The 62,514-nt window shown below is 35.1% G+C and overlaps 3 protein-coding genes across 3 annotated transcripts; all 3 read right to left on the minus strand.

The window, feature by feature from the left end:
- Window positions 1-12,312: 12,312 nt before the first annotated feature.
- LOC128558034 (uncharacterized) lies at window positions 12,313-14,055 on the minus strand. The gene has a single exon (XM_053546802.1). The coding sequence runs from the start codon at window positions 14,053-14,055 to the stop codon at window positions 12,313-12,315; it is 1,743 nt and encodes a 580-aa protein (XP_053402777.1).
- A 5,747-nt stretch (window positions 14,056-19,802) lies between these two features.
- Window positions 19,803-21,545, minus strand: LOC123550499 (uncharacterized). Its single transcript, XM_045338930.2, has one exon. The coding sequence runs from the start codon at window positions 21,543-21,545 to the stop codon at window positions 19,803-19,805; it is 1,743 nt and encodes a 580-aa protein (XP_045194865.2).
- A 9,120-nt stretch (window positions 21,546-30,665) lies between these two features.
- On the minus strand, window positions 30,666-60,602 carry LOC123548926 (ubiquitin carboxyl-terminal hydrolase 10-like). Its single transcript, XM_045336579.2, has 15 exons — window positions 60,519-60,602; window positions 54,360-54,461; window positions 53,522-53,567; window positions 51,784-53,232; window positions 51,096-51,187; window positions 50,265-50,374; window positions 48,546-48,595; window positions 46,480-46,577; window positions 44,909-45,017; window positions 44,387-44,514; window positions 42,557-42,682; window positions 42,113-42,205; window positions 41,326-41,470; window positions 36,976-37,041; window positions 30,666-36,462 (listed from the first exon to the last, which is right to left on the minus strand). Exons 1-15 carry the CDS (start codon window positions 60,534-60,536, stop codon window positions 36,275-36,277), a joined length of 2,820 nt encoding a protein of 939 aa, XP_045192514.2. The 5' UTR covers window positions 60,537-60,602; the 3' UTR covers window positions 30,666-36,274.
- Window positions 60,603-62,514: the final 1,912 nt, after the last annotated feature.

The following is a 62,514-nucleotide window of genomic DNA, read 5'->3' on the forward strand; positions in this document are numbered from 1 at the left end:
CTGTTTCTGTGGATAAAAATTAAATATATTTGTAAAAATCTTTGCTAAAAACATCACAAATCTTTTTTAAAATGCAATAAACGATTTCCATTTGCTGCGTTTTTACAACAGTACTCAAACTGTAACGTTTATTTGGCGAAAACTGCTGAAGCTTTTCATTTTGTTTCCATGCAGGCGGAAGCTTGGAAGCTACTTATGTTCCGTTAGAACATTAGTAAAATCAACTTACCTCTCTGAAGTCGTATTTTTCGACGTACTTGCCTCCTGCTCCATAGCGTGTTTACGTTTTTTGTACGTAAAAGTTCGTTGCTTATACCAAAAAGTGAAAGCACCGCAAGTTTTGTACCAACAATATAGGATTGATCATACACCGTGAAATTGTAGTTCAGAAAATCTATCCACAGATGTATGAATTTAATACACAGATTTGTTATATACCTATATAAATTCTGTAAGAAAATTCGGCTTGTATTTCACAAGTAGATATGAACAGTCAGAAAAAAATCCGTATTGTATCTTTTATATTGCATGTTGCCGGACTACTTTCATTAATATGCATGGCCCGACACAGTTTTATAAAAAGTGCACATAAAAACTTGACTAAGTTCCAAGTTAACATCGATAAACATTGAAGATTCCGTTCAATAACAAACAACAAACAAAAAGGTAGAGGTATCTAATAAAAGGGTCATTATAACAGTAGCTAGATCCGGGATTTTGTATTCGGCTCTCGTGGATTTTGCGCGCTTCTTGGGATCCGATCTGGCAAAAATCAACTTGAGCTGAATACAGCATCCCAGATCGAGCTACTACTATAACAACCCTATAATATTCTCATAGCAGCAGAGCGACAAACACGTAAGTCATAGTGGTCCGATATTACTAAGCCTTTGTAATATCGTGTCATGAGTCGTATCTATCGCACTGTCGTGCGTCTTGTCGTGTGTCGCAGTCATCGAAAAGACAAAGCACGACACACTGCAATGCGAAGTGACATTGTGACAATGCGATACGACACACGACAATGCGAAGTGACATTGCGATATATCGTGCTGTTGACAAGCGATAATACAATATGACATCGCGACATTATCCACTCACATTTTTGTCCGTCGTTTAGAATTGTCGAGCGTCATATGGCATTGTTGTGTGTCGTATCGAATTGTCGCGATGTTCCTTCGCTTCGTCGCAATGTCACTTCGAATTGTCGTGTGTCGCCCTCTGGCACGAACAGGATTCCGTAACAGACTGAAGTAATTCAACGAGAACCAATATAATTTTTAGACCACGTAACTTGAATTTTACTTGTATTTTTGTCCAAATTGAGACCGTCGCCTTGCCTCAAACACTGAACAGATTCGACAGCAAAGCACTTCAAATACAGCAATACAGCGACATAAACTTATAAGTCACAGTGGCCCGATATCACTATATAAGGCTTGTTATATCGTGTGCGGTTTTCACTTGTGTTGAGTCTCTTTGACAGACTGAATTTATTAAAAAGCGCCAAATTTGACACCCTTACCTTTCCTTAACCACTGAACAGACTTGAAAGCGAAGCACCTCAAACTATAGTTCTAAAGCTTAATACAAAGGTATATTTTCTTTGAAGTTATAGTAACAAAAGGCACGATACACTAAACACACAATACTCGTGTGAGACACTATGAAGACAGCTAATGAACAAAACACAAGTGTACTTAAACAATGTCTTTGCAAAGAGAAACATCTTACAAGACTACTGTTGTGATAGTTAAATAAACGTATGAGTCTTAGTAATTTTAATGTTTTATAGATTTTTGAGCTGAACTACCGCATTGCACGAAAGAGTCGCCAATTTTAAAAATAGAAACACAATGAACCAACATTTTGAAATTTCTTAATTTCCTTGAATGCATTCAATAAAAAGCTGAATGTCCAACATTCTAAAAAACGCAGCCCCTCAAAAGCGAAACCCACAGCATGCTGATATGCTCAAGACTAACACACACAAGCAAACACACGAGAACAAAACGTACAAATAAAGCAACATAATTGGGCACCGTCTTGGAACGGTCAGTGGCAAAACCACCACTAGGGAGCTTAAAGCGGTTGATGTTGCGCCGCACCTAACCTCAATTTGCCCCCGCTGTGTTGCGGATCACTGGATAGTGTTACCCAAGATGAGTCGCTAACACACGCAACGGTTAAAGAAGGCCTGCCATGTAAAACACAAAGATGCTCTTGTAAATTTACATAAAATCAAACCTTAAGAACCAAACAACAACGCATGTATTCATTGCCTTTGTAAAAGACAAAGCATCACTGGCGGCATGAATCAGTGCGGCCTAATAGTCTGTGTTAGAGAAATTAATTACAGTTGCTAAAATAAGAAATCAAAGGAAATACGTTAATTTAGACAGTGAATATTTATACTTGTCCGCTAGTTTTATTTTCTGATCTTATCCCAGCTTTGAAGGATCAAAGTAATAAATATTCAAAAGAAGCAATCAAAACGCTTTCATGTTTCTCTTCAAATACATCATTTATATTTCAGCCATGCCGATAAAATGTATTTAATTCAATCTTCGGCTTTCTTATAAAAGAGATCATGCTAGAATGATTACTCTTGTGTGAAAGGTCATCTATATCCATTATCGAATGCATATGAAATACCACGTCAACGGACAACACGTAAAACTAGCATCTATTATTGAAAATGTAGATAATTTACTGTTAATGCTTTATAAACAAACTCAAGATGTATTGTCCGTAAGTATTGACCTGGCACTCATTAATCTTCGCCAATATTTTCGGGCGTTTTCGTTAATTTACGCAATATTAGTATCCTGAAAGTATCTACATTACTAAAGTAACATGTAAAGTTAATCAATGACACGGTGGCGTAGAGGTAAGGTGTCTGACTAGCACGCACGTTACCATGGGTTCGAAATCACTTACGGAATAGATCTTTTTTCAATTTAATGCATTGTAAGGTTATCGTTTACATTATTTTTATGTGTCATATTTCATGAATTTTGATTGTTTTCTCTTGTAATATTTTCTTTTCCTGGAACGTTGGTGACAGGTAACTTGTCTTTTTATCTAAGATACTATTAAAACAATTTTATTCCATTATTTTATAACTGGAAAATATGATTACTCTAAATAAATGAACCATAGATATCACGATACGTTTGATCAAATGAGTAATAAATCTGCATATAAAATTTGGGGAAAAAATATATGTTCGGACGTAGAACTCGAACCTACAATCCTGATATTGGCAGGTAAACGCTTTGTCCGCACAGCTACCTGCACATGCGACAGTATATCAGTTAGAACGATATATGTACTATTTAGTTATACCGCTATTTATATTCGGACACCGAAAATTAATTTACGGAAATACACGGAATATTCATGAGTGCCAGGTCAATACTTACGGACAATACTTTAAACGACACTTTAAAGAAAACTATTAACATCAAAAAGTATATCTATTTCAAGAATTCTTTCTAGATGCGTTGATTGATTGTTTGGTGTGTTGGCGTTTTTGAACAATACCAAAGTTTCGTAACGGCAGTCATAAGGACCTAATGAGTGTTTTTGTGTTGTTTGGTGCCGTTACCACCACTGACTTAGTCTCCGAAACCAACAGACGCTGGTATGTAGTGGCCTAATGACTTTCTGTTCATTGTCGTCTGCCAAATATATCCTTACCGTTATACCAGAGGCCTGAACAAAAACGGTAGAGCAGTTTAAGTATTTTCTCAAAATAGATGTTCAAACTTGAACTGGTCATCATAATCTCGTAAGCTTCTACTTTCAATTGGTACTGAAACAACTCTTAATAACAAAATATAAACTAAAAGAAACATTACACCAAATTTTGATTTGTTTTCAATTGTTGTGGGTTACCCTTTTTTGTCAACGGACTGAGACAAATGGCGTTGCTTAACAAGATTTTCTACTATTTTTAGCTGCCAATGTGTTTGCCTAAATAGGATACAGCCAATCCCCGTAAGGGCAAATAAAAAAAGAGAAGATGTTGACTACGAAACTAGCTAAATGCCGTAGTATTCCAAATCAAATTTTGTTTTTTCTTCAACCTAATTAAATACAGTTGAAAAGCCCTTAAATCTCAGTTTAACCATGACAACACTTAACACATATGTAGATGTTGAAAGCAAATCAATAGGTTGTAACATAAAAAGTTGTCAAGCAAATCGATACCTGAATGATAGACCGCCCCCCACCCCCATTTTCTTTTGTTTTTATTAAACGGGCGAAAACTATAAAACTGAGCTGTTGATATTGCCCGTTCAGTATAAATGTTCTTCTTGGGCATGGAATGATGTAGACGTATATTTTATTTTCCTTTACGATCATTCATAGATTCTAGACAATTACAAATATTTTGTTTTACTTTTTAAAAAGGTGATAAAGCCGTAAAATAAATGCAGCTGACAGCATAGTTTCATTTTGTTGCGATTGTGCAGCCTTTAATCGAAAGAAAGTCGAATTTCAAAAATGTTCATTTAGTATTTTTTAAGATATTTGCAAAGTATCAAGTGTTGTAATAAACATTTATTATGCGAACCAATTCATTAAAGCAATATAAAGTTGAAATTCGATATCTCGAACTCGCTTAATTCAAAATGCCGGCTTTTTCGGAGACATTTTCAAATCCCGTCCCGAAAAAACGTGCAAAAATGTCATTTTACGTCGTATTTCGGTTATCTCGAAGAAAGACACTCATTCTCTTTAAATTCGAGATACCGAGTTTCAACAAGCCCCCGTTAGCAGTATCTATGTATAATTGTTTTACACACTGTCATGGTATGTACTGCCATTTGCTCTATTAAAGGCGTTACAAAAATATTCTTTGTGGAAAATGAACTATCATAATTGGCTTTAATGGTTACCATGTGAAACAATTTGTCTCCACACCACTTCCCCACGGGTCAAATTCTTTTAAGAAGACATCATTATATAGTATAAAATTGTCTATATGCGACTTGTAAATGGATCTCAACAGCTTTTTTCTAATATCTTTATAGACAAAAACAATAAGTGAGTCCATTTATGTGCGCATAGCTACATTGTTGTCTACCGGGATGGATATTTTAACATGTTTGACAACTAAAGTGGTTTCTATCAAGGTATTTGTTGAGTTAAGTGTCATATTCATGTTATATAACGGTTGTGAATGTGCATATATTTTAACCAACGCAGCCTTGTTGTCTGCAAACATCAGACAATTTAACAACATTAATAAAGATTAGTTATATCTTGAGATATATTGTTCTGTTGTTTTCTCGGCTTTCCGGCGAGATTATCTGGCTGTCTAGACGGCTCACTTAACGCCTCAGTCACAATCAAATGCATACTTTTTAGGTGCTCCATGCTATACACCCAAATTTAAAAGTGCATGTTTATATATTCTGTCTTCAGCACTTCAGGAGTTACATATCACTACCCAGTTGCAGGTAGAACTACTTTCAGGTATCTGATGTACATATAAAACGAATGCCATGCTATCCAATAACAGAAAAAAGGCCAAAATTCAGCGTTTTATTGTTTCACCTATAAAAATGTGCTTTTTGTCTTTTCATTTTAATTAAAACCTGACCCAGCAAGATCTTTTTGTGCTATTTGGTTTACAGGAAAATTAGTCTTCTTTCAGCTGCAAGTTATTTCAACTGTCTATGTCTCCCACAACAGAAGATATGTACTGAAGACTGACATGACCGTTTTGTTATATATTTTGCCTTTTTGCTCTATCCTCATATCAGATATGTGATTTCATTATGAAATAATTCTTTTCTTACTGTCTTATTTGTCTCTGTGTGAACTTCAGTCTACCTTCTTCTGAAAATAATAGCATTCTTTCAGGTGGAAGTTTCTTATCTCCTCAAATTTGACTCTGAACAGACAATGATAAATGCGCCAATTTTTTCGTCCTGTCCGTAGACACCTATTTTCTTTGTGAAGGATGCAATATTAGAGTTTGATCACTGTGGGTATGAAAGCTGCTAGGATAGTGTCTAAGTTGATAAACATTAGACAGGATTAAACTGGGTTATATAGATATAAATAGTTGTTGAATTGCAAAATGTCTTGTCCGTAGACACATGTCTTGTCCGTAGACACTAAAGAAACGAAGTTTTTTTGACAAATATCATTTATAAAATCATACTGGAGCTATTTATCAAGTTTCAATGATACACTACACTTAATGTTTATACAAAATATAGAATAAATATATTTCTAATGAAACTTACTTCTTCCAAATGCAAAATGTTACCCATTTATTCTTGTGTGTACAATCTGAATCTGAGAAGTACAATGGATATAGAATATGTTTTAATCTTATACATGACTTATATAAATGTTAAAAGCTATCAAAAAAGGAATAATACATTTCTTTCTAACCCTCCTTTTGTTATGGCAAAAACAAGGCATGCAATGAGGGTGTCTACGGACAAGACATTATGCAAATACTATTCAATATATTTTCTGTTTCCAATAAAAACCAGCACTGGACCTTAGAAATAAATCAAGAGATCTTTGAAATAAATCAAGAGACTCTGAAATGTAAAAAAAACAACAATCTTTTACAAGTTAGTAGTAAAACAGAAAGAATGAGAAGATCGAAGCGAACACTTATAAAAATAACTGAAAGAAGTAAGGCATATAATGCATTCAGACCGACGGACACACACAAAGACAGGAGTAATTCAATGTCTCCCAACACCACTGTGGTGGGAGACATGATTAAGCTACTTACTCATGCACTAAATTTATTAATGCACAATCAAAACCAAAGCTGCATATCTTATTTTTTAAGTTTGGCTCTTGTTAGCCAAAGCATTCTCTACAGCAAGTGGTCTACCAACCGACACAACCACCAAAACACCATTTATCAAGTTGGGGGAATGGCGAACATATACTGGTTAAAGGACCATAACCTTTTTGTAAATAGGTCAAATTACACACAGAACATAACATGTCTACACCCTTATCATTTGACATTTGGTCATATTCTAGTAGAGTATGGATCTATTGCTAGACATGGTGTGGGCTGTCCACTTTCAACTTAAACATTTTGTTATAATCCACTCAAGATGGCATATTTCTGTGCTCTTCAGGGCCAAGATATCATGGTGATTGGTTTTCAAGATTTCATTCTAAACTATTCATTTGCCTTTCAACTTTTATTCTGTAACTGACTGAAATCACATAAAATTGAAGCAGTTTAAATCATCTTAAAAAAGAAATTACAAGCAATTTACTACGTGATTAGTTTCCTTGCAGCTTTCTCCCTTTCAAAAATGAGAGCTATTTTATTTTAGATTTGTTTGTTTTTGGGGGGTTTGATGCCCTTTTTCAACAGAATTTCAGTTATGTAACTTAACAATTGTTAATTGATTCTGTACTATACAAACATATGTCATATGAGTATTTTACAACATACAGCTATTTAAGCAGTCAGCAAGAGAGTTTGTTTCATTAGTTTTCTATTTAAGACACAGTTGTAATTTTTTTTAAATGTTGTTCTCAGCTATAAGTTTAACAAGTTCTTCCTACTTTTTTAATGTTTCTACTTTAATGAACATGTTTAGATGAACTCATAGTCTTCTTTTGTCAGAGGGCAATGTGACTGTCTTGTCCATATACACTTGCTCATGTTGAGTTTTCACAGAGTTTATGTTAAACTTTGTGTTTATACTTTTTTACCATATGTTGATTGATATGGTTGATAACAGCATGTAAATTGTAGTCAGGTGGTTTCCACCATCCAATTTCAGGAAGATTGTGGTTTATTTTGTTTAGTTGACATTACAAGTTATTACAGATAAATAAACATAGTCTAAATGGTGTACATAACAGGCTGCAATGTCAGTTCTTAAGCACATCAAATGCATGAGCATTGATTAGAAACATTATTACGCTATCTGTCTTTTAGACAGAAATTATGGTCAAATGTCTTGTCCGTAGACACCAAGCTGAAGGAGATTTTTAACAGCCTATTTCAGTGAGGATCCTTCCAAGTATCATTATTTTTAGTATATAGTGAAATATGAAAACAATTAGTCCTAATTTATGTAAGCAATAGCACAGAACTTGTCACATAATGACATTTTGATTTAGTCACAGTTGTTCAAATCCTTCAATTATTCGAAGACACATTCTGAAGACTGTCAATTATACTTCTTTTCTTAAATTTGTTTGTTATTTACTTGTTCTTTATCATTTTAAACATAAAAAGTTCAACAGAACTAAAAGACTGTCTTCTAAAACCTATGTAGAAAGCTCTTAGCGATGATGTCTTGTCCGTAGACTTTTTGGGTAAATTTCGGCTTTCATTTTAAAATTGCGATATCTCTGCCAAACATAGTCGTAATCACAAAAATGAGACCATTATTTAAAGAGAAATGACTGAATTTTTAGAAAATAACATATTTGAGTTGAATAAATGCATTTCAAGAGGTATGCAAAAACTGAAAGCAGGTAGAAAACAAAAATTTCTAGAAGTTTGAACTTCAAAAGAAGATAATAACTACAAATCTTTGTGTAATTTATTAGTTTTTTGGGGTTTCTACATTACTTCTATGTACCTTATCATGTGGTAACAATTTTGTTGGGTCTCAAAGAGTTATTTGAATAAAACAGTCCTTTAAAAATGGTCATATCTGTTTTATTTTTTCCCTGAAGATTCATCTTTATATCGAAAAAAAAATATTGTCGAACTATCAGACAGCGACAACTACCATTGTTTTTGTAGAACCAAGGTATATGGTAAATGAACATTTCAAAATAAAAGAGTTTTACATACTTTTATTTTTGACCCCAAGTGAAACAAAAAAATGCATTTGATTGTGACTGAGGCGTTAAGTCGATCACTAGAAATTAAATAATGGTCTGATCCTTTTAAAATGCATATTAACATTGCAAGAATCGAAAGTGTAGTTAAATATCCATATGAACATTCTATGCATGAGTAACAGCTTGATATGACATTTTATCCAATTAAAAATGGTAACTACTGAATATTTAGCTCCGTTTATGAAACAGTTCAAACTGTTCCAACATCAAATCGTTTTATCATACTAAACTTGCACACTTATTATGAGAAAGTGGTAAAGGCAGATAAAAGATCTAATCTTGGGCGAGTTAAATGTTCTCAGAAGTCTGCAAAATAACCCTTAACTTTTCCTTTTTCGGACTTTCGTCCCTGGTTTCTTTTTGTTATTTTGTGTCTGACTGAAAGGCTATACTGATACATAGTTATTTCCTCTTTCCATTTATGAACCAGACTACATAATTAATGGCGATTTACAATATCAAAAGAGAAATCCAAGAAACGCAGTTTCCTTACATGGGTGATTTCCACTTTATTTATTCTTATCTTTCATTCGTTGCTGAAATAATATTATCAAACAATACATTTAAAAACATTTTGACATATATTTTCTTGCATTCCAGACAGGATTTACTTATGGTTTTGCCGGTCCTAGAAAAACTCCGAAGTGCAAGATGAATCGCTTGCTGTAATTAATGAATTAATGTGTAAATTCATATGCTCCTAAATATATAACAAAATAGTGCATAAAAAGAAAGAAGTCATTTATTTTATTTCTTCTCTTATGAGTAGAATACGCTATGCAAGAAAAAGAATATGTCACTGGTAGAAGTTTCGGTTGGAAATATCTGACTCTCGGGTAACTTCTTTTGCGATATCTCGGCCGAGCCTCGTTACCACCTAAACAGCTTCCCGAGCCAGATATTTCCATCCGCATCTTCAACCAGTGAAAGATTCTTATATAATAAATAGAGGATATGTATGATCGATATATTCTTCACCAACTGAACACGGATGCAATATTTTCAAGAATGGTGTAGACGAGTAACATCTGTTTTACGGTTTATTTATGAATGTCACACAAAACTGTGTCAGTAATAATGATAGAAGCAAAACACACTATCGCAGACATCACGCAAATATTGCAGATGGTAATTATGTAGCCAGCATTAAGGTAGTTGACCCGTAGTGACACTCGGCTATTTCCGTATGAATCCGTACACTCATTATCTAACTTGGCATTCTTCGGACGTAAGTAAACCAGATATGACGAAGTCTCATAGTATTACGTAGAATATGCAAATGGCTGTATATCATTACGGGAATATGCTCTTCAAATGGAATGAGTATTATTTGCTTCTTTACTTTTTACCTCGAAATACTTATGTATTTGGCCTAAATTAAATTTTATTTGTTTCCCGCTTCCGCCCGACCCACCAGAATTGCGCCGGTCGAAAAAAAATGTGACATTATATGCCATGTGATACCAATTCAAATGCCAATATTAATTCAACTAGATTTTGATTAGTTACTCTTTTGCAGGGTATTAAGTCAGATACAAAAACTGATGACAAAGTACAGCAAAAATTCTGTGACAACGCAAAGGAATAAATTAAAGTCCTGAAAAAATAAAGCTTCGCCCATATATCAAAAGATTTCCTTGTTTCCCCTTAATTCATGCATGCATATTTCATAACTTTTCTGACAATGTGCGAATTGATGTATCAGTCGATCTGCGATTGATTGCTATTCTAACATACAACAGCATCATTATGTCCTTTACCATTTGAAGATAGGATGACCAATTATGTGCATTGCTCTCCCAAATGATGTGACAAACTTGTACCTTTGGGGAAGTTTGAAAAACATTTGAATAGGCGGAGCCCTAATTACCAACCCGTTTATAGGTAAGATGTCGTATGCTCGAGATAAGATGCCGTGCGCACAAAATAAGATGCTGTAATCACTAGTAAGGTGTCGTGCGCACAAAATAAGATGGCGTGACAACGAGTAATATGTCGTGAGCACGACATAAGATTTCGTGACCACGAGGTAAGATGTCTTGTACCCAAATAAGATGTCATGCACTTGAGATAAGATGTCGTGCATACGAGATAAGATCCCGTGCACACGAGATAATATGTTGTTTGCACGAAATGCGATGCTGTGCGCTCGAGACAAGATGCGGTGTGCACAAAATGTGATGAACACGTGATAAGATGCTGTGCGCATGACATAAGATGTCGTGAACATGAGCTAAGATGTCATGCGCCTAAGATAAGATGTAGTGTTCTTGACATAACATATCGTGTGTACGAGATAACACGTCATACAACTGAGATAACATGCCAAGCGCCCGAGATTAGATGTCGTGCTTTCGAGATAACATGCCGTACTCAAGCGATAAGATGTCACAAACAAGATAAGCAAACGAGACAATATGTCGTGCGCTTGAGATAACATGTCCTTTGTACGAAATATGTTGTTTTACACTCGAGATAAGATCTAGTGCGCGAAATAAGATGTCGTGACCACAAGATAAGATGTATAGCGCACCCGAGATAAGATGTAGTGTACACGGGATATGGTTTATCGTAGAATAACCCGTGATTTTGAGTTCTTATGCGTAAGAATATATCCGTGACGAAGGCCGTAGGCCTGAGTGATATATTGTTTCGCATAAGAACGAAAAACACGTGTTATTCTACGATAAATCACACTTGGGAACTTGTTATTTCGATTCTAACACGACATACTAGTGTCAACAGTGTTAGAAAAAATAGTAACTTTTTACGACCGTGATACGCACCTGGATCGGATGACGTCATTACACGCGCGTGGGTTATTGCAGAATAACCCGAGATAGATTTTGCTCTACATGTATGTAGGCTATTATTGAAAAAAAAAATCAATTGCGATATATCGGTCAAATGTCCTTCAATTTTATAACCTATTAAAGGTGAAACGGGATGAAGGCACCGCTCATTGGCAGTGTAGGATTAGTCGTAAAAATGATATTATTCTTGACATGGAATAGCATATAGTACACATTGAACAGATTTGATAGTACTATAATGTTGTTAATCAGCGTATAGAAAAAGAGCACAGAGAATCTTTATGTATTAAAGAACTTAATGGGCCATGACTGCATTGAAACCAAACTATTCAAGGACAAATAGGTCCGTGTGCATTTATTTTTTTTTATCTTGGCAAACAATTAGTACAGAAGATTATTTTGTCTGCTTTATTTGACAACGTTATTAACTTAGTCATCTTCGCAAACATAAACATAAACACAAGTTAACAACTTTTTTAATACAAGATATCTGTGTATATATACCATGCAATTCAATAATTGTATAAACTAAATATATGTGCCACAATTTGTTACAGATAATTCAAATATTTAAAACTCTTCATGATTTATCTTCAGAACAGTTCATACTTTAATCTGTGCAAACTGATTAAGTAAATTTGTACTTCTGAATTGTGTCACATTTTGATCCGTAAAAACTCAGAAAAAGAGAGTCTGATTCTCTGTTAAAACACAATGCCTGTGGCCTCTCTGTCTTGTTCAATACAGTCTTTATTTTCTTGTTTTCTGATGACAGCAGATGTAAATTGTCATTTACAGGGTTGCAAACGAGCACTGACCCGTCGCTGTAAACGGCAATTCCATCCGGGTGTAAGAGCTTTGTATCTTTGTATGTATCAAGTATCTTTCCTGATGTAGTAACCTTAGTCACTGAAGGAGCAGAGTAATCAGAAACATAAATACAGTTCCCGTCACGATCTACAGCTACGTAGCGCGGATACTGGAATAAAGCCTTCCCACTGCTGTCAGTATCAATCCTCTGTATAACTTTCCCATCCAGACTCAGTATCTCCACTTTTGGAGGAGCGAAATAAGATACAACAAGCCTGTCATTGCTGTAGGCTATACCATAACATTTTCCATTTACAGCGATGCCGCAAGTCTTTGACAGGCCACTTCTAAAGGACAAGAAACATATTTTCTTTTCATCGGTCACAGTAACTGCCAGCTGATCGTATGAAACGTATGTTATATCCCAAGGTCCAGCTGTAAGTTTGAGCTCAGAGGTAATTGTATCAGATTTTGTATCAATTTGCTTCACCGTGTTATTGTTATGATCAGTGCACACAAGTGTATCAGGAGCTATAGCTAGTATTCCTGTGATCCAACAACCGCTGTAATCAGAAGACGATTTTACGCTGACTTCTCCAGCAAGAGCTGGTGTTAAATCTTGGAGACGCATTGCAGACATGATCTGGCGATTTCTTATTTGTTTTGGTCGAAGATCACCGAGAGAACCTTGTTTCATTTGAAAATATTCTAGGATTTTATTGTTTTTCTCGAACGTATACATACTGGACTCATTTTTGTCGTTCAGAAATTTCAGTTCCTCTTCTATCTTCTTCAGGCGACAAATTATTTGTTTTGCTTGCATAAATAAATCACCGGACTGCTTCGCTTGTGAAGCAAGCTGTGAATGGATGTTTTCGAGTTCGAGTTTCATCGGTTCTAACTCATTTTCAACGGCCTTTAACATTGTGTCAGTTTTCATTTTCAGTGTTTCACATTGATCCAATAGTTTTTGTTCCATATCTTCCAAATATTTATTTAATTGTTTCCGAAACGCTCGAATATCCCCTACAGCTTTAGCATAAAGTCTATAAACTTCTTTACCATCTTCTTTAACCTCGTTCTTCAGCGATTTAGCATAGTTCTCAAGCTGCTTAGCCCTTGTAACGAGCTGTTCATATTCCTCGCCATCTATAAAATCCTTAGAAATATCGGCAATGAAATCGATCTTACACGATTTATGATCCAGAATCATACAGTCTCCACATCCAACTGCATCATGCTGCTTGCAGAAAAACTTTACAATTTCCGAGGCATGTTTCGTACAGGTCAAAGTGCATCCATATTTAGCCGACGATGGTGTCTTATCTTTCGGCATGTTATATTTATCCAGAAGAACATGGTGTCTAGTCGGGGTTGGTTTACAGTGATATTTGTAACATGTTATGCATAAATATTCCTCACAATTTTGACAGAATCCCGCGGCTTCCACATGGTGTCCTTCACCAGCGCATGGCTGACATGAAAACTCAAAGTCATCTGCTGAACCTCTCGATAAACTTAAGTTTTTGTCATTTGACGACCTTCGACCAGAAACTTCCATATCAACAAGTAATTCTTAATTGATGAGAACAGATACCTACTTCAACTTTAAAATATCCATCACATATATGTCAATTCTAAATTTTGTTTAACCCTAGATACCGTGTTTATCTGAAGATAAATAATGAAACCTTGCATAGACTTGACGATATTTGATAATAATTTACTTCCTCCTAGTAATCACGTGATTATATATTAAAGGTCGGTTAGGCGTAAAAAAATTGTTTGTTTCCGGTATCCCGACCTACCTTAAATTTTTGGCCCGACCCTAAATGTTTTTATGGATTTGGAGAATTTTTTTTTCAACTTTTTAACAAAAAAAATACAAAACTAAACTTTTTATGCTTTAAACATGGTCAGTGTTGTTAGAAATCAACTTACTGATGCTCTAAAGGCATAACCCCCTTATCCGCATTCATTTTTTTACATAAAAAATTTCCGAAAAGTCTCACTTAATAAAAAAAGATCAAAAAAAAAATATTCCGACCTACCTACCCTACTTTTTTTTAGCATGTTAGGCCTTATTAATAAACATATTCGAGGAGTTTGATTCGACTACTAGTATTTGAATCCGTTCCACACTTTGCATTTAAAAGCTTTACTAAAATTTTCTATGTTTGAAAGGGAGCTTAAACTGTAATTGCATATGCCCAAGACTTCGAACGTACAAGTGATCGTGAGAAACATGTTAACATGTATCTCTTTAAAGGCACATCTGACTGTTTCCTTTGTCATGTTCATAGTCAAGGACAATTGCCACAGTGTCTATATTGACAAGGGGCAACATTTTCTTACGTGCAGAAATTCTTCTTTGAACTGCGTTTACTGATGGAAAATCGTATCAAAAACAGAAATATAAAATAAAACAAATCATAGGAACCAAGCCTTGGTCATGAATTATCTGCCTTTGAATGTCGGAAAATACTGAAAAATCTATTTTCAAGGGCAAAGGCTGCAAATAAAGTCTACAAACAGACAATGTGAACTTGGTTGAATAACGCGAGAAAAAACCGTAACTGTGCTTAAAATTCCCAACGTCATAGCACCATAGCGTGAAAATAAACCTGGTTGTCAAAACATTTCAGGAACATATTCAAAAATCTATGGAGAAGAGAACGAGCAGTAAAATGTTTAATAAGAAGTATAATAGTAGGGAAACTAAGTTCTGTGACAAGGGAGGCTTCCCATATCACAGAACACCTTACTCCACTACTACTATTATATATGTATATTATAACAACAAGTGTTCGTTTAATTGCATCCTAACGATTTATCATAAATATCTTACCGCAAAGAAAAAAAAATATCAGATTTTTTTTCTAACTATATAAGAGCTGGAACATATACATAAGTTAAAAATATGTTGATAATAGGACCACTTTAATGGTTCAGTATTTGACAGCAATTATAATTTCTCGGTACTTGATGTCTTCTTGCTAGTAAAAAGGACTAATTTATGCTTAAAATTTCCTGTTTCTGAAAAAGAAAATCTCTATATTTCATCCTTTTTATCGTATTTTCAAGCTGTCATATTGAAAAGTTGAAAATAAACACTTGTAATGATGCTGCAGACCAAGCTCAATGAGTACATGAAAATGTATTTCTATTTCTAGCTCTAACCAATAAATAAATAAATAAGTAGATGCATTATCATATCCCACCCCCTTAATATACTATGAAATGGTACAGATCTACGATCTCTTCAAGAGATCTAACCTGCATATATGTTCTACCTAAAGATTTCTAGTGCCCCAGTTTGTAAAAATAGGACGTTACAAAATTGCTACAGGTCATGTTTAATGAATGTATTTCTGTAAATAAACTGTAAATATGTATGCTTTGGATTTATATTATTGTGCACAATTAACGACAAAACACAACATGGTAAAAATAGGACCCAACAAAATTTCTACAGAACATGTTTGATGAAAATCCATCAAGTGGTTATGAGAAGTCATTGCAAGTTTTTTTTCTATTTTTAGCACTAGCAACCCCCAAAAGGGACCAAGCTTTCCCATTTGAACAAAACTGTTCGCCAGAGAGGACCTTATAATGATGCTACCAAGCGAGTTTAATAAAGATCAAAGAAGCTGTTCATGAAAAGGCCTCTAAAAGGCACCAAGTGCCCCCATTTGAACAAATTTGAGAAGGGACCTTAAAATGACGATACAGACCAAGTTTGATGAAGATCATTCACTAGGTTCATGAGTTGTCTAAACATTTTTCTTCTTCTTATTTATTTGCTCTAGTGGCACCTAAAAAAGGCCAAGTGCCCCCATTTGAATAAATTAAAAGTGAGAACCTTATGATTATCTTACAAGTTTGATGAAGATGTTCTCCATACTGTTTTCTATATACATGTATATGCCAAATTTCAGTAAGAAATCTCTTACACTTTTTTCATTTATTGCAGAATTTGCATTTTGTTTCATATTACTGGACCCTTTCCTGCCATAGCAACTATAATGTTTGCCTTAGCAACAAAAGAAAATTGCATGTGTATTTTGTAATTGTCATCTATCCATTACCAAGTTTCATGCAATTTTATGTCTTGTAGTTTTTTAAAGTTACCCATGGAGATCTCTCAGCGTGACTGATAGACAGACAGACAGTGGCAAACAGTTTCACTGGTATAGGATTAGCAAGAGGGGCAAGATGGCCATAGGTCGCTCACCTGAGTAACACACCATAACAGTGGAAACATGTTTTATCTAGTGATTTCATGGAGACAAATATTATGACCAATTTTCAGATTGGACGTGGCCTCTTGAGTGTAAACAAGCATTTTCTTTGGTTTGACCTAGTTTTTTACCCCATGCTCCTTTGGTATTGACAGCGTGTTTACAGAAAATTTAGTATTTGCGTTATATTTTCGTGTCATGCAGCAGCTATGTTTACTTTTCATGGAATTGTAAACAAAATGCTCTACAACCAAATGAAAATGCGTGCTTCAGAGCTTGAAATAATTTCGTTTTTGTAGGCCAGTGGCCGCCTCTGAAATGATTGAGTTCATAATATTTTTCATTCCAGTTCTTAGTATTCTATTGATGTGTTCAGCTTCGACAAATCTGTTATGACTATCTATATTAACGTGATATTATAATGGTGAAAGAATATTTGCCACCAATATCGGCTATTTTTGATCGGCAATGACTTTGAGTATTGCTAGGCGGTGTAAGGTCAAGTCCTTGTTCAAAACTTCCGTAGCTGGCAATTTTACAGTGATATTTTCATTTTTGTACGAAGGTATGTTTAGGACATGCATTTATCTTTTTAAGATTAAGTTATCTTGTATGCACGACATAAGATGTCGAGCGCATGACGTATTATCTCGTGTGCGCGACATATCATCTCGTGGGCTAGACATCTTATTTCGTGCGCACGAAATCATTTCTCATGCGCACGACATCTTATCACCTGCGCTGGACATGTTATCTCGAAAGCATGACATCTAATCTCGAGCACATGACATGCTATCTCGTGCGCATCACATCTTATCTCGTGCGTACCACATCTTTTCTCGAGCTCACGCCATCTGATCTCGCGCTCTCGACATTATATGCCAATGTGACACCAATTCAAATGCCAGTTCGACTAGATTTTGTTTTGTTTGTACTTATACGAGTACGATAACTTCGAACTCTTTTGCAGGGTTTTAAGTCAGATACACAAACGGATGAAAAAATACAGCAAAAATTCAGTGACAACGCAAAGGAATAAATTGAAGTCCTAAAAATCAAAGGTTTTCTTTGTTTCCCCTTAATTCATGCACGCATATTTCATAACTTTTCTGACAATGTGCGAATTGATTCCATCAGTCGAACTGAAATTGGTTGCTATTCTAACATACAACAGCATCATTATGTTCGTTACCATTTGAAGATAGGATGACCAATTATATGCATTGCTCTCCCAAATGATGTGACAAACTTGTGCTTTTGTGGAAGTTTGAAAAACATCTGAATTGGCGGAGCCCTAATTACCAACTCGTTTATAGGTAAGACGTCGTATGCTCGAGATAAGATGCCGTGCGCACAAAATAAGATGTCGTGACAACGAGTAAGATGCCGTGAACACGACATAAGATTTCGTGACCACGAGCTTAGATGTCTTGTACCCGAGATAAGATATCATGCACTTGAGATAAAATGTTGTGCACACATGATAAGATGTCGTTTGCACGAAATGCGATGCTGTGCGCTCAAAGTAAGATGTTGTGCGTCCGAGACAAGATGCGGTGTGCACAAAAGTCATGAACACGTGATAAGATGCCGTGCGCATGACATAAGATGTCGTGAACATGAGCTAAGATGTCATGCGCCAAAGATAAGATGTAGTGCCCTTGACATATCATGTTGTGTGCAAGAGATAACACGTCATGCAACTGTGAAGTGTGCAACTTGCTGAGCAAACAAGACAATATGTCGTGCGCTAGAGATATGTCCTTTGTACGAGATATGTTGTTGTGCACACGAGATAAGATGTCGTGCTCTCGAGATAAAATGTCATGCGCTTGAGATAATCTGGGGCCTCCATGGCCGAGTGGTTAAGCTCGCTGACTTCAAAACACTTACCAATGTTGGTTCTAACCTCAGTGAGGCGTAGAATTCTTCATGTGAGGAAGTCATCTAGCTGCCTTTCAAAAAGCCGATGATTCTACGCAGGTGACTGCTTATGATGAAATACTGCACAGAGAGGCACCTGGGGTCTTCCCTCACCATCAAACTTTGAATGTCGCCATAATTATGACCGATTCTTGTGTCGGTGCAACGTTAATCCCAACGTAACTCAGATGTCGCGCACTAGAGATAAGATGTCGTTTCCAGGAGATAAGATATCTTGCGCATGAGATAAGATGTCGAGCGCTCGAGATAATTAAGATCTCCTTCGCACGAAATAAGAAGTCGTGACCACAAGATAAGATGTTATGCGCACGACATAAGATGTTGTGACCACCAGATAAGATGTTGTGCACCCGAGATAAGATGTAGTGTACACGGGATTAAATGTAGTGAGCACGAGATAATTCAATCTTATAAATAAAAAATGCATTTTCTAAACATACCAACATATTTCTGGGCAATATGTTAATGAAAAATGTTACGGAACACGGTGAAATGACAGTACTGTCGCAAAAAATGATATAAATAAAGATGTCGAAGTGGTCTCTGCAACTTTAAATTATTGGAATAAATCTATTGCGATATATCGGTCAAATGTCCTTCAAGTTCATAACCTACTAAGGGTGAAACAGGTTTAAGGCACCGCTCATTGTAAGTGTAGGATTACTCATAAAAACTGTATTATTCTTGACACGTAATAGCATAATAAACACACTGAACAGATTTTATAGAACTATAATGTTGTTAATCAGCAGTATAGAAAAAGAGCACAGAGAATCTTTATGTATTAAAGAACTTAAATGGGCCATGATTGCATTGAAATCAAACTATTCAAGGACAAATAGGTCCGTGTGCATTTATTTATTTTTTATCATGGCAAACAATAAGTACAGAAGATTATTTTGTCTGGTTTATTTGAGAACCTTAATAACTTAGTCATCTTCGCAAACATAAACGTAAGTTAACAACTTTTTTAATACAAGATATCTGTGTATATATACCATGCAATTAAATAGTTGCGTAAACTAAATACATGCCGCAATTTGTTACAGATAAATCAAATATCTAAAACTTTTCATGATTTATCTTCAAAATCAGCTCATACTTATCATTCTGTGCAAACTGATTAAGTAAGTTTGTAATTGAGAATTGTGTTACATTTTGATCCTTCAGTACTTAGAAAAAGTGACTCTGATTCTCTATTAAAACACAAGGCATATGGCCTCCTTGTCTTGTTCAGCACAGTCTTTATTTTCTTGTTTTCTGATGACAGTAGATGTAAATTGTTATTTCCATTGTTGCAAACTAGCACTGACCCGTCGCTGTAAACGGCAATTCCTTTTGGGGATAAGAGGTTTGTATCTTTGTATGTATCAAGTATCTTTCCTGATGTAGTAACTTTAGTCACTGAATTAGTAAAGAAATCAGAAACATAAATACAGTTCCTATCACGATCTACAGCTATGTATTGCGGAAACTGAAATAAAGCCTTCCCGCTGCTGTCAGTATCAATCTTCTGTATAACTTTCCCATCTAGACTCAGTATCTCCACTTTTGGAGGATCGATATAAGACACAACAAGCCTGTTATTGCTGTAGGCTATTCCCTCACATCTTCCATCTACAGCAAAGTCGCGAGTCTTTGACAGACCACTTCTGAAGGACAAGAGACATATTTTTCTCTCACTGGTCACGGTAACTGCTAGCTGATCGTATGAAACATATGTTATATCCCAAGTTTCAGCTTTAAGTTTGAGCTCAGAAGTAATTTTATCAGATTTGATATCAATTAGCTTCACCGAATGATTGTAAAAATCAGTGCACACAAGTGTATCAGGAGCTATAGCTACAATTCCTGTGATACCACAATTACTTCTATCAGTAGAAGATTTTACCCTGACTTCTCCGATAACAGTTGGTGTTAAATCTTGGAGACGCCTTGGAGACATGACCTGGCGATTTCTTATTTGTTTTGGTCGAATATCACCCAGAGAACCTTGTTTCGTTTTAAAATATTCTAGGATTTTATTGTTTTTCTCAAACGTATACATACTGGGCTCATTTTTCTCGTTCAGAAATTTCAGTTCCTCTTCTGTTTTCTTCAGGCGAAAACTTATTTGTTTCGCTTGCACAAATAAATCACCGGACTGCTTCGCTTGTGAAGCAAGCTGTGAATGGATGTCTTCGAGTTCGAGTTTCATCGGTTGTAACTCATTTTCAAAAGCCTTTAACATTGTGTCAGTTTTCATTTTCAGTGTTTCACATTGATCCAATAGTTTTTGTTCGATATCTTCCAAATATTTATCTACTTGTTTCCGAAAAGCTCGAATATCCCCTACAGTTTTAGCATAAAGTCTATAAACTTCTTTACCATCTTCTTCAATCTCTTTCTTCAGCGATTTAGCATTGTTCTCAAGCTGCTTAGCCCTTGCAACGAGCTGCACATATTCCTCGCCATCTATAAAATCCTTTGAAATATCGGGAATGTAATCGATCTTACACGATTTATGATCCAGAATCATACAGTCTCCACATCCAACTGCATCATGCTGCTTACAGAAAAACTTTACAATTTCCGAGGCATGTTTCGTACAGGTCAAAGTACATCCATATTTAGCCGACGCTGGTGCCCTGTCTTTTGGCATGTTGTATTTATCCAGAAGAACATGATGTCTAGTCGGTGTTGGTTTACAGTGATATTTGTAACAGGTTATGCATAAATACTCCTTACAATTTTGACAGAATCCCGCGGCTTCCACATGGTGTCCTTCACCAGCGCATGGCTGACATGAAAACTCAAAATCATCTGCTGAACCTCTCGATAAACTTAAGTTTTTGTCATTTGACGACCTTCGACCAGAAACTTCCATATCAACAAGTAATTCTTAATCGGTGAGAACAGATACCTACTTCAATTTTAAAATATCCATCACATATATGTGAACTCTAAATTTTGTTTAACCCTAGATTACGTGTTTTTCAAAAGATAAATAATGAAACCTCGCATAGACTTGTCGATATTTGATAATAATTTACTTCCTTCTAGTTATCACGTGATTATATGTTAAAGGTCGGTTATTAATAAACATATTCGACTACAAACTCGGGATTTGATCCGTTCCACGCAATATGGATACTAACTTTACCAAAATTTTCTATGTTTGAAAGGGAGCTTAAACTGTAATTTCATAATGCCTAAGACTTCGAACGTAAAAGTGATCGTACGTAAATCTCTTTAAATAGCTCCTAGTCAAAAAAGGGACTATATTTAGCTGAAATGTAAGCTCCAGTCATGAAACTTGACCAACGGCCAACCCATGATGCCAGAGATGTATGTGATTTGGTCTAGTAGTTTCTGAGAAACATGGATACATGTAAAACATTCACAATATTTTATGATACAAATGGGCACAATTTTAACAACTCTAAATTTTGTTTAACCCTAGATACTCGATATTTGATAATAAATTACTTCCTCCTAGTAATCACGTGATTATATATTAAAGGTTGGTTATTAATAAACATATTCGACTACAAACTCGGGATTTGAATCTAACAACATGTAAGCCGGATCGAGTTTTGAAAACATTTAGTCTGGTAGTTCCTGACAAATAACTACCCTGAAAAATGTGCTTACATACAAAAGTCACAACATTTCTAAGTTCAAAAAAAGAGTATAATTTTGACAAAATAAAAGCCGTTTGTACTTACCGTGTCGTGTTATACATGTCAAATCATGATCGAATTTACGATGGTGAAAGCTAAAATCACGATGACAAAAGTCGAGAGTACGATGATAGAAGTCGGAACTACGATTGAGAAAACAAGAATATCGAAACTATGATGATGAAAAGACAAAAAGTTGAAAACAGGATGGCAAAAGTCGAAACCACGATGATGAAAGTCGAAACCACGATGGTGTAAACGCAAATTTAAATCGCGTTTTCAACATCGTAGTTCGTGATGATTTTGTACCAGTTTTTAATATCATATATTCGTATTTTCACAATTGTGGTTTCGAGATTTTGTCATGGTAATTTCGTGCCTTTATCCTCGTAGTTTCGACTTTCGCTACCGTGGTTTCGAGCATTGTGGTTTGGGTAGCAATATGAAAATCCGAAGGAGTTTAAACTCCACATACCTTGCGCAGACATGTCAACTTTTTTTAAGTAATCAGCAGGTTATATTTTAAAGGTCGCTGATCAACCGATCCAAGCATACACAAGTAGCTGTAAGAAAACTTTTATCTGTATTTTTGTCCAAACAGAAAATTAAATTTCAATCTCACGGTATGTTTTCTACAGATAAACTTGTTTTACTTCATGTTTAGTATGATGTAGTATACGATATGTAGTATTTTGATCCAGCCATCATTATTCTGTCTTGTTCAATAACCTGATCAATATTGAAACCCAATTTTACATAAACAAACCCACAGTATATAAGTTATAACAAACTATAAGTCGTAAAAACCGTAAGAAGGCGTAATAGAGTGCCATCTAGCGGAACGTCTAACATTACGTTTGACGACGCCACGTCTTGCGTTCTAAGCGTTGATGGTAAACAGCTTGTATGCTAAAGATTTCATTTTGCATCCGTTTTTTTTGTCATATTTAAACCATTGAATATTTACTTGTAGCTCATAAAACTACTGCCTACTTTAAATATATTTTCTGATATTATTAATTCCCATCAAAGTTAGAATGAACACATGGAAGCCAAAACAAATATTTATTTATGTTTAGAGTAAAATATGCCTAAACGTACGTATTCATATTCAACACTCAGGTAATAATAAAAACTCATATTATGTGTATTGTTTTCCAAATTTAGATAGCGTGGATATTATCGCTGGATATTTCAATTCTAGATTGAAACAAAACCGGGTGATATGAATGAACTAAAGTATAAAATATGAAAGATCCGTCCCACTTCATGCACTGTAGCTAATCGGGCTCGAACTAGCAATCCCCAGATTCCGGGGAAATCATTGTATTTAGCTATTTATCAAACAGTTGAAACGGGTTTTCCCCAAATACAAAAAAAGGAAATAATTTAATAATACAACAAGCCGTTATATAAAGGCTGCAAATAAAGCCTACAAACAGACAATGTGAACTTGGTTGAATAACGCGAGAAAAAGACGTATTCCCAATGTCATAGCACCATAGCGTGAAAATAAACCTGGTTGTCAAAACATTTCTGGAATATTTTCAGAAATCTATGAAGAGAACGAGCAGTAAAATGTTTAATAAGAAGTATAGTGGTAGGGGAACTATGAGTTCTGTGATATGGGAGGCCGTACAAGCAAAGCTTCCCATATCACAGAACACCTTGCTCCACTACTGCTATTATATATGTATATTTAATATAACAACGAGTGTTCGTTTAATTGCATCCCAACGATTTATCATAAATATCTTACAGCAAAGAAAAAAAATATCAGATTTTTTTTTGTAAACTATATAAGAGATGGAACATATAGAGACGCTAAAAGATATGTTAATAATAGGACCACTTTAATAGTTAAGTATTTAACAGTAATTATAATTTCTCTGTACCTGATGTCTTCTTGTTAATAACAAGAGCTGTCAGTGGACAGCGTGCTCGACTATTCTCAGTGCTTGATAGTATAATATAAGCTATGAGTAAAACTTTAACATTACAATAAGCATCTTCTAAGTCGAAAAGGGGCCATAATTCAGTCAAAATGCTTGACAGAGTTGCCTCCTCCTTTTTACAGACTGGGGTCATGATGGTAAACAAGTATGCAATATATCAAAGCAATATCTCAATGGACTTTGAAAATATTTGGGGTGGTACGCAAACTTTAACCTTTATTCCAAGTCGAAAAGGGGCCATAATTCAGTCAAAATACTTGATAGAGTTGCCTCCTCCTTTTTACAGACTGGGGTCATGATGGTAAACAAGTATGCAAAATATCACAGCAATATCTCAATGGACTTTGAAAATATTTGGGGTGGTACGCAAATTTTAAGATTATATTCTAAGTCGAAAAGGGGCCATAATTCAGTCAAAATGCTTGATAGAGTTGCCTCCTCCTTTTTACAGACTGGGGTCATGATGGTTAACAAGTATGCAAAATATCAAAGCAATATCTCAATGGACTTTGAAAATATATGGGGTGGTACGCAAACTTTAACATTTGTGTGACGCTCACGCTAACGCCGACGCCGGGGCGAGTAGCATAGCTCCCCTATTCTTCGAATAGTCGAGCTAAAAATAGGACCTTACAAAATTGCTACAGGTCATGTTTGATGAATGTATTTCTGTAAATAAACTGTAAATATGTATGCTTTGGATTTATATTAATGTGCACAATTAACGACAAAACACAACATGGTAAAAATAGGACCCAACAAAATTTCTACAGAACATGTTTGATGAAAATCCATCGAGTGGTTATGACATATCATTGAACGTATGTTTTTTTTTATTTTTAGCACTAGCAACCCCCAAAAGGGACCAAGCTTTCCCATTTGAACAAAACTGGAGTGGATCTTCTTCGTTTGCCAGAGAGGACCTTATAATGATACTACCAAGCGAGTTTGGTGAAGATCAAAGAAACTGTTCATGAAAAAGCCTCTAAAAGGCGCCAAGTGCTTCCATTTGAACAAATTTGAGAAGGGACCTTAAAATGACGATACAGACCAAGTTTGATAAAGATCATTTACTAGGTTCTAAACAGTTTTCTTCTACTTATTTTTTACTCTAGTGGCATCTAAAAAAGGCCAAGTGCCCCCATTTGAATAAGTTGAGCGATAACCTTATAATTATGTTACAAGTTTGATGAAGATATTCTCCATACTGTTTTCTAAGTACATGTATATGCTAAATTTCAGTAAAAATACTCTTACACGTTTCAAGTTATTGCAGACTTTGCATTTTATCTTTTTTCCTGCCATAGCAACTATGTTTGCCTTAGCAATAAAAGAAAAATACATGTGTATTTTGCATATTCCATGTACCAAGTTTTATGAAAAAATGTCTTGTAGTTTTAAGTTTGGTCCCAGGGAGATCTATCAGCATGACTGATGGACAGACAGACAGTGGCAAACCAAAGGACGCCTCCAGTTTCACTGGTATAGGACTAATAAAAAACAACATTTCATGGGGTTTATACAATTTAATCAAATATTTGAAATGGCATATCAACACAAGCATTTGCTAACTATTTCATGTTCAATGTGACTCACAAGTTTCAATTTGATGAAGTAGAAAGCAGGGAACAATTCAAATTTAACAAAAACAATAAACCTTCAGTTTGAAACCTGCTTCGTTATAAATAGAACATAATATTCATCAAGGCTAAACAATCAAAAAAAGCTGACATAACAAGGTAAAAAGTCAGGAATCTTCATTCTCCATAAAAGTGAATGCATATGCAGAACTAGATCACATTTGTATTTACTTAAGGGGAGGTAATGCCTTGTTAAATGATGACCTAACTTCATCCAAAGTTAGAAATATCTTTCTTATGATCTTGTATTTTCAGCATGCAGACAGAGTCTCGTTTTGGAAATTGAGAAATTAGTTCAAATTACTACCATGAATAACAAATGACAGCAACTTGATGCAGTGGATTTTATCCAGTTTATATTTTTAAGAACACTTTGCAGGAAAGTTTTTTGCGCATGTTTGTTTTGGAAGGTTTGAAGTCAGAAGTCAGATCCACACAATGTTCAAGTCATTGGGCATTTTTAGAGCTACTGTTGACATAGAAAGACCAAGCTATCCTTTCAGTTGCTACTGTATATGGGAAATGTCTGGTTCTTTTTTTCACCAACTTTTTTCATAATGCACTGGAACACTGTTTGTTAAATTCACTGTTTGTTAAATTCACACATTTTTATTAAATGAATGAATATAATTTGCCAGCGAATGCAATTAATTATGTTACATGCACTGGAAACTGTGTTTCATTAATCTGATACAGTGAATAAAGGATTCATTTTTTTTGTTTTTAATGGGTTTAACATCTCACTGACACAATTATAAGCCATATGACGATTTTCCAGCTTTGATGGTGGAGAAAGACCCCAGGTGCCACTTTGTTATTTATATCGTCACATGCCGGCACCTATGTAAAACCACTGACCTTCTATAAGCCAGCTGGATGGCTTTTTCAACTGAAAATTCAATGCTCTGAGTGAGGCTCAAACCCACATCGGTGAGAGGCAAGAATTAAGGACTCATAAACAGATTTAATTTCAACTGCTCACAACACAGCCTCATTATCATTCTTCATTATTATCATGATCCATGCATTGCTTTGAACATATAAACTGAACAGTTGTTGAAAACACTTCACCTCCAGTTCTCATGTCAAACAAAAAGATCATATAAAACAGAAAGAATCATCACTGGAAATTCTTTAGAATTGGCATATTTGTTCTCGCCCAAGAAAAACTATCAAGGTTTAGAGCTTAAGTTCACTCATACATTGACAGCGTATTAACAACTGATTCATTGAGATAATACCTCAAACTATGATTAATTTCAAATGTTAAAATTTACAAGCTGATAGATCAATAATCCTGACATCATATACATATCTCTTTATCCGATTTATATAATTACAAAAGGATGAATAATGATTAATGATGTTAAAAAAAGCTCGAATATTGCAAGAATAAATCTAGAACATATATCGAGCTATTCATGTAAGGAAGAGTTACAAATGCATGTAGAAATGTTGGTATATGGTCCAAACTGAATGGTAAACTCACTTATTTCTAAACTCTACTAATATAGTAGAAATAAAAACTCCCCGTTTGAAAGTCCCTGTACAGAACAGAAGGCAGGGACAGGTAGAACCACCAACCAAGCCTGATGGCTTCCTCACATAAAAGAATTCTACATCCAAAGCAAAGTTTCGAACCTGCAGAAGTAAGGGGCAAGCACTTAACATAACAGAATTACATTGTACACAAAAATAATAAACCATAATTTTGACATTCACAACTTTTTTAACCTTTAGCTTGCTGCCTTTGCGACAACTGCAGACCAAGATCAGCCTGCATGTCCATGATCATGTTCTGCACTGTTGTCTATTCAGTCAGTAAATTTTCAGTAAACACCCCTTCAAATATTAAATGGTACTGCACAAATTGAATAATGGACCAGTTCATTGTAGAAATTTAGCAGAGTAAAGGTTATCAAAAAAGAAATTGACATTACTAATCTCAAAATTTTGACATTATGCGTTAGATCTTTCTGGCATGATCTATGATGCTTAAAGCTCAAATTCAACATATGTTAAAACAAGCCAGCCATTATAGCCCTAAGTCGCTCATCCATGACCCCTTTGACCTGATATGTATGTTGGCCACAATGTATCAAAAAAAGATTATAAGATTCTTTCACTGGTTGTAGGTGCAGATGGGAATTTCCGGCCTCGAGGGTAACTGTTCAGGCAGTAACGAGGTTCCTACCGAGTTACCGCCTAAACAGTTACCCGAGAGCCGGATATTCCCATCTGCACCTAAAACCAGTGACAGAATCTTTTTCTTGCATACCGATATCAAGATATAATAATAACAAGAGCTGTCGGATGACAGCGCGCTCGACTATTCGAAGAATTGATGGGGTCAAAATATTTCCATAGATTTTCAGACAAAAGAAAAAAATGGATTAAGCAAAAAATGTTCCCTGATTTGTGGATTTCTACGGTGCCCCTAAAGTGACATGTTACACACTTTTTTCCAATTAAGTAATGTGAGACTTTTTTTATTTCGTTTAAACGAGTCCTTACAGGTCAGAGACCACCAATTCAAACAACTATCCTCGCCCTAAATAAGTTATTTCGTTTAAACGAAATCATTTTGTTTAAACGAAATAGTTATTTCGTTTAAACGAAATGATTTCGTTTAAACGAAATGATTTCGTTTAAACGAAATAACTTATTTCGTTTAAACGAAATGATTATTTCGTTTAAACGAAATAAGTTATTTCGTTTAAACGAAATCATTTCGTTTAAATGAAATCATTTTGTTTAAACGAAATAAAAATAATCATTTCGTTTAAACGAAATAACTTATTTCGTTTAAACGAAATCATTTCGTTTTAAACGAAATAACTTATTTCGTTTAAACGAAATCATTTCGTTTAAACGAAATAAAAAAAAGTCTCACATTACCTAACTGGAAAAAAAGTGTGTAACATGTCACTTTAGGGGCACCGTAGATTTCGATTAGTCTTGCACTAAATGGCAATGAGTGCCCATGATGGCAAATATGTTATTAAGTTATATGTTAGGTAAAATATGGACTTGTATGAAAAATTTAACTAATTTCCAAGTCCAAAAAGGGTCATAATTCAGTCAAAATAGTTGACAGAATTATGTATACTTGCCTACAGATGGAAATCGTGTTGATATACTAGTGTTAAAAGTTTCAAAGCCACAGTTCAAATAGTTTTGACAAAAATTTCAAAGTCCAAAAAGGGCCATAATTCAGCCAAAATAGTTGTCAGAGTTATGTACTCTTGCCTACAGTTGGAAATCATAATGATAAACAAGTGTTTAAAGTTTAAAAGCCATATGTCAAATAGTCTTGACAAAACATGCACATATACGAAAACAGAACCAATTTCCAAGTTCAAAAAGGGCCATAATTCAGCCAAAAAAGATGACAGAGTTATGTACTCTTGCCTATTGATAGAGACTATAATACTGAACAAGATATAAAATTTTCAAAGCCATTTATCAAACACTTTACACAAAATATAAACTGGTACGAAAAACTTAATCAAGATTTCTAAGTCAGAAGGGGCCATAATTCAGCCAAAATGCTTGATGGAGTTATGTACTCTTGTCTACAACTTGACATGGTGATGGTAAACAAGTGTTGAAAGTTTCAAAGCTTTATCTCAAAAGACTTTGTGAAAATGTAGACTGGTACGAAAAACTTAACCAAGATTTTTAAGTCAAAAAGGGGCAATAATTCAACCAAAATGCTTGATGGAGTTATGTACTCTTGCCTACAACTGGACACGGTGATGGTAAACAAGTGTTGAAAGTTTCAAAGCTTTACCTCAAAAGACTTTGTCAAAATATGAACTGGTACGAAAAACTTAACCAAGATTTCTAAGTCAAAAGGGGCCATAACTCAGTCAAAATGCTTGACAGAGTTATGTACTCTTGCCTATAACTGGACATGGTGATGGTAAACAAGTGTTGAAAGTTTCAAAGCTTTATCTCAAAAGACTTTGTCAAAATGTGGACTGGTACGAAAAACTTAACCAGGGTGTGACGCCGACGCCGACGCCGACACCGACGCCGACGCCGTGGTGAGTAGGATAGCTCTACCTCTTCTTCGAATAGTCGAGCTAAAAATAAAATCAATAGAACGGCTTTCTTTTTAGAACTATTTCTTATAGTAGCGTATTTAAACATAGCGCGGGAAACCAACGTCCGTAAACAGGAAAGACGTCATGAAGTTTCAAAAACAAATAACAACGTTAAGATCCGGTTTTGATGTATCAGTTGCAGCTTAACGTTATGATTTTTTGATAAAATAACGTGTTTTGAATCGAGAAATATACCATCAGGAATAAAAAGGAACTGTCAAGGTATTGGATTTTTATTCCGTTTTCTTAAATAAAATATAAATTACTACATAAATCGTAGTTCGAAATACGTCATTTAAAGCACGAGAGTACACTTTCCAGCACCAGTAAAAACACCGGAAATCCCCGTCTGATATGCAAGAATACATTTTCTTTTTAAGTATGGGAAGCTTTCATCTCAAAATATGACAGAAATGACCCAGGCAAGAAAGGAAGTCTTCAAAGCTTTTTTTTATGGTTAGCTAATAATTCTGACTAGTTCTTTTGGGGTGAAGATGTTTGAATTAATGTTGACAACAGATTTATATATAATGGACCTTTGGTTCAGGTGAGTTTAGCCTACTATATGTTCCCTTTGAACTATACAAACCCAAAAACATAATAAACACATGGTGTTGGTAACCATTATATAACTTTCTACTACAAGTAACTGCATTCAAATTGACTGTAAAATGCATTTATACAGCAGAATAAACAGAGCAACTATATGTTCTTTTTGTTTCATAGAAAAATACTTTAACATTCATGACATAATGTAATAATAAATTAATTTTAAAAAAAAAGAAATAAACATAAATTTATAACAGGTTCTTGCAAAAATGCAAAAACAGTGTCAAGCATGTGTTAATATCTATAAAACAAATATAAATGTTAAATAGTTTAACAATATTATGTAAGTCTAGTTTCTATTCATTTACATAAACACTTTTATAACCTAACCTATTAAGTTTCTATAACAAAGATTAAATGGAAGTTTTGCTGTCTTTCTCAGAAACTCGAAAAGGTTATAACGTAACTTTTGACGTTGACTTGTTTTGTAGCCATCTTAATTTCTTCAAAAAAACATCAGCACAAACAGTGGATTATCTATGCTACCACAAGTTTGCAAAACTTATCTAAAATAATGAAATAAGCTAATGTTGATTTGCTGACTTGGGTTTTATGACACACTATTACCATACAGATTAAATGGCTCCAAAAAGAAGCATTCATTTAAAGCAAAATAAACAAGCAAATTCGATGAACTGGAATCCCCCGCCGAAAGGGTCAGAGTTGAGGAACGGCAAAAAAATATAACCAGCAAAAAGTTAAGGATGTTACCAAGAAGCAAATAATTTCATTAGTCAAAATCAAATTAAAAGAAAATGAATGGTTTGTTTAGGTGGGGGGTGGGGTGAGGATACAACAGTTTACATGTTGATTATAAATATTGATAGAAAACAAAAAATGAAAAATTGGGGGGGGGGGGGGAGGTGACCAAGGTAAGGTGGTGACCAGGTGTAGGTACATAACATCACATGTTTATAATAAATGTTCATGGAAAAGAATGAAAGAAGTTTAATGAAATTCTTCCAATTAGTTGGTTTGTTATATACAGATCTGTGGATTTTTAAACAATTAAAGGGCAATAACTATATGGAAAATTGACCAATCGAAAAAAAACTTGAAGGGCATCATCGCAGTATCTTGGTTCATGTCTATTTCAAGTTTGATGAAATTCTACCTGCTAGTTACTGAGAAATGGCTGCAGACGGACATTTTTCATTAAATCAAGGGCAATAACTCCGAGGGAAATTGACCTATCAAAAAAAAAACTTGACAGGCATCAGCGCAGTATCTTGGTTCATGTCTATTTCAAATTTGATGAAATTCTACCTGTTAGTTACTGAGAAATGGCTGCAGACGGACATTTTTTATTAAATCAAGGGCAATAACTCTGAGGGAAATTGACCAATCAAAAAAAAAACTTGACGGGCATCATCGCAGTATGTTGGTTCATGTTTATTTCAAGTTTCATGAAATTCTACCAAGTAGTTACTGAGAAATGGCTGCGGACGGACGGACGGACGGACTGACGGACAGACAACGCCATTTCAATACCCCCCTCCCGATTTCATCGGCGGGGGATAAAAATATAAGGTACAGAATCAAGACTTTCACACCTGATGGCATTACAGAGATACAGCAAGCCCAAATGTTAAGACCCCATTAGTCAACCCTTACAATCACACAAGGATTAGGAATAAACAGTGATTCAAATTCTTTTCATAAATGAATTGTCCTAGAACAAAAGCAACTAACCCTCATCATGCTGGACACGATGGATTCTGCCTTTGCGACCAATGTAGATTATGAAGGAAGACCCCCAGGTGCCCCTGTGAGCATGGTTTCCGGCCCAGGCAGACACCTTGATAGAACCACTGACCTTCATAAGCCAGCTGGATGGCTTCCTCACATTCTACCTCACCCCAAGCAAGGTTTCAAACCTGCATCAGTGAGGGGCAGGTAAGTCGTAGCCATTGCCCGTAACCATTCAGCCAAGAAGGCCCCTGAAGAATATAACTGGTCTATAGCAAAACCGAGTAAATAACTTACTATGTTCTGAATTTAAATTTCTCAGAGGGAATGAAATCCTAAACATAAGCCTAGCCATACAAGTAGGAAAGCCCAACCTCTCTCAACCACAAAAAAATTCTTTTATAAATATTATGACATTTAGTGTGATCTAACGATACAAAACCAGGGAATTAAGGGAAAACATTCCAACATATAAATGCTTATTCAAATACAAAAAAAAAAAAATATGTAAAATATTGAAAATATAAGTAAACTTTTCTCTCCTTACATTTAACTTTTCCTCCTCTCCTTACTCACAATAATACAATAAAACAATATGCTTAAGTTAACAATTACGACCAAGTCAATAATAAATCACCTCAGCATCATAATATTTAGTTATATTCTCACAGAATACCTGAAAATGTCCCTTTTAACACTTTCTTTCAAAAAATGCAAATTTGCATTTGCATTTATATACAATAACAAATCATACAATATTTGAATTTATATACAATAACAAGTCATATAATACAATAATCATTACAGTCCTTAATCAAACTGATGTCTGTTTACAGTTTAAAGAATATTCAACATGAAATAACTGGACTGCTCTGTTTAAATCAGGTCAATTATTTTACACAGGGTTTATACATATTACACCTTTTGCACCTTGGGCTTTATATTACTATCATGCACAAGACGAGTTAAATACACATTACTCTACATGTGATATATACATCTCAGCATTATAAATACGGAACCTACCACAAGACTTACTTTACCATAAGGATCATACTTATATTTTTTTGCCTCAAGAGTTATACAGTTTCAATAAGAATATATCATTTCCTTCCAACTTCTCTAAATATCATTCACATGAAGATTTAACAATAGCTGATGGCCCAATTTTGCTATGCTAACATACAAAATAGATTGACCAAGTTTCATCTCCATTACATAACGTATTTAATTCTTAGACAAGAGAAAAGAATATACAGTAAAAATTCCTCTGGGATTGTTATGGGACAAAAACTGTCTATAAAGAGCATTGTGAGATACATTACAGCAAATTTAGCTCTTATCTACCACATTCCCATGGGTCAAGCTGCTCAAAGAATATCTATAACACTGTAACATACACAAGTTTATGCAATCTGACAAGGGATCTTACTGAAACTATTGTTCAGCTTATAGACAGAGCCATTAAACGGCACATCTTATCAGTGCAGACCTACTGTTGAATACAACTGGTGGGAACAGTTCTTTTATCCTCGTAACATTTCCATACTCCATATACCCAAAACTTTAGCATCTCTTTACACAATATGAATGCCTGTGTTTCATTTTTGTTAATATCGTCTCACATGAATTTATGTGTTAAAATTTAGACCATAAAGATTATGCAAAGTGGGCATTTTGCCATCAATGTGATGTTGGCGCAACAAGCAGTATGTGTTAATACCACCTTTTGTCCAAAGATTGCTCTAGCGGAATAAATGTTCCCTAATCTCTTGTGACCCAGTTTAAATTTTCTGAAAACTCATGAGTACCATGTAAACTACACTTTCCCATCTATTTTTACATAAACACAGGAATCCATGAAAAAACCCCATTTTTGCAATCTTACCTTAATTGAAGCAATAATGTTAGACAGAAACATCTTTCAAATAATTTAGACAAAAGCACAGAATAAAACAGCCCATGTTATCACATCCTGCAGCTCATCACCAATTTTGGAGTGTTCAAAAGACACACTACATGCAATGCTATAAATAATTTTGATTATAATGTATCTTTTACATAAAACAGGAGATAGCAGCTATTTCTTGACTGCTACAACTAGGTTGCCAGACTTCACCAACAGAGCATATAATGATACTTTCACATAAATAGGTCTGTCTTAACACAATTGATTATAAATCTGACAAAGCTAACGTTCAACTTAGGAAGCTGTCATAAGACAGCACCCTAACCTATCTGAAGCCCTTCTAGTACCTAATACTTGGTTTTTACATAAAAACTGACTTGGGTAAGGGGCATAATTCTGCCAAAATGTAAATAAGAGTTATAAAACTTGCCATGTGATCATCTCAAGATGCCAAATGTGTGTCGATAATCTGAAAACATTTGGTGAAGTAGTTCCTGAGAAATAAGCTTACATGCAAAACTTTCTTAAAAAGAGGTATAATTCTAACAAAATAAAAGCTAGAGTTATGTAATTTGCCCTGTGAAGTCATCTCATGATGCCAAAGGCATGTGTGAAGTTTGAAAACATTTGGTCTCATATAGAGAAACCTGCTTACATGCAAAACATAAACTAAAATTTCTAAGATATAATTCTGACAAAATCAAAACTAGAGTTACCTAAAATGTGATGTGGTCATCTCACCATATCAAATGTATATCCAAAAGCATCTGGCCAGGTAGTTTTAGAGAAACCTGCTGACATGTAACACTTTTTGACATAAACGCAGATGCTAACAAAAGGGTAACAAGAAAGAGGTATTTAATACAAGCTTATAGCTAACTCCTCAATCCTATGTTTGTATGTAATACACATTTGAAAATAAATATTGTTTAAACCAAAAAGGGTAACAACAAAAACACTATTTGGAAAAAAAATTCAATTGTCAAACTAAAATGCAAATCTTTGCACATAAGAAAATTCATGAATAACATATAGTATATATGCAGAACAGTAACTAGTATCATTCTGATTTTCTTCTTTAGTAGAACACATATATTCTAGATGAATTGTTCTACAAAGTAATATTTAAAGTGCACAAAACTGTTGTTTTCTACTGAGTGTAGAAGTCACTTGCCCTGAAAATGCTGCATTTCATCCATATATTATTTTATGTGTTTATAATTAACACTATATTTTATCACTGTCCTCTGTACAGAGTGATTTCAGTTCAACATGCAAATCTCTGCATGTTTTCAACATACATGTACATTGCATTTCCTTCTATCTACAGAAAGTAACATTCTGCGCTTCACAGTCTCATTAACAGCTTTATTCTACACACATCAAATGACCTTATTTCAGTCAATCTAAAAACTTCCCCCTTACCCCTTGTTATCAATAAAAGCTGCTAACACCCGTTTATTAAATCCCCTAACATCTGTCAATGAAAACTGCTAACAGCTTTCTTAATCAGCTACTAAAGAACTTAAACTCACAAACGGTGACCCGCTCACTTAATTTATCACAATCTAGTTAATCCGTTCAGCTTTCTAATGAAAACAATAACCCATGGCATAGGAAGTCCGCTTTCAGTAGACAATGTTTCCCTTTTCTGCACTAAATTCTCCACTGCAAGAACTTGCTCCTCTGTATTGTGTCAGTGAAACATTCTTGCATATATACAAGAAACAAGATCAAACTGTACTCAATTCACTGACTGAAAACTATTCTTTCCGAGCATTCTTGTCTTAAATAACACGATATTACTCAGAATCTACACAATTCTCTACTGGAATTGCAAGTCATTTTTTCTCATTAGCTCATAATAGTTTCTGCACAATAATTTGCACAGAATATTTCTTTTTCACAGAAGAAATTACCCTGTCCCTGTCAGGTATATAACTATTGTATATCACTAGTGGCTGTCGAGCCTTCTATAGTACAGTAGGTTACTAGGTACGGAACACGCGGAGGCAAGTACCACTAGTGGCTGTCGAGCCTTCTGTAGTACAGTAGGTACGGAACACGGGGTGGCAAGTACTTCAGCACCGACAGGGCAGTCACAGTTTTCACCTGGCTGTCGTCACTGTTCACCCAGCCATTAATTCCAGGATGGAATACATTTGTGGTGTAGTGTCCCCCTGTAGCCTTCTTTCCATGATGGTAAACAACTAAATGAAGAAATGATACATTCTGATTAAATTTTGCTACATCTTTCTCTCTTAGCACTTAATGAAACACATGAATGGTAATGGTAATGATTTTAATAAATGTCCCACGTCTTGAGCAACTGCAGGACAAGTTCTGTTAATAATTTTCTTTTCTCAAAGTGACCCATTCTTCATAAACATAAGAACTCTGTAACCAAGCTTACAGAAGACAAAAATAAGTGTGATGTTTAAAAACAAGAATTTGTATTAAATTGATATATTTACATACATGTTGAAAGCTATAAATCTTGTTTCTATTTTCTTCTTTCAGTCAAAGTTGACATATTTCAGGCCATATGGCTACTTTCCAATCTTAAAAGCCTGACGAGACCAAGCTGCCTCTCTGGGCAGCAACGGCAAGCACTTATGTAGACTGTCATCTCTGGTTTCCTTATATAATGACCTGAACAGGGCTTGAACCAAGAGTAATAAAGCTAAATGCAAAAGTTATTGGAACTGGTGTTTACGACTTACCTGCAAATAACTTGTATGATCTCTGGTGTAATGTAAGCTTGCTACGAGCATTTGGAGACAGCAAGTCTGGAAGTATTCAAATAAAACAACAATATAAATTATGAATAAACCTTCAATATCAGTTTTCCAGCTTATAATGCCATTTTCAAGATCACATATAGGTAAAACTGTCCACCTTCCTCAAGACATTCTGGATAACTTCCTAGCATCAAAAAATTGTACTATTAAGATCTGAAGATTTTAAGTAAGCGATTGACCTTCACCCCTTTGTCAACAGGATATAAGTCTAAACAGACTTATAAACTTGAAATTACTTCAACTCTTGTTTTCATTCTTTAGCTGTGTTAAAGCGTCTGTGTAGTGGAATTACTTTTGGATATGCAAAACGTTTTAACAAAAGGATACTTATAAACCCAATTAAATGAATGAAAGCACAACCAGCTGCTCCAAAGCCAATTTTTAATGACAAGTATTGATACAAGATATGTGAAACATCCTATAAATAGATGTGATCCTCTGCCTCAGATGAAGTGTTATGTATTACTTTTAATCAGACATATAAAACTCTTTCAAAAAAATTTAATGCTGTAACACATTTTAAACAATACAATGAGCCCACTGCAGCACAACATTTATTCTACTTAAGGTAGCACACAATATTGCCTACCAAATCTGCAGAAGCATTAATATCTCTTAGAATTGGAGAATAATGTCCACAGTGTAATGAATGTAAATTGCCCAATCAATCTTTTTGTTTATACAGGAAAACCCTAGATTAAAATGACATCTTTCATCATGCAAAAAAAATGACAATGTAATCAGTTAAAGTAATCCCCTCAGCTACCATGTAATACTTAATTTGTAACTGATCATGTATTGATGTGTTAAGTGCATATCTCCTAAAAGATCTACTTTTCATTTGGGAAAGATCCGAAGATCTTGGCCACATTTCCAGTAAAAATGACTACTTTACTTCTGTAAGTTTGGCTGAAAATCTATTATAGGTGTAAATACCTATGTCAACTACTGTAAAATCATTTAATTTCGTAGGCATTAAATTTCGTGGTTTTGGTCAAAACAGCAGTTTCGTGGGGATACAAATTCGTAGACTTCAACTTTTGATCATAAAATGAATGGGAATTTTACTTGTCCGTTGGGCTTAAATTTCGTGGACTGACTACCACGAAATCCACGAAAAAATTAGTCCCCCACAAATACTTATGATTTCACAGTATATTTGGCTTATGCATAGATCATCTGTTTAAGACTTTTAACTGCTTTTCTTAATTTCTATCACTTTTACTTTTACCATCTCTGCAAAAATTTTGTCTTTGCTGTACTTACCACCTACAATTTGAGGAGTAAAGAGGCAAAAATGAATAAACTAAACGCTTCTCCTATGAGCCCAAATATTGGGTAAAAAATACAGGAAGTATAAAGCAGACTAGACAAACTACTTTACTAACACAAAATTAGAAAGGCCTTCAAAAAATTATTCAATAAGAAAAAAAAAACATTCCTTTTCTTTCTTGCCTGAATGATAACTGTAACAATATCCTTGCAGAGTCAAGGTAACTATTGAGGCTTTTCTTTTGCTTACTGTGAAATCTGTAATATTTGTGGGGGGAGTATTTTTGTGGATTTCATGGTTCAAAGATCCCAACAAACAAACATAATTTCTTCGTAATTCCTTTTCAAAATTCAAAACTACAGGATTTCATCCCCAGGAAATCGAATGAAATCATAGTATTCAAACATAAAACTGTTGTTCTAGTCACTTTTCCGCTGGGTTCCAAGAGGAGAGTAAAACGTGTGTTAACAGAGAGATTCTCGTGCTCACATGCTGTTAAATCACCTTAATATTATATAAGTGCATTCTGTGACAAAGCATGAATGTATTATGGCCCAAAAAATGGGTAATTCAAAAGGAAATGATATCAACTTACTAAAACAACGCAGACATTCTCACGCATTTCACAGAAGTTTAATGACGTTGAGGGATATATATTCATTTATTAGTTTTTACACGTTTTGTGTCAGAATAGCCTTAGCCCATGTTCATTTCCTGTTATAACATCTTCAGAATGAACATTGGCTTTCCAAGATAGGATCTTCTGAATGTGAATGTGAAACCATTTATCTTCTTTATACGTATGCACTTACAATTTCACATCCTTTACACATTTAACTCTCAAGTTTACAAGTAATAACTTGCCTCTTAACTAATACTGTTTCAGTAAAGCTGAACCCTTTAACTTATAACAGCTAAAAACAAGAGTTTTCCATAAAGATAATTGTTTATTGTATTTTGTAAACTATTTAAAATATCTTTTAACACGTTAGAGCAGTGTAAAACTACTGATAAATATGCCATTTTCACCTTTTTCAGTTGACTGTCAGTTCAATTTTATTTTTTTAAAGATAATTAACTTCATCAATCAATTTAATGGCTTGAGAATAGCTATACAGCTAAAAATGATTTACTTCCAGCACTTATTTCTCGTTAATTCATTGTAAGACGAGGTGCTGGGAAAAATCTGTGTTGTTCATTAAACTGAAACAAGGACAATAATTTAAGTGGTGAAATTTAACCTTTAGCCTGCTGGCGGCAAATGATTTTGCCTTTGCGATCAGTGCAGGCTGCTCATGGTCTACACTGTTCGCTATTTGGTTAGTAAATTTTCAATGAACACCCCTTTTAAGGCCGTAATTAAGGAACTGTTTGTTTGTGGTAACACGACCCAAAATTTTTTTTGTGGGTAGGTAGGTAAGGAATTTTTTTTTCTGCATGTAATCATATTGGGGTTGGGGGGGGAATTTCAAATGACTGAAGAAAAAAAAAGTTGGGTTGCAGCGATTTTCACAGGTAGGTTGTGTTACCGCAAACAAATGTTTTTTTTAAATGATAGTCTAATAATAAATGGTAGTGCCCAAACTGAATGATAGACCAGTACATTTTAGAAATACAGCAAGGAAAAGGCAAACCTGTAGACAGATTAAGACTTCTTTAGAGGAAATTCAATGTGTCCTCCTGCTCCTCTTATCTGACACAATCTGACATAAACGCAAATCAGCCATGGCTACATATTACAGTGACTTGTTCCCATGGGCATAGACAAAATATTTAATATGATCCTTAAAGAGTGATCATTCTAGAAAATCTTGGAAACTACAATTATTAGAATGTCAAACATACTGCCATTTCGCAACATGAAAAGACGAGACAATTGGGGGTTCATTATTTGTTTGCACTACAATATTAAGCATTAATATATATTAAACTGAGTATATATTACCAAGTGTATTCAATGTACTCTTAAAATTGCTCACATTATTTCCATGAAAAATAAATATTGACCATTTAAACTTAATAATCAGTAAACAATTATTTCCTCATCATGTAACTACTTCCCATAATTTACACAAAAATTGAATGGCGTAGTTTCAGGTTGCACATTACAGAGCAATATTCCTTGTGCAAATGAATTTCAATTTGAAATTAAGAGCTACAGTTATCATTTGTAATATTTTTTGTGAAATGCAAAACCGCATAGGATTTATAGCAGATTACATTATAAACGATTATGATTTCAGCAGGGAGAAATGAGTTGGGCCATTTTAATATCTGGAATATTCAACCAATGTTAAAAAGCTGAACATTTTAAAACACATATTAACTTAGAATAGTCTGTTGTGGCCTGTATTAAGAAGTGAGAATACTGAAGTTCGAAACTTCTGCAGATGTACATTTATACCACTACAATATTTTAGCTAAACAGAACTTTTTTTCTATATATTTTTAACACAAGTAGAAATATACATTTGAGCCGCGCCATGAGAAAATCAACATAATGGGTTTGCGACCAGCATGGATCCAGACCAGCCTGCGCATCCACGCAGTCTGGTCAGGATCCATGCTGTTCCCTTTCAAAGCCTATTGGAATTAGAGAAACTGTTAGCAAACAGCATGGATCCTGACCAGACTGCGCAGATTGGTCTGGATCCATGCTGGTAGCAAAGCCACTATGTTGATTTTCTCATGGCACGGCTCATTTGTTTTGCCGAGTTTTATGTTACAATGACACAATCATAAGGCATATGGCACAGCTTTCAATGGCAGAAGAAGTAGCTAAGCCATCAATATGGGCATTATTTCAGGCATCGGAGGGCGCCTGATGGTCTCTTCACATGAAAAGAATTCTACGTCCCATGTGGGGTTTCACACAAACAAAGATGAAGGGCAAGTGACGAAAAGTAAAGTTAGCAATCTTAATAACTTGGCAACAGAGGCTCCCCTCCGACACCCATCTCCCCTACCCCCTCCAAAAACAAGTAATAAAAATAGCTAACCTTTGGTGATTTCCAGTTCAATACCATAGTCTACTTTCTTCATGAGTTTCTGTGATCCACCATCTTTGTTATATACAAAACATTTCAAGTGTAGAATAAGGACTGGGGGCAGTTCTTCCAAACTTAGTTTCTTCATCACCTCAACCTATTATACATACAGGCAGTTGAAATTTCAGGAACAATTTTTTTTGTAACAATATGTAGCTTTTCTTAGAAGCTGAAATTCAGGGTTGTGCCAGACTTAAGAAATATTAGACCAATTCAACAGACAAGGGGATACAACTCTTACACACACATAGAAATAACAGCTGGAGGAGTTACTTCAAAATGACATTTGTCAGAAGACATTATGTTGGGTTTATGTCAAAGCAACACAGTCAGGTCATATGACAACCTCCCAGTCATGAGAAGGAAGATCTTAGGTGCTCCTTAGGCACGAACGGGCATCTGCATAGAACCCCCCAGCTAGGGGACTTTCTCACACGAAGACCCAAGCAGTGCTCGAATCTACAGAAGTGAGCTGACAGTAATTTAAAGTCACTATTTGTAATCACTTGACCAGAAACCTCTTGAAGTTAAAAACACAACATAGTGAAAACTTTTCAACAGGATGAATTTCTGTGAAAATCTATATCTTAGTCCCAGTAAATATATTAAAACGCAACAACTCCATTTCCTTACTTCTGCCGATGTTACCACTACATTAAACAACATGTATCATCTAGTCACATGATTGTATTGCGTGTTGCAATTACTTCGTCTTTGCACAAGTGTGTAAGAAAATCACCTCAGAATTTGTTTTTGAGCAGGTGTATCCACTGACTGGTTCCTTGCTGACAAGACCCTCAAGTGCGTCCTTCACATTCCAAACTTTTTCAGACTGGATAAAATATCATTTTAAGAATATATCAATACAAAGTTCAATACTACATTTACATGTATTAAACCAAGTTTTTCAGAAACCTGAAAGATCAAATGAAAATGTAACAATTTCCTTGTATTATTTCAAAATATAGATGTCCAAGTTTGCGTTGCCTACGACTGATAAATTTATCATTAAATAAGTAAGTGAAACTCTATTGAGAAAAGACAATAGTGATAGGCCACACAAATAGCCTATATAAACTCAATGTTAGCCTATATAAACTCAATGTTACATACACAGTCATGGAAATTTCTTTAATACCAGTTTCTTTTTTTCTCCTAAACAACAGATCTGATTTCTACAAACCTGTATATCCAGCTGCAATGTAAAGAAAGGTTCCAGCGTGGCTGTTTCTTTTGCTGTAGACTTGTAAACCGCAGACCTCACCATCCCAGCAAATATGTCTGCTATAGGTGTCTTAGCAAAATTGGCCTGAAATGTTCCATACATACACATCAATTTCTGTTAAAAGATACAAATTTATTTACAAGACCATCTTCAACACAGAAGAACTAGGTTAAAATACACACAAGCTGAATAAATGATTCAGTCCTCTGTTTGCCTTTGTAAGCTCAATTCCAAGAAAAGTATCAATTCAATACCTGATATATGTATCTGAACAGCATATTGTTGTGAAATACAGTTTCTAAGCTAAGTAGACTGTCATCTGTATCTGAATTTTATCATTAAATTAAACCTTGACACATTTTTGTACACTAGAAAATGACCATATAAAACATCAGACACTAGCGACGTAAAACATCTAAATTTTATATCAAATTTGCCCATTTTTATCTTTAATACTTCAAACTGAAGGTAGCCCATTTTGCCAAACATTACATTCCTCAGATTCACTGTGGGGAATCACATGATCAATATAATCTCTAAACCAAAATTAGTTTAGGAATAATATGGGATAATATTGAAGCAACTTTTGCTGTAAATCTAAAATATAGCCAATCATATGGCAACATAGATGTATCCTAAAACTACATAGATTTCAATCACAATCACCTTCTGATTATCTGGAACACTTCAAGAAACTGAGACTTCTTATTTCCCTTAGTGTTTGTAATTACAGGATATCTATCATTATTGTCAACTTCATAATAACTTAACAATTTTCATTAGTCATATGTTAGGCTATGTTTAAATTTCATATCTTATCATGATAGGAAATTTATTCATGTTCTTCAAAATCAGGGTTCGAATTTAAGCTCGCATACTCGCGAAATGCGAGTGCAAATTTCAAACTGTGAGGTGAGATTTCTGACACCAGCATTTTTTTGCGAGTGAAAAATTTTTGCCGAATAATGTGCATTTCTAACGGTCGTCCTGATCTTACACTGTTCTTTCTTTATTAACTCGCGGTCATTGCAGCGCACTGTCATTTGCAGAACGAATTTCGGAGCACTCTTTCATCTTTCGTCGTAAACGGAAGTTTACACTCCATACATGTCCCGTGCGCATGTCTTTTCAACTGCTGACAAGTTCCTGTGCCAATTTTGATGACGTTTACCACATCCGGTGGGTTTTTTGGTAATCTATAATAAGTTACTATTTATATAGCGCAAATACGATTGGCTGGACTTGTCACGTGGATGTTTGTGTTAATGTTCTAATAAAGTGACAGGTCGCGGAAAATGCAAGTTGTTTTTTCATTTAGCAAGTTAAAAAAAATACCATTTGCGAAAAAATGCAAGTAGAAAATCTGGCTAAATTCGAACCCTGAAAATATAACTTTGGTTTAGAGATTATTTTGAACATGTGATTCCCAACAGTGAGATTGAGGCTAGCAAAAGTTGTAAGTAACAGTATGAACAATATACTTAATATTCAGTCGTTTGTAACAATCAAATGACATAGACTGTCGTAACATGTCTCCATTGATCAAACTAATTCTTATAACTAATATATACATTTTATTTAAAACTGCAACTTAAATGTTATGGCAATAAAATAACCAACTTAAATGTAATGGCAATACAATAGCCATTTTACCATGACCCAGGATAAGATTTCTCTTCATCGTAACTAAAACCTTTCCTTCATGAAACAGTACAAGAAACCGACTTTTTCTGAAGTAACATCTTCCTCAGTTCAAAATTATTCGCAGAAGACACCTGATAGACATACCCTTCTAGTAAGAACAGATTTTTTCTTGGGTCCAACTTGTTCCCAGCTATCCTCTGGTTCCCCTTCTATCTCATCACCTTCAGCATGAACATAACCATTCATGTAACTATCTTCTGACTCAACAGATTCTGAGAAAAAAGCCAAAACACTAAAAGATAGAATGAACTCTGAATGAAGTCTCATTGCATTACAACCTATTCCCAAACTGGAGCACAATTCAAACATAAACGTTATCGAGCATTTACTTTTGATACAGTGCGTATATGCATGTCCAAGACTTTATCAGTCTTCCACAATTTATGACACTTCTACTAATGCTAGTGCAATACTGACCTTCCATTATCAAGCATTGCTTGCATATGTAGATGGTTGATTAAAATTTCAATTTTGTACAAGATGAAGATATATCAAAAGAAGGCCAGTGCTTCTCATGTAAATGAAAAGACTTCTTATTCCATAAAACTTAGAGAAAATTAATTTGCTCTTTCCCTTATTGTATGGGGTGGGTGGACAGAAACTTACCATGCCCATCAATATTGTTTGTGTTTAGATTAACTGCTGCAGACATTTCTTCATGCATACCATCTAAAATACAGCTCAAAAATTCCTCTGCATCTTCCTGCTTACCAAGCTGTAAAAATAAAGAGTACTCAGAATAGTAGCACCTTTGTTTGTCTGTTTCATTGTCTATTTAGTCACACTAACACAATGCTGGTCATATGGCTGAACGCATGTTTAACTAAGAAACCTATCCGACATATGCAAAATAAATAGCTGGATTTAATCAGTACAAGATAATAGTGGCAATAAGCAAGACTTAAGAAATTTCCAGTTTCTTAATTTCGGACCGATTTTCACTTTTCAGACATATTCATGAAATGAAAATTAAAACTAAGAAAATGGCAATTTTTGAAAGCCTGCATACCTCCACTGTTGAGTTACAAATGTGTTACTATGCATAAATATTGTGGAAGTAATAGTGTGAGATTTTTTTTCCATTTTTGACCATGTCTCCACTGTTGTTAACCCATCGCATTAAAGCTGAATTTCAAGTTTTGTCTTGCAATGCTAAATGATTGCACAATTTGCTACTTAAGAAAAAATGTATGCTTGTACCCAAAACACACTATGCTCTGCTATAAATATATATTAGTTTAAACAATATTTTTTTTTTTTTTTTTTAAGCAACATACACATAACATGTACAACAAATTTTTACATGTCAAATACATGGATTGGAAAACAAGCTGATAGCTTACATAAATTCCTTTCCAAAAATAAATATATATTACAAATGCAACAACATTTACAAGTATAACCAACAGCTGTTAAAATTTAATACCACTGCCAATTTAATTTTAATTAAAAGCACAATAAATATCAATCACTAGAATTTTTCTGCATGGCATCATCTTTTCAGAAATTACATTCTTGCCTAAAGAGTGGGCAAAAACAAAAATATCTCAGTACTTGATCACCTAATCTTTTCCCTAGGGAAAGCTCTACCTATTCTTCATAGTCAAGCTATTGATCTTACATGTCTGTCTGTCTAAGACAGGTGTTTTACCAACTCTCAGGACAGTGCAGTTAATAAACCTCATCAACAATTCCCATGGGTTGGGAAAACCCTGCTCTACACAGGCAGGAATGCAAGATCCTTATATTCTTCCAAGAAAAATCAGATTTTGTAACATGATATGAGAGTTGGGCTGACCTACTGTGTTACAAGTGTTACCTATTTTCTTACAAGTACAAACTTATTCTTCATTTAATCTTTGTCAACTTCTCTTACATAACAGAGGTCAAGAGCTAACTGGACATACTGTCACCAGCAATACTTTTAAAAGTTTACCACCTCTATCCATTCAATGATTATGACTGACCTGACCATATCTATACTTAAGACATGACAGTTCTGTTCACAACATATTACTTTACTGTAAAGATACATGGCCCTAAAGGCAGTCTCTTTATATACAATGAACTATAATACAAATTAAGATTGTCAACTATTGTTTCTCCTTTAAAGTGATATTTTACAGGCTTTAACGTATATCATTCTATATCAGCAATGGGTAAGCTGCAGAAATTACCTTGAAATGTGGGTTGACAGCAATGGCTTGAAGCATCTTGTACACATAGACAGGCTCAAATGGTGCTCCTGGAGTGATATCCTTCACACCTTTATGACCTATAACATGTAAAATGGCATTCTTTTATTAACTGTCAAATAAATATCAGTATTTACTTCATACAAACATATGACCAATGACTCAGAACTGAGAAGAAAGTCTCAAGCTTGTATTAAAGGGTCATAATGCCTTTGTATAAAATGTGGCTGCCACTTTTTTTTTATTATGAATATAAAATATATCATTTTCTTGTTAAATCTTCAATAATTATTTTCTCATATGTTTGTAACAGATTTGAATATCCTGAAATTATAGTACAAAGAATTACTGAATCTATCTTTCTGATTACCTCCCTTTATGACAGACACTGTAAGTTCATATGTAATACAGAAAACAGTGCTTTTCTAACAGTTCAATTATGCATATTTTCTATTTGTACACCTGCTATATATGTTTAAACACAAAATTAAAAGCCTTATCAGGGGTCTAGCTAGGTCCAAATTTTTGGGAGAAGTCACTTCTCCCTCAAGCTGTTTTAGGGAGAAGTGGGGCGATTTAGGGAGAAGTGGGGAAACTTTTTCTACCGCAATGATGTTGAGTGATTTGAAAGGTGTCTGTAATTTTCTTGTTTCTTGATAAAAAAAACATTGTTGTGACCATTCATTTTCTTAGTTAGATCATTTCCCATACTGTGGTTATCCTTTTGTTACAAAATTCTGAAAAAAGTCGTTTTCAAAATTCAAGCGGATGCTATAAATGTAACAAGCCGAATTTTGGTTATATCTTGTACATGTATGAAGTGTTTATTATTAACACCGAGCAAAGAAGTAGAAGTGTATTTATTTTTTATAGCTCTTTGCACCGAGTCATTCACCGAAGAATGTCAGTATCTCACTCGAAATATAGAACTGAAAGTAAAATGTGTACAGTAATCTAGAAATACATAAATTCATCGATGGAAGTCAATTTAATGTAGTTAATACATTACATGTCGTTCTTTTATCATAGATAACAAATAATTGTGTACCATATTCTAATTAATCGCATGGTTAATCAGCAGTTTCTTTAATAAAACATTGTTTGTTTTTTTTTTTTGCACTCGAACATGTTGACAATTAACGCGAAGTGTCAAAGACGTAAACGCGGCGCTGATTGGCTTAACACAATAGACTCCGGTGTATGGGATAATTTGATTCGCTTTCACACTTCTCGGGATAATCTCGCAAGTACCTGAGGTAGGCGGAGCTTAAATTATGCTGCCGGCGTGAGTTTACACAAGACTTTGTGTATTCGACACTCATTATGACACGGTGCAAATTGTCAACAGTCTGGGTAGCAGTAATTAGCGAGTGCGGAAATCAAAGAAAATCGGGCGACTTGCATTTCGCTTTGAGGTTAGATTTGAGCGAAGTTTGAAGTTCTAGAGCGCCTATTTCGCTCAAGTCGCCCAGTCGCGAGAGCCCTGCTTATTGGACTTAAAAACATGTTAAACTGGTGTACTCCTAAATCCCACAGCAAGTTTGTTACACGTTTCTGTTAACCACTTACAAAGCATTTTACTTTAACTGTATTTTAACACAACAGAAAAACATTTATGTCACAACTAAAATGACAAGATTTTGAACTAATGGGACAACTTAGAAAATGCTTACAGATACTGGAAAAAGCACATAATGGGGAGACAAAATATTTACAATATGAGCCGCGCCATGGGAAAACCAACATAGTGGGTTTGCGACCAGCATGGATCCAGACCAGCCAGCGCATCTGCGCAGTCTGGTCAGGATCCATGCTGTTCGCCAACTGTTTCTCTAATTGCAACAGGCTCTGAAAGCGAACAGCATGGATCCTGACCAGACTGCACGACAGTCGCAAAGCCACTATGTTGATTTTCTCATGGCACGGCTCATATAATGACCAGACTGTTAGAACTACAAAGTCATATTCATTTGACTACTTCATGGACAGGTCTCGCCTACCTGCCTAATGATTTAACTTCAGTAACAATGGGTATTCATACAACTTACCTTTATCAAAATTTCTTGACATTGGCTGAAACTCGTGTACAAACTCCACCCTGAAATAAGTAAAACTTAAGGCTTGAAATGTACCATACAAGACAACATTCTTTCTAAAAACTGGACTGTTCTGAATGTATATAGTTCTATCTAAGATACTTTGAATATTGACACTTAATGACAAGGGACATTTCTTAAAGTTAATTTGGGAGAAAACATGCAAACCACAGATAGCACAAACTATATACCACTCAAACAAATTTCCATGGGTCTGTCAAGTTCGAAAAAACTAGATGTTATATACTGAAGTTATACGAATACTGCAAAAAAAAGTTTGAAATTTTCATGTGCATAAATTTTAATTGAAAAATTCATTTCTGGCCTAAAATCAGAGTACTTCAGACACTTCAAAATGGTTCTTGCTACATTATGAAGAAATTTACAAAACAGGTTTGTTTTTTTAATAAAACAGTAATTGCAGCAAAAATATCTCAGCCACTGTGTTGAAAAGATTTTTTCTTTTAAATACTGAACATAGTTCTTGGCGACTTTCAAATCTGTGCTCAGCAACTCAGAAATTTTTTACTGATAAAAACATTTCCCTATATTTGATTATATCATACAGTTCAAGTTAAACTAGATATGTGCCCATAGGACATAGGTGCTGCCCACTGCTGTCACTGTACATGGTTTCACATTACTCTAGGTGAAATATTTTTAAGATGTTTGCAGCACAACCTTTACAAATGTTATGTGTATTTTTCATTAAATCAAGGAACATAAACTCTGGCCTAGCTGAGTAAAATCCCCCAAGAACACTAGATGCACAACTTCACATGCTATAAAACTATCCTCTAATGTCTTATTTTTCACTTAATCAAGGGCCATAACTTCTTGCAAAATGAAATAGTAAAACAAGGAGCTGCGTTCAATAAACGCTTGATGCCCCCAGTGGCATCCTTGTCGACAGATTTTGCACCTAAGTCCAAAACGAGGTCAAAGTCAAAATGAGGTCAGGTGATGTTTGAAGATGAGAAATGGTCACAGGTTACATCTGTATTAGTATCAATTCATTCTTGAAAGGGGTATTGATGCTAGACGAAACGGTCCCATTTGGTTAACCAAAAGATTGCCCATATAAAGCAACCCAAGTCCAAAATGAGGTCAAGGTCAAGGTCAAACTGAGGTCAGGTGATGTTTGAAGATGAGGAATGGTCACAGGTTACATCTGCATTAGTATCAATTCATTCTAGTAAGGGGTATTGATGCTAGACGAAACGGTCCCATTTGGTTAACCTCGTACGGACGAACGGACAGGACAATCACTATACGCCTCCCGCATCAGTAGATGCCGGGGGCATAAAAAAAAAGCTCACAGGCACAAATTCATGTACTGGATAATATTCCTACATGGTCTAGGTGAAATATTTATTAAGGTACATGTATTTGAAACACAAACTTTTAAGCACTTTATGTGTATCTGTCACTAAGTCAAGGACCAGAACTCCAGTCTGGTTGAGTGAAATCCCAGAACGAACACCAGGTGCGCAACTTCACATGCTATATAACAATCCCCTTAATTTTTTTATGACTAAGTCAAATACTTTCTGCCACCCCATGTATGCATGTTTTTGGGGGGCACTAAAAATCACCAGAGTGCATTACCCCATTCAAAATGTACACCACAAACAAAATATTTAATTATATCTGAAAGGTTAGGTAACTTACAAAGCATCCAGTATAGGTGTAGAGGAAGGTCCTCGTGACAGAGCCGGGTACCGTGGTAACTTCTTCAATAAATTATAGAATGGAGGGCAGGCAACCAGGGCTTGTAATGTCTGGTATCAAGGTTAAAGACCACAGTATACTCAGTTTCAAAAATCAATAAAATGTTTGAAAATTCATTTGAAGGATGAATATGAAAATCTAGCAATAATATCTAAAACTACCTTTAACCAGACAAAGGATCAAATAACATATTAAATACAACACTTTAAGCGTTCTAATTAGTCAAATCTACATGAGCAGACTTTCTGAACAAGAGCTGTCAGTGGACAGCAACACCAAATATTCAAAAGGCTTTAAGCCTTGTCGCTAAAGAAGGTTAAAACGATGAAAACATAGCAATAAACAAGTACAAATTGGGCAAAAATTTTGAGTATAAGAACATTCCTCTCTTATGATGCTTAAATTATTTCGATTCTAATATGCCCTTAATCTAAAACAGTAGATAAAACAGTAGCGCTCTTTCTTGGTCACAACAAAAACATTGACGTCACCGCACGTTAATGTGACATCATTCTAGCGTAAGAGTGTTTTAACAGAGAAATGCATATTAGAATACAGATTACACCAAGGACACTATTCAGTCAAACGTGGGGCATAACTTTGTGACAAAGCGAAACAGAATTATGGGATCTTTTGCACCTCACGTTGCATCACAGTGAACAGTGTCAAGGTTTAATCCATTCCAATTAGTGGATACTGGCTAAAAGTTTTCTTCACGATCCAGGTCAAATGAATAAATACAAATTAAAGGCATGTATGTATAAAGGATACTCCATTAATATAGCACCAATTTGCCCTGTTCACAAGTCCTCTAGGTTGTAGTGAGACTGACGCATGACTGATAATCATCTTGGATAAATGCTCTGAAATGACACAGATAATTAATAATTTGTTATAGAAATATCAGGAAAACAATGTTATCTGAAAAATGTCAACTATTATTACTAATATGCACAAAGCATATCAGACAAAAAAAGATTAAAAGAATTCTCTAAAATAACAAATCAAACAAATTGTGATTTACAGTACACGTAAGAGCATTGCAGAATTTAAAGCAACTGGCTCCCATCTCCTTACAGTGGAATTTCATCCTTTCAAAGTAAGTTAAGAAGTTTGTATTTTAAATTTTCATTTAGAACAAAGTTGGCAGCATTTGGCACAGTATCCCTGTAAGTAAGATTTTTTTTCCATTTAAGCTTAAATGTGTTGAAAAATCTAATACCAAAGTGTTTGCTTTTTTTTAAAAAATCCAATCTCAAATTTTTTTTTTTTTTTTAATGCATTGTTTTATACAAAGCTTCAAGTTTCTCTGTAAATAAGTATAAACTTAAATACAGCGTAAAAAGACATATCAATTTCAAAATTTTTCAAGGCTAAAAATGCATCTTTTTCCATTCTTTTAGGCTCACGTTATATCCTGAAATCAAGAAGAACACTAGTAAAATGCAACGGAACCAACCTCCAAGTTCTTTAGCTGCACTGTCCTCAGAAGCTGGAACAGGAATGGGGGATAATTCTTTTTCACTTCTCTGCTCATTTTCAGTGCTACTGCTAGAGTTATCTCCCACAGTATTTGACACGGGAACTTCATTCACTGTCACATTAGTGCTGCTAGATTTAAACAAACCTGCCCAAGATACGGGTTTAGATTTTACGGGTTCCTGTTTTGAAATGACGGGATCTTTCTGTGAACTTGGCTCCTGCTGAGCAGAGTCTGGTTCCGCGTTCATTGTAATAGGTTCTTCCTTTGTTTCCATGGAATCTGTTCCAACTTTTGAATTATCCACAATATTCGATTCAGCAGCATATTCTGTATACTTTGTATCACTTTCAACATTCTCTGCATCAACAGTGTTGGTTACAATTAATTGTTTAACTTCACTCACTTGAGTGTCATCTAACTGCACCTGACTAGGTTCTTCAAGGACTTGGGCATCTTTGACAGACACATCCACTCTTGTTGGCTTAGCTTCACCTGTGTTTTCTATGTTTAAATGTGACATTCTATTTTCAATTGCAATATTTGTGTTTGGGTGAAACTCGTGAACATTAGCACTACTTTGATTTACTATATCTACATTAATCTGCGAGTTAGTCCGTTCATGGTCTTGTATTTGATATGTTTCGGGTCTAGCGGGAATGTTCGCGTTATTCTGTGGGGGAACAGAATCAATCACAACTTCACAAAGATCCCCCGTCTCTTGTCTTTGATTATTCGGAACATTATCTATAATCACATTACCAGCACTGCTTGGAGCAGGAGCACCATGGTATGCTATCGGAATACCAGCTCGGAAATTTGCGACATTGGCTGGATTCGGCATATTATTAACTCTATATTGGTTTGGAACAAGCCCTGGAGGAGGCATATTGTAATGCATTTCTGGATGAAAATTGGGTGGTGGTTGTGTGAGATCTGGTTGCATGGGAGGATAGTCATTTGTACCACGTTGGGGAACTGCAGTGTCTGACTGCTTATAATAGTTAGGTGGTCTTTTCTTTTTATTTCTGCGCTCGTAAGGTTTCAAACTTGCCTGTAACTTTGAACTTGAACCACAACGCTCATCATATAATTCATTCTGATTTTCAATTTGGCTATAATCATTATACCTATCTGACCCTGGTTCCATGTTTTCAGGCATATACTGATCACTGTCTGTGGCAGTGTAAGGGCCATCACCAGGAACCACAAACTGGCCAGAGTACTGACCAGCGTTTGTAGGTACTGGCTGGCTTACACCATCAGGTGCATACACATTTCTATCGTAACTGCCTGGCTGAACTGCCTGGGGTTCCCCCGACATAAAACTAAACTGTGAGCTCTCATTTGCCCGTCCTTGATAACTGTCGTCTTGGTAACGGAATTCTACAGAATTATCTGCCCAGTTCTTCTCCTGGTAAACAGAACCTGACAGAAAAAACAGATCTTATAAAACAATGTAAAATCACTATATATTCAGGATTACTAAAACATTCTGACGTTATTATAAGTTATATCAAATTGTAATGTTTACTTCCACTTTAATATTCTGGGGAAACTCAAGCTTCTCTATACATAGAAAGTACATGTATCAGTTAAATGATCAAATGTGCTACACATGTATATTAACTACATCACAACCAAGTAAGTGATCAATTTAACTGAAGTAACTTTTCTTCGGCTTCAATTTATTTCCGTATGTTCCAAACTCACTCACCTCCAACTGCCCCTGATACCTCTTCTTCCTCTACATCCCACGGAAACTGTAAAATATTTAAGTTTCCATGGCAACATTGAAAACACATATAATAAGCTATTATTTGTATAGTGCACACATACAAATTTCTAGAACAGAATAAATAACCAAATGGGTCAATTTTTTTTATTTTGCTACCATTTTTAAAAGGACGAGTATACAGAACACAGAAACTGAACTTCGACAATTAAGCATTAAGACGGACAGAGTGTATTTATTGATTTTACAATTCTGAGTCGCATACTTGTGACATGTATGTGAATATTTCAAACTGCAAAATAGAGATTTTAAGTGTTTAACAATGCATTTTCAGCAAATGATAATTTTGGGATTTGCATTTTAACTGCCAATCTCCATCACTGTTTTTTTTTTGACAAATACATTTTCTTTTTCTGAATGCTTAAATGGCAGCTTACTTTTTATAATGCTTGTGTGCATGTCTTTTAAAATGGCTGACAAGTACATCTGTACCCGCTATACTAGTTTTTAGGGGTTAAAAAATCATAAGAAAATATTTATGATCACACAAATACCAGTTGCTGCAATTTTAACTCAAGTTACGAATGCAAGTTATGTTCCACTAAGAGAGTAGAAAACAAATTTGCAAAAAATGCAGACAGGAAATCTGGCTCAATTTGATCCCTGGGACTTCCCCTCACTCTGTCCCTCTGGTCAGATTAAACAACTTTCATTAAAAATCAGGATGTCAACAAGGTTGAAGTTCATTAAAACATAGAGTTCATAACCCATTTTATTATCACTGTGTACAAATTACACAAGAATACATTGTGTATCTTACTTCTACTTTGCTTCCAGTCTCTCCTTTCTGTCCATGTAGAATATTATAAATCCTTGCATGTTCTTCTGGACTCAGATCATCAAACCTCCCAAACATAAAGCCCTGTAAATAATCATTAAAAGTGTTTAACCGTTACCCTGCTAAATTTCTAAACTGACTGAACAGCAAACAGTGCAGACCATGATCAGCCTGCATGGATCTTGGTCTGCACTGGTCGCAAAGGCAGAATCACTTGCCGCCAACAGGCTAAAGGTTAAAAACTACAAAGAAAATGTTAAGGGAAACATGCCCAAAATAAGCAAGTAGGGTATTCTTTTTTTCACAGATTATCAGAAATGTCAAGGCTACATGTACACAGGTAAGAACTAAAACTGCAAAAAGTTATACTTAATACACAAATAAGTCATATAGGCTCAGTGATAAAAAACTTACAAATCAGTGAAAAGGTCTAGAGTTAGAATCCCAGTCCACTGACCAGGCACTGGAATCTGAAATTCTCTCAAGATACTCCCATCTAACTTCAAGGTCAGAACTGGTTTTCCTAGGCAAGAGGGATTTGCATGTATTGGTGCAATATGACATGCTAAAGAACCAGGCTATCTATCTGCAAAGAGCTAGGTTAAGTTAGCTGGATATGCCGGAATCTTAAAGATTTGGAGTTTGTTCTGGTGCGGACAGTCAGAAAGTTCTTGTGTCTGTATCAGTAGAGGAAGAAATTGGCAAACCGACTGGCTTCCATTGTATGACGTAAAGCACTTTGGAATTGTTTATCACAAATCAGGTCAGTGATTTTTTTACATTTTTGGGCAACAGCCCATGCCTTTTCAATTGGGAATTTTTAGCGCGATAAACTTCAAAATTGGGAAAAATTAACAAACCTTAATAAAGAAATCATTTTGAAAAGTTTTATTTTAAGGTAAATTTATTTCATTCAAATATGCACTGAGGTTGAACAGACAGGACAGACTATTTTCTGATGTCACAGGATCTTATGGCTCAGATAGCTTAGGGTCACCATGAGCTTCTGTTGATTTCTGGGGGTCATTTTGTGGGGACTCGGATTTCTTGGACAGATCACTTTGCTTTTCTGATGTTTGATTTGAATTTTTAACTCTTTAACTTTACCAAAAGATGTTCGAATGTCCGGAGTACCGTTGGCGTGTTTAAGTTTTATTTTCTTATTATAATATTTGGAATTATGTGACATTTTTCGATAACTTAGGTAAGTTTCTTAATTTTCTTTCCGACTCATTTTGACGCATGAAAAAGCGTTTAGCGACCGTGATGAAAGTCATACTAAATGCTGTACTATGCCGTGACCCGTTCTATGTAAACAACGCGCTTCAAGTTGGCAACAAAATCCTGCGAATAAACCATAATTAGAGTCGGAATTTTTATGATTATTTGCATCGTTTTAGTTCAACTTTCACAAGAAATCAATCTAATTGGGAAAATTCATCTCGTTTTGAGGAATTTTTAAGTATTTTTTGGGAATTTTGACCATTTTTGTCAATTGGGAAGACGCCGAATTTCGGAGTCAAATCGGTGCAAAAAAAATCACTGCAGGTGCTATATAAATCTGGTACAATATAAGAAATTATATTGACAAATGATCCATTTGCATTCATTTCCCTTTAAAACTCCCTTTTTGCTTACATTGTCCATTCGCATTCATTTCGCTTTAATATTCTCTTTTTGCTAACTTTTGAAAACTATGCTACAAAGCTTGGATTTTTTTTCAAATTATAAATAAGGTCTTCGACTAGGTAAGGCAGAGTCACTCGTCACCCGTCATCAAACAATTTTTACAACAAATTAGGTACAGACCTTGTCCACTGGATTCCTTTGATTTATGCAAATCTATGTCTCAATTCCAACTACATACATACTAGTTCATGGAGACACTTATAAGGTCTTTTCTTGAAGACTGGTAATTTTGTCATACTGGAAAGTCCAGAAGCCAGTACCAGACTGTTATTCCAGCCGTCTGTTCATTTTCATTCAGTTAAAATGAAACAGCATAATATTATGCTGTGCTGCGCTGACAAATCATGATGTCAACAAAATTCATCATAAATATCAGGACTATGTCATGATCATCCAGTGTTTTTTCCCTTGACTTTTGAAAATGAGGGTCACTGTGACCCCCCGTTTTTCACATCTTGGGGTCATTTCCAAATTTTGGGGGTCACACAGTATACTTTTAGTATTCTGAATAAAACTTTTTTTACTTAAACTAGTGATTAAACAGATTGAAGTGTTTCCTCATATTTGTCACTGAATAAAATAAGGGTAAAGACAGCTGATGTTTGACCTTTTATACATACACGTGCTTCAGGTTTTACCAGTGTTGTAGTAGAAACACAAGTTATCTAATCAAATGTTATCTCGCAGACAAACAGGTGATCTAACTCAAACACAATGCTGCTAATATTGTCAAAAATTCTAGAAAGATAACGATTTAGAACAAACAAAAGTAGAAAACTCCATTTTTGCCAGCGGCGAATTGGCTCAGGTGGCAAATGACACCGTGGGCGTTGTTATAAAAAATGATGCTGAAGTACTATTTTTATGTTATTTGGTTTATTTTGGTCACATGATCAAGACTGGTACTAGTAGCGAGCAGCGATAACAACTGTTACAAAGCGTTAATCAGTCAAAGTATCAGACTGGTTATTAAATTTGTGAAATGCGAATTGATGCAAAGACAGAAAAACGGTGACGCAGTCTGCATAAAATTATAAAACTGAAAGTACATTTTCGGAAAATAGCTCTTTGTAAACAAAATTGGCCTGATATTATATTTTCAAGAAATTGAGTCCACTGTAATGCACAGAATTTATTTTTTCTGGTCCTTTCTCAGAAAAGTGCAACTATGACCCAGGATTTGTGTGTCTGGGAAAACAATGATCATCTACAATAGTTTTCATTGGGCCACATTTAAAAAAAGTCTTTGTTTGCTGTCTCCCGACCCTACTTTTTAAAGTTGGGTAGGTAGATAGGCAACTCTTTTTTTTTGTGGGGGTAATAGACAATTACCAGTAGATATATGATAGTTTCTTACAGAATATTTCTTCTGTATTAATAAGACATATTTGTATTATGTTACATAAAAGGATGAAATTAAATAATACAATTTAAACTTTCTTATTCATTATTTTGCTTACTTGAAATATATGTGGCACTTGTCATATCACAACTTCAAAAAAAATTTGACCAGCATTGACCAATAAAAACTTTTGGGGTGCAGCATTTTAAGTGGGTAGGTAGGGAGACAGCAAACAAACATATTTTTAATTTTGGCCTTGCTGGTGAAGTTTTGTATCACCTGTCATCTATAGACATTGAAATAGGACGTTTCAAACCTTCTCTTTCATTTTATCATATAAGGGGAAATTTCATTTGGCACATATGGTAGGTAAGACAGTATGGCTTTTACGATACAAAAGACTGAAAACAAAAGGATACTAATGATGAGGAAAATTTTAATGTCAATTATTGCAACAACTGCAATTTTTCGCAGAAAATGAAGCATAAATATCATGTTTTAAGTAATTCTTTATTAAAACTGCGATTTAACCAATACCTCTGAGATTATGGTTTTGTTTTTTGCAGTACTGGATAACTGCCTGCCTTGAAAAGGGGAACAATCTTAATACTGAAAGGAAGCCAATCTGTATGAACATGACGTCACAAAATTTTCCCATGTGTTTTCATAACTATATGCCAAATCTGGCAATGTGACAGAATTGTTTCTCAATTTTGCATTATACTTGAAACTGGGTGTAAAATATTTTTTCTCACCACTCGCCCAGCAGGACTAGTAGCAAGTAAAATCAATTTGCGCTTAGTGAACAGTCACTCGCCCCAATAAAATTACAACAATCTTAATGACTTCATTTTAATACTGTCACTTTTATGAAAGAAGTATTATGAACTACAAACAAATGACAAATAATATTTTCTTGTTCACTTCACTATGTTCCTTTTTTGTTAAATCATACACATTTTGCTTGAATTTCCTGTATTCGGCAAGACATTTTTTCTTTCTCCCGTTTTTCGTCATCTCCACCACCCGGTCGCTTTCCAAGTAAAGTAATTTAAAACGGGTGTTTGTTTGGATGTTGACAAAGTATGGGAAAAGAAACGGTGATGATAACATCTACTCAGAAAAAACATGTTTTATCTTTACTGGCTTGCTGTACATGATTTGAAATAAAACAGTGATAATAATAATAACCTCAGTCTAGTGGGCACCTTTAGATCATTATCATTGCGTGATTGAATTTTAAAGCATCTACCGGCTCTAAGATTTTTATCGTTTTTCTCGAGGTAATTCAGAACATTTTTTGTTGAACTTTGGTAAAGTTGCAACATAAAATGCACTCGCCCAATCGTTGAGTATACAGATCAGTCCACTCTTTTCTGACTTTAACTAGCCAATGTGAGTGGGCGATTGGAATTTTACACCCCTGTAAAACATGTAATATACAGTTAGCATGTAAAAGGCTAATGTCGCATTGTGAAACCATTTTGTTGTTGTTGTTGAAACCATGAACATTATGCTCTGTACATAGTGCTTTTGAGCAAACCTATTTTCAGAGAAGTTAAAACCAATTATACCTTTGCCCCTGCAATGCTTTAAACAAGTAATATATACCGTCCATCTGTAATGTCGCTGTACTTGACATTCGACGTAACGACATTAAACAAGAAACAACACAACAGTGTATTTCTTGTCTTTACCACAATATTTCATGTCATATGCATCAATAACTGTGTGAAAATGAATAAGATATCATTCAAGGAACATCCATGTGTACTTCGAACAACAACAGTCAGCCATTGTTATCGTGTGACGTCACATCACTAATGTCGCGGTATAGGTCAACAATTGTGTCAATCAAACTATCATAGGTTAAAAAACACTAAATATAATTCAAACATTGAAAAGCTATTTAAGACAAACTAACAGGAACACTCAGAAGTCATTAAACGCCAATTTAAACGTTTTATATTATCTGTTTACATTGGCACTATCGAAAATATTCTCCTCTGTGCAGCAGACCCACCAGATATTTTGCAAGTAAATCACAAGGTCGCGGGCGTGGTCATAGTGTAGTGGAGCCTAAGAATCGTACTATTACTTAATATTTTCTGCTTGATAGTTATCTAACATGTTAAAATTCACTGCTCAGTATCATGGGTGTATTTTGAGGAGATGGTCAGGGGGCCCCCATCCCTTCCTCCCCCTTAAAATCCGTCGAGTTACGACGTTTTGATGTTTCGCCTGATACCGATATTTCATTCATTTTTCTGTAGCTGTGGGATGTTACGTAAAATTTTGTGTCCTCTAACCTATAGGTGGGACTTAATTTGCATAATTAATGAGGACAAATGCCGATCAGCTGGTAGACGAACTTATAAACATTGCAAATATTTGCTTAATTCATGGATTTTAGCAATAAATATGTGAAAAATACGATTTTAATAAATCTTGACAGATATTTAGCAATGTAACTGCAGGTAGGAACATTTTTCGCCAGCATGAGTAAAATAGGTCACAAACTTCCCCGGTAAACACCACGTAGGTGGCGCAACTCAAATACCGCGAAATTAGTGATGACGCGAGATTAGTGATGTTGAGTATACAGTTAGCATGAAAAGGTAATTTTTTCATTCAATGCCGCTTTGTGAAACCACTATCGTTGTTTGTGAAACTATGAACATAGGCTCTGCAGAGCTTTAGCGCAAACCTGTTTAATGCACATTAAAAACCAATTATAGCCCCTGCAATTTTCTGGTTCCTACTTTGTGAAGCAATCATGATTTAGAGCTTGCCCAAGAACAAAATATTTATGCATTGGGAGTAGCAGGGACCCTGGGCCTTCACTTCCAAATAAAAGCCTCTTGTGCCACTCGACCAATGGGTGTACATGGACCTACCGCGAAGACTTATCACGCAAGTATGTAAGAAAAAGTAACGATAAACATTACCAGGACAATTTAATGTCCAGCCCCCGACTGCACAGGTCGGCAAATCGTCTAAAACATATCAACGTATCACTCGTCACATATCAATTGACTGTACATATCATTTAGGTTTATTGATAAATTGAGTTTTTATCTGGCCAAATATATTTATTTTACTTTATTTACCTCCTCAAATGATGCCATATTTTGCTATTTTTGTCAACTGTAAGCGGTTTGCACCATCATCGCCATGATTTCCTGAAGATTTGTGCGCATGCGTACAGGAAGTCAAACAAACAAACAACAGACCGCAAGTGATTAATGTACCACAACACTATAAAATGTACCACAAAGCAGCCCAGCTTATATATTGCTAATGGTCGGTGTGGCACAGATCTACATCTACGGAGATACTCCCAACAATCAATCTCTGATCATAAGTGGGAGGCAGATTCCTATATAGGAACAAACACTGGCTTATCAGGCAGTGTTATTGATTATGTTATATTATCTGGTGAAAACTTTCCTAGAGTTAAGCACTTTGATATTCTAGATTTTAACCCATTATATATTCGGATGTACATCGCCCCATTGAATTTTGTATTCTACATCTACATCTACATCTACATCTACAGCTACATCATACGTCGACTCAGTAACACTTGACTATCACGCGACGAGTGGTTTGGTCAAGAGAAAAGATGGAAAGGACAGATAGTTAGAAAAGTGGGAAAGGTAAAAAGAGAGAAGTAGAAAAAGTGTTACCCAGCTACGTTTTCGCCCCTTTAACCCAAGGCTCTCCGGTTACGGTGGCCGCGGCCGGCACAGCCCCAGGAATCATCAGGAGGTACTTGTAGCTAGGACGGTCCTACTTAGAACTTTAGTGATGATAGCCCCTGCTTGAAGGATAACAAGTCAGGGGCGTCAGCGGTCGCCGACGGTAGGCTGTTCCATATGGTGATGGTCCGGGGAAAGAAGGAGTTCCTGTAGTATGATGTAGATGATGATGGCTGTCTTTCATTTCTGCTGTTTGTAGATCTAGTGTGGCTTGAAGCTCGAGTAAGATGCTGTTGGGCTGGGATGTCTACCAGGTTGTTGACAATCCTGTATAGCATGGTAAGCTGGGCTTTAGTTCTTCTGGACTCCAGCGTATCCCATTGTAAGTGGTCCAGCACGGTGGCGACGCTACTGGTGTTGTGGTGCCTATTAGTGACATAGCGTGCTGCCCTCCTCTTCACCATCTCCAATTTTTTAATCTGGTCCTTAGTGTAGGGGTTCCATACGGTGGAAAAGTACTCTAGGTTTGGACGCACAAGTGAGATGTAAGCTGTGGTCTTGGCTTCCTCATTGCTAATCCTGAGGTTCCGATGGAGAAAACCCATTGACACATCATATTCTTATTCATGTTTGTTAAATGATATTGATGAAGATGTTGCAAAAGTTGATGAGGATCAAGGTGTTAAACCTATCTGGGTCAAAGAAGAAGCTACGAAATTTGTAAAGGAATTCGATAATGTTGTCTTCTTCTTCTTCCGGATAATGTGCTGGACTCCTCTGGAGCATCGTTGCACATTTTGTCAAAAATAATGTCTAAGTCGATATTTTTGTGCAATTGTCTGACTGGTGTGCTAGTAAAGATTATAGTGAAGTTATTGTTAACGATTTAACAGAAAAAAAATGTTCTAGAGTTATTGCAGATGCAGCTAAAAATTGTTGCTTATTTCAAACAAAAACAATCTAGGAAAAAAGGCAATAATGCATTTGTTAATAATAATAAACCCTGGTTTAATGATTTTTGCAGATTGTATCGCAAGCAGTATTTGCATGCAAAGGGTAAATATAGAAGACTTCGATCTACAGCAAACTATGATACTTTGTTAACGAGTAATAAACGATACAAAATGGAAATTAATGTTAAGCTTGGATAATTTCATGCTGATGTTAATAAAAAATTGAAAGACTTAAGAAACTCTGATCCTAAATCTTATTGGGCTTTTTTAAACAAATATTCAAGAGAAAGGAAGACTGTCTTGAATAAAATTTCTAATGAAGTATTTTATGATCATTTTAGTAAGCTTAACCAGAATTTAAATGATGAAGGCACCCAGTTTGATGATGTCAATCTTGCAGACCTTCAGGCATTAAGTGAGGAGCTAAATGCACCATTTTCCAAAGCGGAAGT

The sequence above is a fragment of the Mercenaria mercenaria genome, chromosome 6 (assembly GCF_021730395.1).
Source record: "Mercenaria mercenaria strain notata chromosome 6, MADL_Memer_1, whole genome shotgun sequence".
In the NCBI taxonomy this organism is placed as follows: domain Eukaryota; kingdom Metazoa; phylum Mollusca; class Bivalvia; order Venerida; family Veneridae; genus Mercenaria; species Mercenaria mercenaria.

Coding starts and splice junctions, on each gene's coding strand:
- LOC128558034 (XM_053546802.1), bottom strand. CDS start 14,055: ATGGAAGTTTCTGGTCGAAGGTCGTCAAATGACAAAAACTTAAGTTTA.
- LOC123550499 (XM_045338930.2), bottom strand. CDS start 21,545: ATGGAAGTTTCTGGTCGAAGGTCGTCAAATGACAAAAACTTAAGTTTA.
- LOC123548926 (XM_045336579.2), bottom strand. Junction 53,233..53,521: donor GGTATCAGGGGCAGTTGGAG/GTGAGTGAGTTT, acceptor TTTTTCTGTCAG/GTTCTGTTTACCAGGAGAAG. Junction 42,206..42,556: donor CATTGCAGCTGGATATACAG/GTTTGTAGAAAT, acceptor TATTTTATCCAG/TCTGAAAAAGTTTGGAATGT.